Below are 72,089 nucleotides of genomic sequence, written 5' to 3'. Positions count from 1 at the left end.
AATTTTTCAAAACTTAGTAGGCAAGTGCAATTTCAACTGAACTATAGGATGTCAAGGGTCAATTTCCTCAAAGTTAATTATAAGAAAATAATAAGATAATTCAATAATTGCATACATTGTTGATGTGAAAAGATAACATAGTTGTAATATCTATAAAAAGTAAGGAACATTTGTTTTATGAGGTGTTTGGGATAATTGTGACGGTTATTTTTTAAAGTGTTTTTTGTTTGAAAATGCATTAAAATAAAAAATTTTTTATTTTTTAAAATTAATTTTTAGATATTAGTACATTGAAACGATCCAAAAACATCAAAAAATTAATTTGAAGCAAAAATAATTTTCAAAATTTTTGAAAACTCCTGTTGAAACACCCCTTTAGATAGAAAGGATGTATGAACATGAATATTAAGGATTTGCTTTTGCATCAAAGGGAAAGAAAATAGTGAAAAATGGATGAAGTTTATGTTTTCATAATAAGGATTAAATATTTTATACTTTGAAAAAAAGTATACATTTATATAGAAAATAAAGATCGAACCTTAGAATAAAAGGTACTAATTGCTAATGAAGCTATTTAAAATTCATTCACAAAAAACAAACAATTAGGGAATTCTAATTTTTAAGGGTCAAAATAAAATATTTAATAAACGATAAAGGTTATGGTTTATTTTTCTCTCATGATAGTTATCGCATTAATAATGGATAGCCTTTGTTATTTGGTTAACCGAACTTGCATCAACATTAACGCTATTTATCTCTTAAAATGATAAATAATAACCAAATAAAATATTCAATTTTTATTTGTTATTATTTTCTATTTCATATTAGGAGAGTAGTACTTAAACCAATACATCAATCACTCAAAGTTGTCAATTTTGGTTTGGTTGGTGTTTCGTTTTTCTTATTTTATCTTTCTTGTTGAAACGATATATTTCAGTTCCAAATCATTTTAGTATGTTGTTTCGGAGTCATATATTGTACACACACACTTAATTGAACATACATAATTCCAATTCAAATCTAAAAATAAATTAATTTTAAATTATGCAATATAAACACAATATCAAGCATCAAAACATAATTTTAAAATTTAAAACATTTGTAGTAACTCAACAAAAACAAAATGTTAAAATATTGAGAAATTAAAATGTTGATCTTGATCCTGTGGTGGTTTTGTAAGGAAAGTCATCAACCAAATATTTAAATAAATAATCATTTTCACTAAGCTTATTCTCACCATCAAAATAAATCTCTTCATCTTCTAAAATCAAAATAAACAAAGATACTTCAATAGTTTCTCAATTTATATCATCTCCATTTAAAAGGGTAGGTTTTCACAAATCCACTCATTTAATAGTTCAATGATATCAAGGCTAATGAGATCAGAAGCATCTCTTATTTTGCTCAAATTCCCATAAAGTAAAAATATGAAATAAAACAACATGAATATAAACCATATATATTAGTGATAAATTCATTTTAAAAAAAAATAATATAAATGTTAGTGAAAATAGTAATAATCATTTTCAATATTATTATCAATAGTATGATAATTGTCGTACCTTAAACGCAGGGGCATGATGACACTTTCAGATGGTGTTCTAGATGGTTTTTAGTTTCATAAAGAAGTCGTCACTTAGTATTATGATTACTAAAAATCCTAACTACTCTTTTAAATATTCTAGGCAAGCAATTGATTGTGTAAAGGGAAGTTATTAACACCCTTAGCATGCCCTACTTGAGGTAAGTTGCATTGTTTTTTTTTCTCTTTGTTCATTATAGTCTAATGGTGTTTCTATTCCTATTAGCCTACTATGACGTGTTTTCTATGATGAACAAACCTTGGTTTCATAAGTCAAGAACTTGGTTTAAAATAGTGAAATGTCCTCAATTATCATTAAGGTTTCTTTTGGGGTAAAACTAGAATTTTTGCTACTATATCATTCCAAATAATATTTCAAATAAATTTTCTTGCGGTTTTATCTTTATATTAGAAGTGAATGAGTTGTATTATTCTCAATAATATTTTGGATATTAACCTTATATCGAATTTTTTATCCTTATATTAAAGGTGAGTAATAAAAATTTATTATCCTTAATAATAATTTGGATATTAATCCTTTTTAGGGTTTTTTTATCCTTATATTAAAAGTAAATAATATTTTCTTGACAAAAATAAGCTTTTAATGTTTTTTTGAAAGACTTGGTCATATGTTATTTAAAATAAAATTGTATTTCTTAAAGAAAGGTTTTTCTGTTGTTTTTTTTTATGAAGGGAAAATGATTTTATTAATACTGAAAAAGTGTTTCGCGTATAGGTCATAATTTCAAATATTACATACGTGGGGGTAAAAGAAACAAAAAGTGGGGAATTCAAAATTAATTGTAAAATTATCTTTTGAACATTAAACATATATTAAAACTAGACAAAGATCGTGTTCGACAAGATGCAAATAAAATGTTTTTATCAAGGATAATTTTACCACGATATCAATTCAAAAATAATTATTGTTCATCAACTCAAAACCGAACAATGCCAAACATCCACACAAGTTTTATTAATTTCACTTACTTTGTTCAAATTTCATGTTAATCCAGATAAATCAAAATAAATCCAAACATAACTCATGCACCAACATAATGTCCAAAAAAGCAATCTTAATCCAAAAAAATAATCTCACAATTCAATACAAATAACCACAAATTAAAAAACACACACACACACATCAAACCAAATTATAGTGTCCAAACAATCCAAATATTATACAAAATAATATGCATTTGGTTTTAAAATTTCACAATTGTATAGCAATTTGTCTAAAAATGATTTGTGTTTATAAATCGATTTTGCGAGACATTTGAAATGTCCAAGATATACAGAAATTGATAAAGAAAGATTGCAGGAACAGTGGCGACGTGTGTATCACGTGCCATCACCATTATCGATGCGTGGATTCACATACCGCTGCTTCTGGAGAGGAGTGAGCTGGTGGATCTGATGGTGATTTATCTCATCTTCACCTGTAGACTGGCGGTGACACCCACTGCTCTCAAGGACAAAGATTTGGACTTCCAAAGCTTTGGTTTTCTCTCTCTCTCTCTCTCTCTCTCTCTCTCTCTACTATAACTTTTCTTTTTTACTCGACTCCTTTTTTAGCTTGAATTTTAAATTAAATCATGTGGGTGTTGCCCCTATATGACCCAGTAAACTTGATGGGCCTAAAAGCAACTAGAACGACAAGTAAAAACATCGTTTGATTGTAAAAGGAATTTCAAGGTGACATTTTTTTTCAATATTGAGACGACGACAAATCAGATCGACCTGAGTTTCGCAACTTAACCCGTCAAATCCATGACCTGAGCCATAAACCTCACTAAGTTTAATAACTTTGTGTCTTTAAAAGTATTTTTATTCAATTATATAATAACAAAAATTGTCGTTAGCAAAATTGAGTATCAACTTACTATCGAGATATTTGTTTGAAACTACAGTACTTTCTTTTTAAAAAAAACCAAACTAAATTATGAAGTCCAATTCCAAATCAACCTAAGTTGATTCGTCAAACTTCTGATCCGGATCATAAACTCCACTAGGTTTAATAACTCTGTTTTTTCTGAAAATATTTTTTATTTAATTATACAATAATAAAAAATAGATGCACGTAAAATTAGACACCAACTAAATATCAGGTTGTTTGTTTGAGGCCATGATAAACTTACAAAAAGTAAACTAAAACAAATTATAAAGCTTAATTCAACATAAACAAAATATTAAAGGATCAAATTGGAAAAAAGTAAATACTCAAAGAGAGAAAAAAAAAAAAAAAGGTCATGCACACAGGTGTGGGGCAGGCCTGCAAATTAGGACTGTTTTTATTTATTTTTTTTATTTTTTAAGGAGCGTGTGGCATGCTGTTAGAACTTTTAGACCAAAATTAAACTTAGAAAAACTAAAGGGACAATAGAGAAAGAAAAAGAAAAGTAAATGGATTAAATAGAACTTTTTCACTTAAATTTGAGATTAGTTATATGGTTTCTCCTTGATTTACCCTTTGATCATTTTTTGTTGAATTTTATCTTTCTCAAACAAACCTTATCAAATTAATCATTAATATGATCGTTAGAAAAAAAAAAACAAAGGGTGAAGGAGAAATTACCATAGCCCAAGAATAAGATTACTATTCATTGGAATAATGATTTGGCAATATTGCCCCTGGCTCAAAAATCCTTTCAACTTAGCATTGAAGACAAGGTGGTCTTTTTACCATAATAAAATTGTATTTTACAAATTGTATGAGGTTAGGTTGGTCACTTCGCTTTTTTTTTTTGCATAGTAAAAATACAAATTTAACTCTAGAATAATATATATATATATATATATATATATATATATATATATATATATATAAAATGTCTATTACCGAAGAATGTTTTGGTCTTTTTAATTTTATCAAAATAGTGTAATTATTATGATGTCCTTAAAGAAGAAATCAATTTTACTCTCTCACTAGGGGATTTTTTGTCATTTTATATTGGTTTTATTGTAAATTTGAAGGTTTCTTAGAGAATTTTTTATAATTGAAATATGTTAAATATAATTAAAAAAAATGGTGGCTTATGCATGGCACACGCCAACATTTAGATGTATAGAGGGCGGTCCGACAATCAAATGCAGCCTTCTAGAGTGGCGTTTTGAAAGGTCTCAACATCCCTAACCCAATAAGACAGAACATGTTCTAAGATTCACGGTGGTTTGATGTCGGCGATCATGTTTTTTTTCTCCATTTTCTCTCCCCCCCCCCCACCTAGATTTCTGCATTATCCCCTTAAAAATTCAAGAACAATCCTTTAATTTGTTGATTTTTCAAATTTGATCCTTTTTTTTATTATGATTATTTTTATTTTGAATCATTTATAAAATTGACATGTCTTCTCAATTTCATCCCTCTAATTTTTTTTTTGTCTTTCAAATTTGATCCCTTTTTTATCAATTTTTTGTTTGAAATCATTTTTCAAGTTGATTTAGTTTAACGATATCACCCTCCTTTGGACTTTTTTCCTATCAAGTTTAATTCTTATTCTTTTTATTGTCATTTTTTTCTTTGATATGTTTTAAAAATTGATATTTTTAAATTGGTTCATAATAAACTTTTTAATTGGACTCGAATTTAGAGTTTCACGGGTTACAAGTTTTTATGATTTCTTTTATAATTCCATCCCGCATGGGTTTTTTTCTATCAAATTTGATCCTTATTTTTGTTATTGCTATTTTTATTTTTTTTTTGCTTTTATGAGTTTTGAAAATTGATAATTTTTTCACGATTTCATATTCAAAATTAAATTGGTTGAGAGTTAAGTTTCTTAATTCAACTAGGGTTTAAAATTTCATAGGTTGCAAGTTTTGGATATTCAACCATAGGAGGTTTAATCAGGTTTGCTTAGGGTTTTTTTTAAGCTGATTTTTTTTACTCAATTTTTTAAAGTTTTACTTTGTTATTTTTTTCAGTTTGACTTATAAAGGGTTAATCTTAGATTCATAACTAAAGTCACTAATTTTTAAGGTTAAATTAAGTTAACTTTAGTTTTTCTGTTATTTTTTAATTTTATTTATTTAAATTTCATCATAATTTAAATATTAAAAATTGACCTTTCATGCTTTTTATTTCCTTTCCTTTCAAGTGGTTCTTTGTTTCTTGTTTATTTTTTATTATAACATTATTACAATCTTATATCTATTGTTATAAAGTTTATAAATTAATCCAATTTAACTGAGTTTTTTTCTTGTTTTTTTTTTAATTATTTTCACCTTTTAACATTAGAATTTTTATAATTGCTCATGTTAATTTTATTTTTTTTGTTATCTTTTCTTTATTTTTTTTCTTATCATTTTTTTAATTGTCGTTGATTTAGATTACCAATTAGTTTAGTTATTTTTTGACCTTTTTCTTTATTATTTTTTCTTATTGTTGTTATCTTTTTATTTATATTATTTAAATCACTAGTTGGTTTGGTGACTAGGTATTATTTTTTCCCCTTAACATTTTTTTACATCAAAAAAAAAAAAGATTTAACCAGTCAGTCGACAACCCGGGCCACCACAAATCTAAGTAGAAAGCTATAATTAAAATAATAAAAAAAAAATGAGGTCAAAATTTAAAATTAAAAAAAAATTATTACCATGGATCACGTTTTGGTATATTTTATAACTTCTTGAAAGGAAGAGTAAATATTATTAAATTAAAATCTTAAAATAACTATTACTGTCTAAAACAATAAGGGTAGAAAACATCTCTTTGAAAGTACCAAATTTACTCCAAAAATTGTCTCATACATAGATTTAATTTCTATCTTCATCTTTGCCTCTTTTTCTAAACATGTTTGTTGTTTTTTTTAATCATGTGGCACTAACCAAACTAAAGAGATAGCTTTCCTGCTACTAACAAATTTTTTTTTTTTTTTTTTGGATTCACGATGCTAACAGAATTAAAATTGCCAATCCAAACATGACTGAAAATAAAGCTAGCCGTTCAGTTCAAACACCATGCTGATGCAAACCAACGGACCAGATGATGCAAACCAACCTGCAGCTATGTTCACAAAGTGTCACTAAACATTTTGTAAATGATCAAGTTAAAGAATTATTGACAGAGCTAACTGTGGTTCCAAATAGCAAAGCTATCCCTAAATATGGTGCTAAGAACTTTTAATTATGATCACTGATCAGACTGATCCTAAATCTTTTTACAAAATGTGCAGGCATACTGCTATCAGCTACAAGCAGATTCATCTCATGCACTTGACATAATTTGTACATACAAGTTACAACCAAGCTGGAGCACAAAACTGAACTTCTAAAGGTTACCAACTGCGGCGCTTTGCATCCAGAGCTGCACAAGTCTACAATTAACAGAAAAAAACTACAACTGAAACAACTTACACTACGGATTCACCATCCTTCCTTAGCAACTCCTGCAAAAGATCAATTTGTTCAAGTATTAATTCAATGCTTTAGTCAAGCATCTCTCTCTCTCTCACTCTCTCTCACACACACACACAAGCACGCGCACGTGCACGCATGCATGTGTGCATGTTGCAACTTGAAAAACAAAACCTTTTTCAGTTTTGAGTCTTTTCTAGATGCTATGGTGATTTTCATCACCAGTATACCATTATTTGTATAGGTAAATGCCTATTCTTTGGAGGCTCAGGGGTTTAGAAATGTCAGACAAAGTAACGCTATTCCCTCTGATGTAACGTCCAAGGAGGTGATCTGGATATGATAATAAACATCAGGCATGTTTATTTATTTGTAGTGTATGGATTGCTTCTTTTTATAACCCTGCCCTATTTATCAGAATTGTTTGTTGCATATATTGCTCATGCAAGCATCACCAAAACCCAGAAATTGCAGAAATGAATTAGTTTTAAGACTAAAATTACCGATTTAGTAGCAGCAATGGATGCCCGTTGCCTTTCTTTCTTCTCTCGTGAGCACTCTCCACACCAATTCGAGAAATCTTTTTGATATTTCTTCATCTCTCTGAAGACTGAACTGTATAGAGACAACACAGCGTATTTTGAAGAAATAAATACCTTATAATTACTAGGAAAAGTAAAGTTCGATGTGAGAAGCAAATTACTACTTCAATCTCATATTTAAGCTTGCCCAACTCCTTTCTGAAATGCCTCAATTTATCTGTCTACTTTCCAAATGAAAATATATGGTAATCCATGACTTTACAAATGACTCTTGGATATCTAATAACATCAACGATTTCAATTAAACATAAACATTAGGTGTCTCTTTAAATAGTTAAAAGACCAGAAGGAAGAACTATTAATGGGATCGAGGAAGTACATTTAGCATAAGGAAATAAGCATCGTAAAAAAAACTATGAACCCAGTAAGTTGTCATACAAATAGATCAAACAGAGGCTAATAAAGATAGAGGTCAAGCAAAAATTTGCCTGAAAAGTGTAGACAATATAAGCACAAAACCTTCAGTGCACCAAAAAACTTTGTACATGCACATAAATTTACTAACAGGTCTCAATTGAATCTTCCAGTAAACCTTTTCCAGGAAAAAAAAAACAATGGATGAAATATAAATGATGCAGTGGGAAATCTAAATGTTACTAGACTCATTGATTAAGAACCTTTCCATATAATCCCAGCACACTTAGCAAGGTTTAATGAAAGTCAGTAATGCTAGGGATACTAAAACTGATTTACTAAATCCTTTTACTAACTGCAGTGTCCTCTTTATTAGGATGGCTATTAAAATCATGGTGGGATGGATCATAACAATTAGTGCAGTACTTGCCATCATTAAATTACATGCACCAACTGCAAAGTGTCATATCACTTGGAAAGAAAGTCAGTAAGAACTCTTGGCATCTCTTGAAATATTTTGAAATAAAAGGAGCAGCAAACAAGAAAAGAACGGATACATACAACACCAAATGAGCAGCAATCAAATTGCTGGTGAAAATGCTAGAGGAAAAATGGTTTGATGAAAACTAATGATAATTCACTATGCAAACATGCTTAATGAATGACCAAATTATTTCTTTTCCTGAAGTCAGGCCATGTAAGATGAACAGGCAGTGAAAGGAAATACCTTCTGCACCACAGGAGTAAATTGATCCTATGACCAGATGTTGTGGCCCTAGCACCATGCCTATGACGACCAAGATGAAGCACAGCTTGTCCAGGAATATGAGAGTAATCAAATATTTCCTGCTTTCAAGGAAAACACTCCATAACAAATATAGAAAAATATAAAACTTGAAAAAAAAAAAAAACTAAAGCTATTAACAACACAGTTTTGCACGAATTCTACAATATAGAAACCATATAGCCTTGTCATACACAATTGATTTAGAAATACTGGTTTTATGAGATTGTAAGAATATAAATACCAGATGACACATTATAGTTTCAAAATTCAAATGAATGTTAGCAATTTAATTAGCTTAGCCATCTACATGGCAAGTGGTTCTCAATGGTCAAGTAAAATAGAAGTGACCACAAACCTAAGTTTTCATACCAAAAATCTAAGTTTTCAGTTTCCATAGAAAGGGATTTAGATGTTTTTGGAAAATGGAAGGTAACACCTTTTGCCATCTACCTGACAAATTGAAATAAATAGTTTCTGGGTCCTTAAAGAATCTAGTGTTCTTATCCTGATTACAAATCAAAGATCTCAACACACAGAATTCAAAATGATAGCAACAATAGGCCTAGATGACAAGAACTATAATCTGGAAAAGATGTAAAACATTCAGCAACTTGCTAATCAAAGAATAGTTTTATGATTGACAACTTGTACATGTGAACCAACAAAATTATTTATAAGGTGATTCATCCATACAGCATACAAACATGGAGAACTAAAAATAGAATCCACTGGCTCTCTGCACAAAAGCATAGATCAAAGGAAAGTTTTCCTTCTAAATATAGATAAGCTCAAGTCTTAGATCTGTCTTGTGCTAATCTGCTTGAAAAATATTCCACATTAAAGACTAACATACCTCTGGCTGACTTCCTGTATTTACATGTTTATCACACCTTGTGCCCCGGAAAAACAATTCTCCGCCAGAAAATTGCTTACCCAAGCAAACATTCAAAGTTACTTCAGAGTCATCCACATGAAAGCCTATAAATATAAATTATATATATTTAAAATCCGGAATTGACAGATTGTGCAATCAAATAAAAGGTGTGTCCATGCTGTCTTTTCTATTTTCCTTCCTTTGTGTGTGCACGCATGTGTAGCTATAATGACTCATCAATGAAGTTAATATAGAGATTTTGACATGGATATATTTATCTGAGTAGAATATGAATAAAAAATACAGAAAAGGTGAATTATATTTCCTATTATCCACCAAGTACCCATCCCCTCCATATAATTCACAATTTCTAGGAAGCATCAGCAAAAATTCATGCACCTAATTTACAAGGTTGGTAAGAGACGTAAACAAATTCATGGATGGTAGAAGGAAAAAAATCACTAACTAAAATATTCAACATAATAAGGAGAGGGGCATGACAATCTTAGTGTCAACCAATGTCTAACATACTAGTGCAAATGTATCAGCTAAGACCTAATATAAGCATCATTACAATATAGACTAAATAACCCTGAAAATGGTACAAGTGAAGACAGCATGCTACACAGATGGACTAGATGTAGACACTACCAGCACGTTATCATAAAAAAAAAAAAGTACAAGCATACACAGTGCACCAATTGATGTTACACACAGATGCAAGCGTGGATTTTGACTAGACAATAAATAAAGTAGAATACAGATTGCAGCTAACATAGCCACAGTACAGCCCATAGTCATGTCATGCTTAAAGTCACAATATCATAAATTTTTTCAGACCTACAAGCCATAAACCGCTTGGTGGTGCATAGTTAAAAAAAAAAAGAGGGAATAGAAATAGAAACTCTTAACAAATATTAATTGCAAAAGGAATGCATTAAAGCACGCACCTAAGTCAACATCCCAATCTTTGCCATATTCAACAACAAAACCATGATGAGAATCCAGAGTTGCCCCACCAACATCAGGAAAAAAAACTGCATGAGAGGGTGATACAGGAGGCAAGAAAAATGATCATACAATTTGTGTTATTTTGGACTAAAATAGGAAAAAGAAAAATCTTCTAGTGAACATATGATACAGATCTTCTAGTGAACATATGATACAGCTTATCAAATATCAGCACAAATGTATCACCTTTAGATATAGGACGGATAAAACCATCCATAAGCTTGTCAAGCATTGTTTCAAGGCCAAAATCATCCAGAACAGCTCCGTATTTATTCATTGTATTTGGTCGCATGATTCGAAATTTTGTATCATTAACCCATGCCTCAAAATTTTCAACCTGGAAAATGACATTAAATAAGAGAATGCAAAAGAAAAAATAAACATCTGGATGTAAAAGACTTTTTTTTTGTGGGTTCAAGAGTACACAATTACATGTGGCAATAAAACATAAGATTCACCTCTGCTACTAGCAATTCACAAAAGCGTGGCTGAAGCATCTCAAATGTGAGCACACCAGGAGAGGGTTCTGATATTATGCTTCTAAGACTGTCCTCTGTATTATCATTGATTGCTTTCATGAAGGAGGGGACAAAGAAAGTAACGGGGTGCATTGTGTATAACTCTCTTTTCAAAGGCTGCACAAATATGACAGAGCAAATGAGCAAGGCAAACAGATTGTTACTTGATTGCAGCATTCATAAACTATTAGCATAAAAAGAACTCCCAAGTCCCAAACTGCATTTCTTCACAAGACTGAGAATTTGCACCTTAACAGAAAACCAAATGAGATTACATATACAATAAAAAAAAATATCTCTATCTCTACACTTCACATCTCCACTACCATCTTGAGACAGACCTAACCTCTCAACATTTTCATTGCTATTCCTGATAACCTGTAGCATTCTATATGGCAGATAGAACTAATTCGACCATGCAGAAGTCTCAATTTTCATAAAAAGGCTCCTTTATTTTTTCTAGAATGGGGGACAGGCAAAGCATGCAAGTTTATAAAAGGAGACTACCACCAAATAACCATTTAAAAACTTCTTGCAGCTTTGCTTCCAGCCAATCAGAACAACACTTCAGTGTGGAAAACAGGAGAAAAAAAAAGTAAACATAGAACCCCACTGTCCTCCACCTCCACACTAGTAAAGTAGAAAAAGTAACCAAATGTTACAATGTCTCATACCTTATAATGCGATATTATCTTCTGCCTGTATTCTCTATGTTTCTGAGCCTGATAAAAACATCAGAATGAAAGTTATGCAGTATTGGTAAGCAGTTGTCTACCTCATCTTTATATATGACAAGTACAGTGAACCATAACAAAATACATCATGCCATTACAATGCATAATCCCCTGTTCCCAAATCAACACCCCGGAAGAGAGGAACCCTTCCCAACCTTGCATAATAGATATTCTCACTCATCCCAATCTCCAAGGAATCCTGGAATTACAAAATACTAATCCCAAGTATCAGCATCATTTTATCAAATCAGTAGAGTCCTGTTATTAGGTTACCTTCAGTTACTACCCAGCCAATGCAGTACCTTGTTATTTTCTTTAATTTCAATAACTAGGAGTGCTTGAAATTTTCAAAAAAACTGATAGAAAATATACGCAGAAGCTGTCCACATTTCTTAGGTCGGCTTTATATATTTTTCCATGGTTTATTTTGTAACAGAGGAGCACCCCAGAGGCTACAGGCTTTAAGCTAAGTGAAGAAGAAAAAGATGGGAAAACTTCCATAGCAACTTTAGTAATGCCAAGAATAGTAAGGTGCTCTTAATTTATGTCCATGCAACTGTAAAGTTCCTAGCAAGTTTTAAGGCAATATTACGAAATTGTAATTAAACCTGGGCATTAAAAAGTAGCATGCTCATTGATAACTTTACGATAGACAAAAGCGTGAGACATAAGATGAGTATATCCACCTTCTTTTGCAATTAATACACACAAAAGTTTTTTTTTCCCTTTTCTGTCATTTTTTTTGTGAAAACTAATTTCAGAAATTGCAAAAGCTCTTCCTAACAATACCATATATGATGATGCCATGCCACCAGAAATAATTTCCATTCTCTCTTGCTAACTTCATTCCAAATTTTACCGGATAGCAAGCAAGGGTCTAAGGGCATTTCCGTCATTTCCATAATGATATGTCCGTTAGAGAATTGAAAAGGAAGAGCAGGCAAAACCCTAACAATGCAATTGACTTACCAGGAAACGAAACATAATTTTCAACGAAAAAAAATAAAATAAAATCAGAAGGCGTGATAATTTGAACGTACTCTGGTTCGCTCTCCATGTGGCAAATACTTTAATAGAATATCTCTCATGAACTTCACTTTCTCTTCTCTACTATCATGAAGCATATTCGGCGGCAAGTATTTCTCCAGCGAACTAAAAATCGAAGGACAAAAATCCAGTTGCAGATCTTCATAGCTCTCCGGCATGTGATCCTTGTTAGCGTGTAGTCTCAGCCTCTGACTCGGCACAATCACTGGAGCTGGTTTTTTCTCCGGTTCAACCACACCGTTTCCTCCTCCGATCACCGGAGGTGATTCCCGGCGATCCCCCGACATGATGAAGATCAGTCTGTGGAGGTATGGAGAGTGTTAGGGTTTTGCTTCACTGCATTGATTGAGGATGAAACGGTAATATTTTTTAGGAGAATTAGGGTTTTGTTTTATGCTTTTTCGGGAATTCTGGTAGTGCTGGTTGCGAGCGTGAAATGAGAGTTTTTGTTGTTGCAGTTAGGGTTTGGTCAGAACGTTATCGTATTTTTTATCATTTTCAGAGCACAAGTGTTAGTACGCGCTACTCTTGGAGCGTAACAAGAACGCGGATCTGGAGTGGGTGGAAATTAGACCTGCGAACTTTTATTATTTTTTCCAATCCAGCGCGTGGCTGTGGTTGGATGATTTCGGTGTTAAAATGGACGGACGGGATAAGTATACTTATCCTCCAACTATCATACAATTCTCAATTAGGTAAAAAAAGAAGAAGAAGAAATTAACCCATTTATTCTCGCCTTTAAAGTTTTTGCCTTTGAAATTATAATAAGAAACAAGGACCTCGTTCTCTGTTTGGTCATAAATTTTTAATAATGGATTAAAGCAATGTTTGATGGACCGAAGATGTAATCAACGTTGGTTTTTTTTTTTTAAGTATCTAGTTAAGAATCATGTACTAATTTAATTGGGGGACACTATATCCTTTTGCTGCTATTTGAATTAAATTAAGTTAGTGATTAGGAGTATGGTAGTTATTGTTTTTTTAAATATTTTTTATTTAAAAATATATGAAAATAATATTTTTTTTATTTTAAAAAATTATTTTTGACATCGGACATTAAAACAATTAAAAAATATTTAAAAAATTAATTTCAAGCAAAAACAATTCATAAAATTATAAAATATGTTTCAATTACAAAAACAAATAACCTCTAAAACCTCGTTTGTTTGTTGGAAATTATTTTTTTAAAATGATTTATATGAAAAGTGTATTCCTAAGAAGTTGGAATATGTTTTAGAGTATTCGGTGATACCATGAAAAATAAGCTGAAAAACAACTTATTAATATTTTAATTTTGTTTCAAGTTTATTAAAAAAATAAAGATCAAATCTAATAGATAAAGAGGTTAAAAGAGAATGAAATAAAAAAAAACTTCAATTTCACAAATCATCTCAAATCAAATAAATAGTAATTAAAAGAATGAAAACCAATTTTGATAGATAAAAAAGTTAAAAAATGATAAAATTCAGAAATAAAATTACAGTTTCATAAATTATTTCAAATAAAATAAATAGCGATCAACAGAATGAGGATCATAAATGATAGATTAAAAAAAATTCAATTAAAAAAAGGATAAAAAATAATAATCAAAAGAATAAGGATCAAAGTTGATATAAAAATCAAATTCAAAAAAATTAAATTCAAAAAAAAATAAATTCAAAAAATAATTCAAAATAAATTGTATAGTAATTAAAATATCAAGAAACAAATTGATATAATCAATAAATAACAAGATATTTTTGAAATTTTTTACAATTTCTGAAAATTGTATTTCTTCTAAAATAAAAGTAATTTTTTTTTTGAAAACTAAGCCAAAAATTTTCTTTAACTAAAAAGTGATTTTCGTTGATTAATTTTTCTAATAATAAACAAACATGAAAAAGTTTGAAAAATAATTTATAGAAAACCACATTTCATCAAACAAACAGGGCATATCTTTAAATTAAAAGGGAGTTTGTTTTATGAAAAATAATTTTCTATAAACTATTTCCCAAACTTTCTCGTATTTGTTTAACAATAGAAAATTAGAGGGCATTTAGCAATGTGTTTGAAAAGCGCTTTCGAAAAAATTTGAATTTTTTTTTTGCTTTAAATTAATATGTTTTTGATGTTTTCAAATCATTTTGATGTGTTGATCTCAAAAATAATTTTTAAAAAATAAAAAAATATTTTTGACATACTTTTCTAAGTGAAAAAAACTTGAAAAAGTAACCATAACCACACTCCCAAACATAGTCAATGGAAAACACTTTCTATTCGAAGAAAAATTTATCTTGATTTTTATAAAAGATTTTTCTTTTATTTTCATTGAAATACAATTTCTAGAAGTTGTTATTTTTTTATTATTATTTGTTTTTCTCTTATCCTTTTTTTAATTAATTTTTTTCTTATCTATCAGACTTGGTCTCGTTCTTTTATTGCTATTTATTTGATTTAAAATAATTTATGAAATGAGATTTTGTTTTTCAATTTCATCATCTTTCAAATTTTTTTTCTATTACATTTGATTTTTATTCTTTTGATTGTTATTATTTGAAATAATTTATAAAATTAGAGTTTTTTTAATTCCATCATCCTTCAACTTTTTTATTTGTTATATTTGGTCCCTATTTTTTTAATAAAATTGAAAAAAAATTAAAACATTAATAAATTATTTTTCCAACTTATTTTTCATGGCATGGTCAAGTACTGAAAAATATTTTTTAACTTATTTTTTATGATACTAAATGTCGCACGTCAACGCGCGTCATCGGCTGGCGATTTTCTAGTTCATTTGTTTGGTTCGTTAGGAGTCGCCACCTAGTATTATGGTAACTAGGAACCTATGGTCTGCGAGAGTCTGGGTAAGGGACTGGTTGTGCAAGGGGAAGACGCATCACCCCCAGTGCACCCTACCTAAGGTAGACTGCATTGTTATTTGATTGTTTTCTAAGTCGAGTTTCTATTTGTTGGTCTTTTCTAGGGTTCAAGGTAGATCTCTCTTCATGAGAAAGTCTCTACCTTATTAGATTAAATCATAACCGTTCTAAAGTCTAAATTTTAGCATCGTATTTTATTTATACCTTGTATCTTTAATACCCGAGGGTGTACTTTATCGTGTAATTTTACACCCGTCAAATATTAAAGTCTACATCTGGATCCTAAAAAAATTGAAAAAGGTTTTTGATATTTTGGCCAAACCCTTATAGATGACCATAAACTAGTTATGATATCCATTTTTTGGATTTTTAAAACATGGGAAAGATGCAAGTTTTTTTTTTTTTTAATAAAAATATGCTTGGAAAAGTTTTTAGGTTTTGGCCGTATGCATGAAATTCTTTTTTTTTTCTTTTTTTTGGGAGAAAACCGGGTATTTTAATACCGGACTTGTATTTTACAATGTAAATATACAACCCGATATTATGCAAAATTAGTAGAAAAATATTTGAGAAAATCACAAATTTTTCAAAAGGATTATTGAAATTTTTTTGGAATTTTTTTCGTTTTTTTTATATTTTAATATTATAATATAATATTATAAATAATAAAAATAAAATAAAATAAAAAATCTACATGGGCTGGGCCGGCCCAGCTAACTGGGCCAGGCTCAGCCATAGAAAAGGTTGGGCCGATTTCGGCCCGAAATGGTGGGGCCGATCTCGGCCCGAAATGGTTGGGCCGAACTCGGCCCAACACTTTTTATTTATTTCTTTAGGGCTGGCCCAGATACAGCCCGGCCCAACGTCCACTGCATGATCAGTGGGCATGAATTATAATTCACGCCCACTGTTCATGTGAACAGTAGGACGTGAATTATAATTCACGCCTACTGTTCACACAATGAACAGCATGAGGAAGAAGAAGAGGGAGGGGAAGAGGAAGAGGAGAGTTACCTGGCGTAAGGGTGGTCTGACCGAAGAGGACGACGTGGTGCAAGCGGTGGCAACGGTGGAGAGTTGAGCTGCCGGGGTTGCTGCTGCTGAGTTGCAGGGGTCGCTGCTGTCACGGACGGTGCTGCGGTCGCTGGCGGTTGGAGCGGATGAGGAGAGAGTCGCCGCCTCTACTGCTGCTGGTATGGGTAGAAGCCGCTGGAAAGGGTGGTCGCTACTACTGTTGGAGTCAGGGTGGCGAAGGAGGAAAAATTTTTCACATAGAAGAGAGAGAGAGAGGGAGAGGTGGTGCAAACACCACGTAAGGTTGTTGGAGTGTCTGGCTGTGATGAAGGTTGTGGTGGGAGGGACGGTGGCGAGATTAGTGGCGGCCGAAGGTGTGGCTGAGAAGGAGAAGGCAGAAAATGATAAAAAACAAGGGAGAAAGGCTGATTTTTTGTCAACTTTGCACTCGATTTTCTTCTTGCTCCGAACATGAAATCTGCTCCTATTTATAGGCAGTGGAAGAGGGCAATCTTGTCTTCATGAGGGAAAAATTATCAGCTCTTGATTTGAATGGAAGAATCCAGACCATCCATTCAAAGTGTGCACCTCGAACTGCCAAATTTGACAGTCCAAGGCTGCCCGAGGTGGCCACTTTAGGCCGGTCGTCGGAGCAGTTTTGATGTTTGTAGGCCTGAACGGATAATGCTCGGTGATAAAGGGGTTTCAGGTGACCATTTTGGTGTATGAGTTGTCAATTTTGGGGCACAAACGAGGCATTAAATGCACCTATAAAACTGTTACCCTGACAGCTTCATCGGGAAAGATGATGAACAGTGATTAGGCGACGCATCGCATGGTCTCTCTTTTTAAAAAAAAAACGCAAAACGGCGCCGTTTTGGGTTTAAAAAAAGGGATTTTCATCGATTTTCAATTTAGTCCTCCAGCTTTCAATTTCTTCCAATAGAATCCCTAATTAACCCTCAACTTCTAATTTAATGCAATTTGGTCCTGGCGTAACTTCAACTTCAGCCCCGGATTTACGCGCCTTTTGCAATATGGTCCTTGGTCTTGGATTTATGTAATTTCGTCCCTAATTGACCATTAAACTTTCAATTTCTTCAATTTGACCCCCGTAATTTTGTCAATTAAACCCCTATAGTTTGGCGCCTTTTGCAGATTGGTCCTTGGCTTTGAATTTTGTCAATTTAACCCCTAATTGACCCCAAAACTTCAATTTTCTTGCAATTTGGCCCCTAATTTCAATCAATTAACTTGGTAAAAATTAAATTTGGTCTCTTAAAATTCCAATCTTTTCAATTAAGCCCAAATTAGGCTCCCAAACTTAATTTTTCACCAATTAAGCCCCAAATAAAATTAATTTGACCCATTTAAAGTATAATTAAGTCCTTACACTTAATTAAATCCTTCAATTGGACCCAAATTAATTCTTAAACATAATTAAAATTTAATTTGGCCTATGATTAAATCAAATTGGCCTATTAAAAATTTAATTATGTCATTGAACTTAACTTTTATGCAAATTCGTCTAATAATCATTTAATTTCACCTTGAATTTGCATTTTTTTTCCATTTTTGAGCATAATGGGGTATAATTAGGCTTTGAATTTCCTCTAAAAATTGCAACTTGATTTCTCTGCCTGCTTTCTCCACGTTGCTAGCCTTTATTATTATTTTTTGTTTTTATTTTGAAAAAAAAATTTATTTTGGGGAATAACCCAGAATTGAGTTATGACACTAAAAATCATTAAAAAATAAACCACATTTTAGGAATTCACTTTTTATAAAAATAACTTTTCAAAAAAATATTTTTCTATTAAACAAATGAGCCTAGGTAGTTTTTATTTTACTTTTATATATATCTTTATTTTATTTTTTTAGAAGCTATCATCTATATTTTTATGGCTTTCCATTGTCAAGGCGAATTGATGTGCACACAGAATGTGCTTGGTATGAGGTTAATAGAGTTTAGTTTTATAAAATGTAGTTATCCAATTACCCAAAGTAATGTGGTAAAAAAAAACTAATAAATAGATAGGTAAAGAATTTGGTTTTATGAACTTGTGGATATAACAACACTAACAAAATTCATAGTGTGAAATATTAAAAATTAGTATTAAAAAATATATATATTAAGAAATTATCATTTGACTCCAATGAAAAAAAGAAACCACCATTAAATTTAAGGAGGGATATGATGTAAGAAAACGATTGTGTGTTCATGACTTAATAAGTGAAATATGCATCACTAGTTTTCATATCTTGTGTGCTATTCCAAGCAACCTTATAAAATATTTTTTGATATTTTAATTAATTATAAGAATTTAAGTACATAAAATTAAAATCAATGAATATTATATGTGTAAATTTTTTAATTAAATATTTTGTAGCATTTAATATCATGCATGTATTTTATATTTGAGTTTAAACAAATCAAGAAAAGAAATAGACAAGGAAAATTGTGTAATAATTAATCATGACAATAAGGAAAATTGTAATTAACTTATACAATTTATAAATTTCTTATTTTAAAATAAAATCTGGCTACTTTTATCAAATATTTCTTACGTTGCAAACCATTTATGATCATAAAATATTGTCTGAATTATATAAATTAAATTTTAAAAAAATATTTCTAATCTTTTTGTCAAAATATTTTCCAACAACTATATATTCTAGATTACAAACCCATTCATTAAAGTTTTTTTTAATCCATGCAACATGTAACCTTATATCATTTATTTTAATACTTACAATATTTGATGAATATAAATTTTTTTAAATCATTTATATTCGTACTGGAGATATCTTGGTGAACTATTAGATAGAAAGGGTAAAAACAGAAAAAAAAATGCCATGTAGTTTTATATTAATTAGAAAATCCTAACTAATCTTTCAGAAATTAATTATATAATAAGTAAGGGGTTGATTATGTAATATAAAATATCATAATTACTTTATATATTATATCTAAGATGAGTTGCTTCGTGTTTGTTTTTTATGGTAAAGTTACCTATTATGCTTAAATGTTAAGAGTTTTGTCTAAACTGGTATATGTTTGTTTGTTATTAAAAGTAAAAAGATTATTATAATATAAGACATTAATTTGAGACCTAGGTTTAGAAACATGATTCAATCCTGACCTTTAAAACACGTGAAATGGATTTGTAGGGATGATGGGCAATTAATAGGCATAACTCGTTTAATATTATATTGATTGAAATAGACCAAAAGGCCACTGACATTTATTCGATCTATGTAAGATCATATTGATCTAGCCCAAATTCACTAGTAGCATGAAGAAAAGATGTCTCAAAAACAAAAATATAAGAATAAATTCACACACTCATCAACATGAAAATAGAAAAATCAAATTCAAATAACTAATGCATATTTACAAATAATTAAAAAATTAACATTTATGTTTTACAATAATTTACATTAATATTTTTAAAAACAATGTTTTAATTATAGGTGACTATGTTTTTTGAAGGTAATTGATTGGATAACCAAAATAGTAGTTCAAAATGGTATTGTTAGGAGCACCATCTAACCCACAGGTCTAGATTCACAAAAAAAAACCTTTATTATTGTTTTTTTTTAATTTTGCAAAATAAAGAGTCATGATTAATCGTTTCTATTATCCATTAAGCAACATCTTAAGACAATGTCCAATGATGGTTCATATATCTTAGGTTGATTAACAAATAATAAAAACAATTAATATGTAATAAGATTTGTAAGGAAAACATGATATCTTGAAAACATCTTGAATATAATAAATGTGTGTATTAGACAATTTTATTACCCATCCATTAGTATTATAGGGCAATATCTAGTATAGGTGGATCTATAAATAATAAAACTATTGATACATGACAAAATCGCAAGGAAGAGTATTTTAAATATATAATGATGTAGTGTATTGAGCAATCTCATTACCAACCAATCAACATGATATGACAACGCTCAATGATGATTCATTTATCCTAGGTTTATATGTGAATAACAAAACTATTAATACACAACAATAACGTAAGAAAAAAAATTATTTATGAAGACATTTTAAATATAATAATGTAATGTATTAAGCTATCCCATACCCACCAATCAACACTCTATGATAGAATAACAAAATCATCAATACATAACAACATTATCAGAAAAAATATTCGGAAGATATATAATATTATAAAAGCCTAATAAGAAATTATATCATTAATATTACAAATATCATAAATTTTAACATTATGATCTATTTATCCTAGGTGTATATATGGATAACAAAACTATTAATACACAACAATAATGTGAGAAAGAAATATTTCTGAAGTCATTTTAAATACAATAATATAATGTATTAAGTAATATCATTACCCATCAATCAACACTCTAGAACAAAATAACAAAACCATTAATACACAATAACATTGTAACAAAAAAACATTTGAAGATGTATAATATTATAAAAGCCTAATAAGAAATTATATCATTAATATTACAAATATCATAAATTTTAACATTATGATCTATTTATCCTAGGTGTATATATGGATAACAAAACTATTAATACACAACAATAATGTGAGAAAGAAATATTTCTGAAGTCATTTTAAATACAATAATATAATGTATTAAGTAATATCATTACCCATCAATCAACACTCTAGAACAAAATAACAAAACCATTAATACACAATAACATTGTAACAAAAAAACATTTGAAGATGTATAATATTATAAAAGCCTAATAAGAAATTATATCATTAATATTACAAATATCATAAATTTTAACATTATGATTTATTTATCATATGTGAATAACAAAACGATTAATATACAACAATAATGTGAGAAAAAAATATTTTTGAAAACATTTTAAATACAATAATGTAATGTATTAAACAATCTAATTACCCACTAATTAACACTCTAGGACATAATAACAAAACCATTAATGTACAACAACATTGTCAGAAAAAATATTTTGAAGATGTATAATATTATAAAAGCCTAATAAGAAATTATATCATTAATATTACAAATATCATAAATTTTAACATTATTTACATACCAAAATTACATTGCAAAGGTGTTAACAATTCAAAATTACATTTTTATTATTTAAACAAAAAAGATCCTTAATATCTAGTGCAAACTTTGCACGAGGCTATAATATATCTAAAATTGATTTAAGACGTTGTATAAATATACCACATAATAAAAACATACAAAATAATAAGTCAACCTCAATAATATATCATGGTCTTAATTCATCTTTTCAATCAATTATATGGATATATTCTTATCATTAAATAAATTGATGGCACTAGCCCATTATCGGACACTAGCTCTATTACTGGGTAACTAGTTTCATCTTATTATTAGGTAACTAGTTTTATCGCTCATTACTGGGCATCAAATCTATTATCAGGTAACTAGTTTCATCACCTATTACTAGCAAGGTTGTCAAAAACATTTTTTTGACACGACACGACATATACAATATAAACTCGAATCGTAAACTCGAATCGTAAAATTGTAAGTAAAATATTTTAACTAATTATATATTAATAATTTCAATCAAGTAGTAATTAAAAATATAACACAATTAAAATAAAAATAAAATAAACAATAGAAAAGTCCAAACACCTTTATTTTATTCACATTGATTCCTCTACTTCTTAGACAAATCAACTCACTTACTTTGTTATTTACAAGAAATGAGTCCCTTCAAATTTTGATAGATCATTTAACATTAATTACTCCAAAAGTCAAGTATGCCAATTTACAACTTTTATTCTATATATTTGTTAGCTAAAATAGAGTAATATATCAATTGATATGTTAATAGTTTACATAAAAATTGTGAAGAATGAATATGTATTCTAATTTTACGGAAATGAAATCCACAAATAACTTGTACCGTTAAAAAATTATAGTAATTATAGTCAAAATCAAGCCCTTGATTATCAAATTGCACAAGTTTTGCAAGATATAAATTTAAAATAATAAAAATGTTAAGGTGCAGATTACCAGAATGCACAATTTTATATTTCAAACTCATAAAATCAGTCCGATTTTACCGAGTTTGATTGAGTTTACTAGTTTTCGAGTTTTAATCCAATTTGACACGTTAGATACATGTTGACTAGTAAAATCATAAAATTTTAAGAGTTAACTCGTTTTTTTAACAACATTGATTACTGGGCACCCACCCCACTATTGAGTAATTAGTTCCACGGCTCATTACCAAGCATCAACCCCTTTATTGAGTAACTAGTTCCGCCCCATTAACGAGTAATTAGTTCTGCTATCCATTACCGTGCACTAGCCCTATTACCCAATAATTAGTTCCACATATTTTACAATTGAAAGAGTAACACACCACAATTAAAGAATTTGCATTTACTTGACTTAATAAATTCGTTAAATACAAGAGTCAAGGTGCGAAGTATCTACATGATGTCTGACCTTTAAAGGGACTACCCTATGATTGTATCACTCCGGCAACATCTCTTGTGTCAACATGAATTTTAAATATTATACTCTATCAAATCATTATTGGAGCCTCTTTTCAAATTCAAGTTTCATGCGTATTCATTTCTATCCATAATTTCACTACATAAAAAAAAGAGATCATAAACGTTATGCTTAAACACAATCTCATAAGTATTTAACTTATCCATTTTAAATTTTGTTTTCTTCTATCTTGACTGAAACATGCAAATAAGGAGGAAACATGAGTTTTCTTCAATCTCCCAAAATCAATTCTTTAATACGCAACTTTCATATAAAAAAAACAAATGTTTTTTTTTTGAAACAACACGTTTCCGAATATATATTTCCATTGAATTACATATTTAGCTAAAGTTTCACACCAATTAAATTAGCCAACCCATCCTTTTTTTTTTTCTCATTAAGACCAAATTCCATCATCAAACAGTAGGTGTGTGTGTATATATATATTATTAAAAAAACAAATAAGCGTTACCCATGTAACCCATCCATTAAAACTTCTTTTGAACACAATCTAACATATTTTTATGCCAAATAAACTAGTCCATTTAAGTCCTTTATTTTTCTAGTATGGCCAAATGTGGCATCAAGAATGCTCATCCCAATCCTAAGTTTTTCAATTGGCACTTTGCCCATACTTTAACCCTTCTAACATAATTAAATATAATCTAACTCTCAATTCAATAAAAAATCCCATTTTCATAATTGCTAGACTAGATTTTCCATTAGAAAATGGTTAACTTTTATTTTTAATTGTTTCAATTCACACAATATCCATTCTATTTTCATGTTAAAGAACATCATAAAATCATAAAATAAAACATTCAATCTCATGAACCCATTTTCATAACTCAATGCAATAGGATTAAGCTTAAAATCATAAACCATCATGAATGATTTCTTTAGTGTAGTTTATTACCTTTTATTTTCAAGAATTTGGAAGAATAAAAGTAATACAAATAAGTTTCCTTCACTTTTTCTTTTTCCCCACTAAACATGCTACCATCAAGTCCCCCAACCCCAAGAGGTTTATTAACTCTTTCATAATCATAGCTTATGTTTAAGGATGATCTTATTTATTTACTCAATTTAATATTCTTAACTTTGGCATTAACTTAATTATGGATTTCATTGACCTATTTCTTAATCATGGCCCATGCTTTAAGAATTTATGAATTCATCAATCCATTTCAACAATCATTACAGCTTATATTTTCTCTCAATTGTATTCATTATTACATTTCAGTACACGTACTTTACATCTATTGTATATTTCTCGATCTAAATACAATGTTTGAGGCTCGTGCTTACATCAAACTTACACTTATTTATCAATTTTGTCAAGTTATAGTCCATGTTATACATCACCATGTTCATTGACTTGTTTCAATAGTCTTGGTTTGGTGCTTCAAGACATTATCTAGTCCCTATCGTTTCGATTGGCTTAATTTCTATAATAACCCATATCATTACACCTGACTTATATTTTTAAAATGCACCCTACTCATGCAGCCAACTCTAATTCATATAATTAATCTTATCCAGTATAGTTGACTTTAATTTAAGCAAAACATCTTTATCACTATAATCGACTTTAACTTTGTTTAATTTGTCCTCGTTCATATGACCAACTTTGATTTAAATAGTTAGTCTCCGTCTAAATGGCTGATTTTAATGTATATAATGAGTTTTTATCCAAACGACCGACTTTAATATATATAATTAGTCTCCATCTAAATAGCAAACTTTGTTTTATATAGTTAATATTCGTACAAACAGCCAACTTTAATGTATATAATTAGTCTTTGTCCAAACAATTGATTATATATATATATATATATATATATATATATATATATATATATATATATATATATATATATTCAATTTCCCTTAACGCATGTCATTTACTCATTTTTACATTGCACACATGTTCTCATGACAAACTTTCTTTACACCTTTTTACATGCAATTAAATAAAAACATTTTCTTTATTAAAAAGAGGGAGAATAAAATACATATACCAAGAGCTTCTATGAATTATGCTTCTTTGCGAGCCCTATGTCCAATGTCCCTCCTAAAATTCCAAATAACTTATCTAGAAATCAATCCCCAAACTTTTTGGTCCATTTAACACACTTATTCACATCATCATTTATTGTTATATTTACTTAAAATATCTAAACACTTCATCATTTATTTTCTTAATCCATTTAATGTCTAAGTTTTTGTCAACTATTTCCATATTCAAATTCAATATCCAAACATTTAGTGAACTAATTTCAATGTCCAAACTTTCCATCGAATAATTTCAATGTCTAACTTTTTATCAAACACATGGTGAGCATTCAATTTAATCATCAATTTCATAGAATTTTAGTATACCCAATATTTCATAATACACCAACAATGGATCAACACGCTACAAACCAAATTTCAATGAACACAATCAAACATGTACATCTCTAACATCATTAAAGCTTACATAATTCCATCAATTTTCATACTTTCAATTTGTCACAATTAACAAACATAACCAATACCAAATAATTTGTTCTACATGAATCACCATCAAATTAAATACACTACCATCATTATACCAATCAAGTTTAAGCAAGACAACATCATTCAAAACACCAAAAATCCACCCAATTTAGCCAAATTTTCATATTTATATAATCCCATCATTTAACAAAAATAACTAAATTCTTAGCAATCCATCTTAAAATGTTAGAAACTAATCTCAAGCATTTTCCAACATCATTAAAGCATCACAACCAATCCAATTTAATCAAATTTCCAAATCCCCAAAACCCCTACCCATGGCCAGCCACCTTAGATTTCATAATTGGTTTTCAATTTCTTCAATTAAATTCTTAATCATGTCATTTAAGCCAATTAACCAATAATTATATAATTTCACATTTTTCATGCACAAATACACATAAATCTTAAATTCTAAATTTTGAGGATTTTCAATCCCCTCTCAATAAAAACAAGAAGAAAAAAGAATTTAATGGGAAGAGAACATCTTACCATCATCATGTAACCCAAATTAACGAGTCTTTTACAGAAATTCCAAGAATTCCCTTCATTTGTTCCAATTAGTAACTTCATCCCTCCATTTCCCAAGCTCCCAATCCCCCACCTTAAATTTTCAAGCTTGGGTTGTCTTTATGTATGGAAAATCACATGAAAGCACCACCATGTCATCTCAATTGATTTGAAAAAGAGAAAAAAATAAAGAATTTTGTTTTTGCAAAAACTCTCCCTTCATCTGACTCTTGATATCGTCGACTTTAATGGAGGGGATTCTTTTTTTTATTTGCAAAAATGCCACTCATTTTATGTCCCATTTGTTGTTTCTATCAAATCTCCAATCATTGATATTTTTCACGCATAACTTTATATTGTTTCATTTTAAGTTTCTTGCTAATTTTTTCTTGGGATTTTCTACCTCCCATATTAATTTTTTTTCCTCTAAATGTATTATTATTATTATTATTTTTGGTTGGGAATTACAACATTTAACACGAGGTTTACACATCCCTTTAATTTCATCTTTGACAAGTTTTTTTTTCAAATTATAAAATTACCTTTTAATTCTCTACCATACATGTCTAATTTTCGTGGAGTCTTTCAACCAAAAATATTTTTCATATACAAACTTATTATTATTTTCAATTAGGTTTTACATTGTTTTTTTAGGGAGTTTATACCCTGATTCCTAAATTATATATTTACTGTTGCATACTAATGTTGCATAACATAGGCGGAAGAAATATTTATATGAGTTATGCTGATGATAAGAGACAATCACAACCTTACATGGATATATTGTAATTTCCTATTAGTGATTTCTTATAATTCTGAGTTTAGGTGGAAGTTTTTTGTTTGATGTCTTTTTATTTGACACATTGATGGTTCATTTCTAAACTTCGACTCTCAATTCAACATGGAGGCGATGAATACACTCATCTTCGACTTTGATTATAGTGATAAATGATTAATTGATATAACCACAAATGGTTGACTCTGTATTACATTTTTTATAGTGGAAAGAACTAGAGAGGATTAAACCTGTCTGGGGTTATACAATTAACATGAATCCACTGTAATTTTCTTCGTCTGATGCTTTAGGTAACATGGTCTGTTGCTTCAAAAATCTTCTTGTACTGACTTTTGTTAATTACTTTGATTGTAATTACTTTTTATGGTTTGTAGTTGCTGATGTTTTGTGCCCCAAGAGCCATATATTTTTGGATAATTTTAATGTGATGATATCAAAAAAAAATTTAAAAACAAAAAAAATTATTTTATTGCATTTTTTTTTTATCAAAGAGCACCTTAAAAAACAACCTACAAAATTAGTACAAAGCCCAAACATGAAAACAATACTACAAAGATCAATCAACAATCACAAGAGAAAATTGCTACAAAGCCCTTCAATGCATAGGTAATATCGTAATTCTACTGTTCGACGAAACATGAAAATACAAAATTGTCCTTATGCAGAAAGCATTAAATTATTTTATTTCAAGGTTAAATTTGTTATTTTACTATGCATTTACAAACATAATTACTAAAATAACCCCACTCAATTCCCAAAAGACATTCATGTCATGTGGAAAAGACCATCCTACCCCCGAAGCAAAAGTAAAAGAGAAAATGATCAAGGGGCAAGACAATAATTACACAATTGAAATGAATAGTATATTATGTCTTGGAGCACAATAATATCACCAACAACTTTAGCTTTTTGTTAATATTTTATGCCTTGAGAGCCATGAATGATTTTCATCATTGATTGTTTTATTTAACCGAGTGTTATGTGATATCAAACAAAAGCCAGTTCCTTGCTTTAGGGTGGTTTAGCCTTTAGTTGGACGTGTTTGATATTGTGTTTTTTTTTAATATTTTTTTTTAAAATATATATTTTTATATTTTTAGATAATTTTAATGCGATGATATCAAAAATAAATTTTAAAAAACAAAATAATTATTTTATTGCATTTTGTTTTACCGAAATGCACCTTAAAAAACAACTTACAAAATTAGTACAAAGCCGAAACATGCAAAAATTACTACAAAGGCCAATCAACAACCACAAGAGAAAATTACTACAAAGCCCCTAAATGCATAAGTAATGTCGTAATTCCACTGTTCAACCAAACATGAAAATACAAAATTGTCATTGTGCAGAAAACATGAAATTATTTTATTCCAGGGTTAAATTTGTTATTTTACTATGCATTTACAAACATAATTACCAAAATAACCCCACTCAATTCCCAAAAAACATTCACATCTTATGGAAAAGACCATCCTATCTTGAAACAAAGGTAAAAGAAAAAATGACCAAGGAGTAAGACAATAATTACACTATTGAAATGAATAATAAACTATGTTTTGGAGCACAATAATATCACCACCAACTTTAGCTTTTTGTTAATATTTTGTGCCTCGAAAGCCATATATGGTTTTCATCATGAATTGTTTTATTTATGAGTGTTATATGATATCAAACAAAATATAGTTGATAATAATTACACTATTGAAATGAATAGAAAACTATCTTAGAGCATAATAATATCAACTTTAGCCTTTTGTTAATATTTTGTGCCTTGAAAGCCTTGTATGATTTTCATCATAGATTGTTTTATTTACGAGTGTTATGTGACATTAAAAGAAAGATAGTTCCTTGCTTTGGGTGGTTTAGCCTCTAGTTGGAAGTGTTTAAAATTGTATTTTTTAAAAAATTAAATTTGTTTTTTAAAATTAATTTGTTTTTATATATTTGGATAATTTTGATGTGATGATGTTAAAAATAAGTTTTTATAAACCAAAAAAAAATATTTTAATGCATTTCTGATTGAATAACATATTATAAAACAACTTTACCATGTTCTCAAACACTCATTTAGTAAAGAGCAAAGATAAAGGAGATTGAAAACTGGAATTGAAAATATTTTTATATCAAATAAAAAATCAAAAAAATAATAATATGGACAATTATAATTGATTGTTTTACATAAAATAAAAAAGCTCATAAAAAAACCAAGTCACAGTAATATATGTTTTACTGGTTTGACACAAAAAACCGAACCGAACCGAACCAAACATTTTTTATTTGGTAATACAACACTGGTTAGTAGTCTAAAAACATTTCAAGTTAATTTATTTTTAATATAAAACCAAACATCACCCTACATGTAGGCAGCCTTAGGAGTGTGTTTGAAAGTATGGTAACAGTTAGGGGTGAGCAAAAAAATTGAAAAACCAATTAAACCGAGAAAACCGGAAAAAAATAATTGAAAAACCAAACCGTGAAAAAAAACCGATTAAACCGATTAGAATTTAAAAAACCGACCAGTTCAGTTCGGTTTCAGTTTTATAAGCCTGAAACCAAACTGAACCCAAACCGAAAAAAACTGAGCCAAACAGAGCCAAATCAGTTTGAACCGGTTTTTCCCAAAATAACCTAACCGAAACTGGTCGGTTTGAACTGGTTTTGATTTTTTTAAGAAAAACCAGTTTTGGTTACTTTTTTTTATAAAATCAAACTGAACAAAAAATGATCACTCCTAGTAGCGGTTGCTTTTCAAAATGCTTTTCGAAATGAATCAAAATAACATTTTTTTTAGTTTTAAAAAATTAGTTTTAACATTAATACATCAAAATAATATGAAAACACCAAAATTTATTAATTTAAAAATAAAAAAAATAAAAAAAATTTAAATTTTTTCAAAACACTTAAAATAAAAAAAACCTTTATTCTTTGTTATAATAACTAATAGTGCATACAATTTCTATTCATTATTCTCTCACCCAGGCGCATCCTTATCCCGGCTACAGTGTACTCTGTTCTCGTTTACAAACACTCCTTCTCTTTATATATAAAAAAGTAAAAAACTCTAATGACAAGGAAATCCTTTTTTTGTTATTCTCTGCAACCAAACAGACTCCAAAAAATGAGCGAAAGAAGCACAAATCCAGTCACTGAAACAGAGACCTCAAATCTGAAGCGCGAGAACCCAATCATCATCGAGGAATCAAATTCAGAGTCAAAGAAACAAAAGACTGAAGCTGAAGTATTGACGAGTGAAGAAAGCAAGCGAAACGACAGTGGAACGGAAGAGAAGAAGCAGAAACAGCAACAGATTGCGGCGGAGAAGGAGTTTAAGATCGAAGCCAATGCGGCGGAGGATAAAGGATCGAGACACTCCATGGAGGATGCTTGGGTTGTGTTACTAGACGCTAGCTTGGACTCTCCTCCTGGAAAATTGAGGTTTTTTAGGGTTTTCCTTTTCATTTTTTGTTTCTGATTTTGTGTTACATAAATAAATAAATAAATTAGAAAAGCAAAAAACCAAAAAAAAATAAAAAAGCTAATTAATTAATTATGTGCAGATGCGCACATTTTGCAATATATGATGGGCATGGAGGGAGGTTAGCAGCTGAGTATGCTCAGAAGAATTTACATAAAAACGTTGTCTCTTCTGGCTTACCACGTGAGTTGGTGTGTTTTTAGTTTATATTTTGTTTATTGCTTCTTTTTTTTTTATTTCTCCTGGGTTATCATAATCAGTTTGGAAATTCATGAGAACTTTTTTTAATGGGAAATTATAATGATTTCAGATTCTTGTATTGCATTGTTTAATCATGACTAGAGAGTAGCTTTTGAATCAAATATTCATTTGTTTTTGCTGTTTGATATTTTCATTTCCTTTCAATTCTAATATCTTCTTCATTGTTTGTGCCTGCTTATGAACCATCGTTTCTTTTTCTATTTTTTTTCTTTCTTTTTAATTTATTTACCTGTTGCCTTTGTAATCTGATGATTTTTCTTGTTGCCTGATTTTTTGTGGTTAAAATATTTTCCTTTTGCATTTAAAAATGATGGTGTATGTTTTCCGGTGCTGCAGTTGGATGTGAAAGCTGCCAAAAAGGCCATTCTTGATGGTATGAATTCACTTTTCATGTCTTCTACTGCATATTTTCTCTGCAATATTGTTATGCAAAATCTATTGGACGTGAAGTTTGTCTATGTTTTTTCTGTATTTTTTGCTTTTGTTTTGAGGTATATTTTGTTATTTTTTCTTTTTTGTGATTTAGGTTTTCGGAAAACTGATGAGTCTCTCCTTCAAGAAAGTACTTCAGGTAAATTCCATGATCAAGTCTCTGATGTATTCATCCTAATCCTTTTTCTATTTTAGAAGCAATGTTTTCTTTTTCACAGTCCATTGTTTGGGAAATTGGAAAATTGAATGAAAGGAATTATCAATACACTGCAAGTATTACAACCACTGCTGAATATGTTGAGTCACGGATGGCGTCAGTGTATAAATAATTAATTATGACCTGTGTACATTCTGTTTTATAGTTATTATTTTCATTGCCAAGATAAAGTTGGTTCTGAAATTATGTACCTTGAACAATTTCCACAGTTTTTTAGCAAAATATTCTGCTTTTGACCCCGAAGAAGCATGGTCCATGCTGCTTGAACTTTTGACCTGATAACATCACTCCATTTCTTTCAAAAGATCTATCCCTTTCTTAAACATGTTAGTCTTGTACTTTCATTTTCGTGGATTGCTTTAACACACAAAAAAAATGATGTCATGGGCTTCTTTCTTTACTCATGATTTTTCTTAGATAAATGTCTTGACTGTTTGCTAATTTCTAACTTTCTAAATTTGCTCATTTCCATTTTTCTAATTATGGATTATATAGAGCAGTAAACATGCTAAGTAAATGTTTCAAGTTTCACCAAAGAATTCACCAGTTCATTTATAACATTCTTTTAGGAGGATGGCAGGATGGTGCTACGGCTGTATGTGTATGGGTATTGGGACAAAAAGTAAGTTTGCAGCCCTTATCAAATTTAAGTTTGCCATTGTTATTTAAAGCTGAACCTATAGTTAAAAAGGTGCCTAGCAGGTTCTCATTATTTTTCTAAGGAATGGTTCTCATGATGCAACATTATCAGTCACATGACAGTTAATTAATATAGGTCTAGTGTATGCTAGATGGAGATGCTAAAAAATAAGTGCTGCAATCCTACAGTGAGATAATATTATTTGCATAGAAATTCACCTGGAATATAGGTCTGATTTTGTGAATTAAATTCTAGTTCTTTGGTTTAACTTTTGTATACTTTCCTTCCACAAGGATATTCCTTCCTTTCCTTTGCCTTTGATTGTTTTGTTGCTGAACATTCGTATAATTAGCATGGGACCTTTGGGTACAAACAAAATTCTTTGATTAATTCCAAATATTTTCAGTTAGCATTATTTATTGTTATTGACAGCATGAGCAACAAAGAGAATTATTTAAGAGAATTGTTGCAGGATTTATGACTAAACTTTGTCTTATGGGAGATTTGTCTTGGGGAGTTCGGATTTTTCAAGAAGGTCCTCTCCTTTGTGGTCCTTAGGAATATTGAAATCATTTATCTTGTGTCGTTATTAAACATGTCATGTCATTCCTTTATTGGCCAATGAAACTACTGAGACTATATTGTTCATCAACCACAAAGATGAGTGATTAAAGGTGACTATATGTACTACATAAATACTCTATCATTTTCCTTCCGAGGGTGTGTAGCTTTCTTCCATTTTTTCTAGAAACACTTCTCTCTTAAATTCCCTCTCCAACTCTCACAGAATTCTGCTGGAACATTCCTATCTTTATGACATACCCAGCTACGATAATCTCTATGCATTTCTCATGTCATTTTGAATTCTTTCCTGCCTCAATATATGAGCTCTTCTAATGCTAGCTTCTTCTTCCCTACCTGCTCTATCTCTATCAATACTTGCATGCGCCATCTAATATACCAAATCTTTTATTTGCAAATATGAGACAGAGGACACGTCACCTACATTTATTGCATTTCTCCTTGTCTTTGTTTCTTCTTTATCATATTCTTCTTTCCCTCCTTGATACATATCAGCTGTTGATATCTGAATGAAAATTCATATTAAGTTACACACATTAATCATACCTGTGTTTGCTTATGGAATCTAGTATTGCTAACTTAATGATTAACTTTTGCATTACTTTTGGTTATTATACTCCTGCATCTCTGATGAACTTTTATTTGACTTGCCACTACCAAACGTGTCTTAGGTTTTCATTGCTAACATAGGGGATGCAAAAGCAATTTTAGCCCGATCATCGATTATTGATGGATCACAGAATCACCCAGATGGAGTAAGTCCATTGAAGGCTATTGTTTTGACAAGGGAACACAAAGCCATATATCCACAGGAACGTGCTCGAATACAAAAGGTAGAGACTATAATGTTCAAATTATACTTACTCTAAGCTGATATTGTGCTTCGATTCTTTATTTTCTGTCTTTTTTTTTTAAATGAATTTTTTGATAATGAGGCCGAGTAATTATATTTTCTGGATATCGGTATTGGAGGCATCAGTCTTTTGATGCAGTGATTCAAATTATTTATTTGCAAGATAAGTCCTGGAGGCACCGTTGCCCGACAGAATGATATAAGCTTAGAATGATATAAGTTCTTTAGTCCCACTTTTCAACTTCAACCATTATTTTCTGATTTTGGATGATATCTTGATTCTATTGTTGAAAGAAAAAGAAATAGAAAAAGGAAAAACATGAAAAAAATAAAAATAAAAAATTGAGGCCAATCCAAGCTGAAAAGAAAAGAAGGAATCCTATATGGACGATGAAATTATCACTGCTTCTACTTATTTGATATTTGAATGAATTTACTAACTTTTAACTCTTATGATCTGATATTTGTGCTCCTGCAATTTCCAGGCTGGTGGAAGCGTGAGTTCAAATGGACGATTACAAGGTCGCCTTGAGGTTTCTAGGGCTTTTGGAGACCGTCAATTCAAGAAGGTTCTTAGTGCTTCCATCTTGCACAGTTGACACTGTAGTTTCATGTTTTCTATTTATGTATGATGACAGCATTTGTATATTTGTCCTTGTTATGTAGCTGGAAATGAGACTTGGTTCAAAGAGAAATATAATGCTATAGCTTGTATGCAGGCTTATAGATCTAGAGATAAATTGAAACGTGGCAATCTGAATAAATTTCTACAAGCAAAAGTGTGGTATATCCTTACCAAAAATCAGAGTTGGAGCTCAGATTGGTATAATTTTCAATTTTCTCGATGCTAATGTAATACCATTAGGATTCAATAATGCTTCCTGTAAACAATTGAGAGGTCAGAGATGGTTCTTTGTAATTAAATGGAAGATGTGAACCATGGAGAAATAAGCAAATGATTTGGTTGCAGCTTTGATAAATCTATGAAAGTGCCAGGTGCATTATGAGTTCATCAATTATTTCATGTCCTTTCTTTATTATCAAAGCCATATATGCTCATCATCCTGCAGCATGGAAGTTGCTGCAGTCATTTATGGTATTCCCTGAACTTGTGAAGAGTTTTGCGCTGTCATATCATATATAGTTTGAAATACCTTACCTTGTTTATTTTTCTTCTTAATCTGTCTGTATTTATTCTGTGTTATTGTGCTCTTCAAATACAAGTATTGATCTATTCTGGGTGAAATTACTTTTTGAATCAACCTGCAAGGTACAATGTGTTTGCTATCTGAAATAAGTGTGGGAATTGCAGGTAGGTGTTGTGGCAACCCCAGATATTCATTCCTTTGACCTCACAGACAGAGAGCACTTTATTATTCTTGGTTGTGATGGCCTATGGGGGGTATGGCTTCAATTTCTGTCCGCCATCTTTGTTATTATAGTTAGTCCATGTTTTTTTTAATCGTCTTTGAGCTCTACTTCTATACGTTTGAAAAATAATGCTACACATTGAAGTTCTGTATTTGTTTCAGGTATTTGGACCAAGTGATGCTGTTGAATTTGTTCAGAAATTATTGAAGGTAAAAGTACACCTGTTTAGTAGTGAAGCACTATTTGACTCTTTGTAGAACTTGAATAATTAGTTAAATTTTGTCCATTGTGCTATCCTTCTTGATTTAGCTGTTGAAATTACCTTGTAGCAGAACTTAAGGATGGGTTGCAGTTTAATGGAAAATTACTGCATCTTTGCAAGCTTTTAGGAAGCGAAATCCTAATTGCATTGTATTATTCAAATAGCATTTGATGGATTACGAGTGCTAGTTTTATTTCTTTGCCTATAAGTACATACAAAGCAAGTAAATAACCTGTATAGAATTCCATTTAGAAATGAGCTATAACCTACTTGCGAATGTCACTTTTTGAGGCCTATATATAGGATGGTGTGCAACCTAGTTTCATTGAAATTGTTATATGTACCTTTCCCATGCCTAAGAGCTCTTTCATCCTCAATTATTGTTTTTTATTTCTAAGGTAGAGGAGGCTATAATGTTGCATGGGAATTGGTATCTGATACAAGGTGCTTATATCTAGGCTTACTAAGTTCCTATATAATATTTAATGCTGGTGCATGGATGGCAAAGTGGTCCGGCTCATTAAAATTAGAACTTGCAACAAGTATGACTCATGAAGTACTTAAAAGCTAGTCATAAAACTAGCTGAATTGCATCTACAAAACTGTAGCTAAGGCATTACTGTCGAATTTGAACATGACTTTCTATCTAGTTATTGAAAATTAATTTCTGTGTTTATAGAAACCTCTAGGATTACCATGCTCCATGTTTTGAATTGCAAATTACTTTCACCCCAATAATGTATTTAAGCATTGATTCTGATTCTGATTCTGATTCTTTTTTCTTTTTAATTAGACCCCTACATCAATTGATGACTTACAAATTAGACATCTTTGGCAGGAAGGTTTAACTGTTGCAGCTGTGAGCCGCCGTCTTGTAAGGGAAGCTGTTCTTGAGCGGCGCTGCAAAGATAATTGCACTGCAATCATCATTGTTTTCAAGCACAGTTAACATGGAGGGCCACCGATGTTCAATGCGCTGGAAAAACATTGCAGCAGCTGGCCATCAGTACATGGAGGTCTTGACACTTCTTTTTCTGTAAGAACTGCCAAAATATTGTTTCTTGGTTCATCTCTTGTTGGCAGTACATTAGCTTGACTGATATACTCAGACGTCTAGAAACGAAGCTATGCACTCCTGCGTAATCAGTGAAATATGTACTATGTAGTGATGTGGTAATGCTTGCGGTTGCTGGTCCTGTAACGATTGCTAGATGTTTGAAGATACCGTTCCAATAGTACATTCACTGCTGTAGCCTGGCAATCTTTACCTTGTTTTCTCTGCACTCGTCTTTCCTAATAGGTAATATTGATTCGAAAGTCTTATTAGTATCCTCCTATATAACCATCGGCAGTTTTGATCTCATTGAAAAATAGAAAATTGAGCACTAGCAGAGTATATTATACCTAAAAGAAACCCAACTTTTTATTTTGTCCAATAATAACAATAACAACAACCATTCGAAACCTGAGGGGTGTAGTTTAACTGGTTAGACTCTAGGTTTGCTTCTTAGAGATCACCGGTAAGATTGCTGGAGGCTTGCATGGTTGTTAATTTCAGGGCTTCTGAGATTAGTTGAGGTGTGTGGAAGTTGGTCTGGATACTCATGTTAATAAATAATAAAAAATAACAAAAAATAACGGCTGTGGACATTCTAATGGAGTATGTGAATGTAGGTGTGTTTCTGAAGATCAAGAAAGAATGGTTTAAGATTTTGTTTTAAGATTTTGGGAGACCTTAAACCCTAGAGGATAAAATTTTTAGTTTTTGAAATGTTTTGCTGCTCGAAGTTAGGACTGGTCTACTGTTCTTGCAAAAAAGTGGCTTAACATTTGCGAGCAAACAATTCCTTCTGTTTCTCCAAACTCCACAGTACTCTTTGTTTGTTGCTTTATTAATTATCCTTTTTTTTTTTTTTTGTGAAACAGGTAAATTGGAGAAACATAGATAGGAGGGATATGCATGCGTGCTTTTTGCTATTTTTTCTAAAAGATTATTTTCCATGAACATGTGCTTTAAATTAAACCTTTTCAAGCCACATCAAGTTCAGCATTCAAGGTACAAAGTACAAACAACTCCAAGTTGCTCCTGTGATTGGGCGTTCTGATTAACAAGAATCTCAATTTCTTTTACATACTTTCAAGGTATGATGGACAGAATTGGATACAGACAGAGTGGAGAGCCAGTGTTTCCACCACTTTCCTGTAACTTGTTTCGTTCACCATGCTGACAGGTGGTTCGTGAATGTAGACAGAAAAATTAAAAAAAAAAGAAAAAAAAGGTCTACGCCCTTGTCGCGGCTCAAGAGTGCTAATTTCCCATGTGGCCATGAATTTATCCTAACCAAATCTTCCCAAGTCTCAAATTAGATACATTTGTCTGGTAGAGAAAAATCGCATGTTCAGTTCTGTCCTAAAGTTATAGCCATTATGTTGATGCTGGGTGTCTGGGAGTAGTAATAATTGTTTTTCAAAGTAATTTATTTGGGAATGTATTAAAATAATTTTTTTTATTTTTTAAAAATTATTTTTAACATCAAAATAATTTAAAAATATTAAAAATTTATTAATTTTAAAAAAAAATTTAATTTTTTGAAAAATATTTTTAAAATACAAAAACAAATAAATCTTAAAAAGCCAAAACCAACCACGATCCCATTTCAACTTGCTAAGAAACAAGAAATCGCACCACATTATCCGTTTAAAGATATTGATTCGTCAGTGATGGGTAGCTGGTCTCATGATCTTTGCTCTGAGCCAATCAAAGAATCATTGGAGAGAGAGAGAGCTGTTTGCTGACAGAACAGAACGAGAGCGGCAAAGCAGCACAAAGCATTCAAGAACGTATCAAACCATTGCCGCATGGTTTTTTCTCCGTCTTGTTAAGCCACATCCTCTGTTTGGAAAGCCTAGTGCAAAACACCATCCCTGGCTTCCCACATTGCATTTGTGAATTTTCAGGGGGGAAATGAAAAACAAAACTGGCTTTACTACTGGCTAGGAGAAGGTTTTCTGCTGTGACAAGCTTCAATCCTAGGAGTAGTAACACATGACGTGATCCATGGTAAAAATTGCATGTGTTTTGTCTCTCTCAACTTGTTGTTTTACACATAAATAAATGGGAAATACCCAAATCATTTGGAGGACCACATGCATGCTGCAACCAGCGATTCTTTGCCCCACCTTCTGCACCTATAAAAATTCACAATAACCACCACCACCCATAGCATAATTTTCAGCAAAATTATTATTCGTTGAAATAATTAGTATATCTAGATGACAAACTTGCCTTTTGGTATCAAGTTTAGTTATATTGCTAGCATTATTGTGTCTGCTATCAATTCACAAAACAATAATGCTATTGACCATGCTTAACTAAAAACATTTGGTGGGTTCATGATTCATGATCCACTGATTTAAAGCCGGAATTCTCACTCTCTAATCACCTGGCCAACATGCTTCACCTAGACGTTGTCTCCCCAACAGAATTCAAATCGCAAGTCAACTAGGAAATAATATTTGAGGAAAATGCATATCATCATCACCAGTTGCTTATGCATGTAAGGTGAAGGTGGCTTGATACTTCCTCCATGCAACATCAACTAGTATAAATATGATAACGGGCACCAGCCAAAAGGAAAAAACACATCTACCTTTATGCACGCATAACCATATAAGCAACTTCAGATTTTGTGATTGTATAACATCCCAAAGGCCTAGCAGAAAATAAGGAACGGGGAAATATGGCAGATAGGAGTGTTCTCCCTCAGAAAATGAAACTTCTTCTGGCCTTAGTTGCTCTACAGTTTTGTTATTCAGGGTTTCATATTGTTTCAAGGGTAGCACTAAACATTGGTGTTAGCAAAGTTGTTTACCCAGTTTATAGGAACATCATTGCATTGCTTTTATTGGGACCTTTCGCTTATTTCTTTGAGAAGTGAGTCTTCAGTTCGGTGCTTGCTTTTCTGTTTCTGTTTTGGTAGTCTATACATATATACTGGTTTGGATTGGCATTTACCCTTGTACTCTATCTTGGATTGACATTTTTCAGGAAGGAAAGACCACCTCTTACTTTCTCTGTGCTGGTTCAACTCTTCTTTCTAGCATTATTGGGGTGAGAAGATACATTTGATATCTAAAATGTATAACGTGATGGTTTCACTACTTTCTGTTGTTTTAACTTGTCTTTTCTGTGTTTCCAGAATCACTGCAAACCAAGGGTTTTATCTCTTGGGATTGTATTATGCATCTCCAGCTTTTGCTTCAGCAATGCAAAATTCAGTTCCTGCAATCACTTTTGTCATGGCTTCTGCTCTAGGGTAACACAGACTCTCTACGTTGAACTTTCTTCTCTTTCTCTTCAACAAAAGACACATTTCTTGAACTTTTACCTTTCTCCTCAGACTTGAGAAAGTCAACATTTCTAGGAGAGATGGACTAGCAAAAGTTTTAGGAACCATTGCAAGTATAGGGGGTGCGTCTGTCATTACACTCTACAAAGGCCCTCCTCTTCTGCATCAGATAACACAACAAGAACAAGGAATAACATCTGAAGAAGATATGTCTTCAAAGAAAATGCAAAACTGGACATGGGGATGCATATTCCTGTTTGGGCACTGCTTATCATGGGCTGGCTGGATGGTCTTTCAGGTAAAGCATATTTTGTCACCACCATATAAGTTGCATAAGACCACAGCTATGAAAATCATGTGCTAATCTGATCTAGATTGCTAAAAATTGTAGATGGCATATAATTTACTACTGACCTTATGAGCTAAAATATGAATTAATATTTTGCAGGCTCCTGTGTTGAAGAAGTATCCGGCAAAGCTCTCTGTCACTTCTTTTACATGCCTTTTCGGATTGATCCAGTTCTTGGTCATTGCAGCATTTGTAGAAACTGACGTCAACCATTGGAAAATCCAATCAGGAGAAGAACTATTCACAATCCTATATGCTGTAATTAACTTAAATTCCAGGCTTCCTTTTATCTTTCTGTCATTATGTATTGAATTTAAAATGGATTGTTCAATTTCATTCTTGTTTAGGGGATTGTGTCCTCTGCTATAGTCATTTCCCTTCAAACATGGTGCATTCACAAAGGTGGTCCTGTCTTTGTTGCTGTCTTTCAACCAATGCAGACAATTTTGGTTGCTATTATGGCTTCTCTAATACTTGGTGATCAGTTGTACTCTGGAGGGTATGTGAACATTCCAAAGAAAAAAAAATAACATTCAAAATTCATGGATTTCTTCAATTAACATATAAGCAGAACAGAGTTATGTTTTGACACTTTCCTACTTTACATTTCAGGATTATTGGTGCAATTCTTATCATGCTTGGTCTCTATTCTGTTTTATGGGGCAAAATTGAAGAGAAAAGAGTGGAAATTCAAAACAGGGAAGAGACCCTGACAAGGAACCTTCTTGAAGACAAAAATAAAGACAAGGAAGAGGGGCCTTGTATTGTCTGACATCCCATGAATATCCTGCCCTTTATTTATTTATTTATCTCCAAGACTGAAGATGTTCTGAAAACGATGGCTACTCTTAGAAGAACAATCAGTTCTAATGGTTTTTAGATTAGCCCAGCATCTCAACATGTATGTATATTTATGGGGTTTGGTTTCTCACAGATTTCCTCTTTTATTTTGAATCTTGAGCTAAGCTGGCTATAGACTTGAACTCCATTCAGAGGAAGTGAGGCTCTTCAAACTGTACCACTAGTAGTCTGCAACTAACTCTGTACTTAAAAATGATTCTGTCTGAAGATATAAAGCCATGAGAATTTCAATGCTATTCTGAAATCTTGCTTTTCACACACTGCCTTGCTAATGATGCTAGATTATACAACAATTACTTTATAGGGACAAATTGAAAAACATGTATATGACCCAGCTTAGAAAAGCTGTCCCATCAAATTGGTCGTCAGGAGCACCATTAATCTCACTCTTTGAAATATATACAGAAACATGTTTAGTATTCCAGCCATCAAGAATTTGTAACGAGGACATTTTCTTAAGTTGTTCTTGATCAACATCAAAATATATAAGAATCACCCCTTTCCCTACTCCAGTGAAGAGCACCATTATGAAAGACCTTTTCTGATAAAGAGCCAGTTTTTGGGGAGTAAATCTCCTATCTAACAGTCTGAACTGGTAAAATCATCTTACACTAACAACTTCGTTGTCAGGTTATTTCGAAGGATCGAAAGCTAACTATGTTATAGGGAATCGATGCATATGGCTTGGTAGGAGGATTGTAAATAATGTTCTTACAAGCCCGTGAAACTTTCACTCAATATTGTTCCAGATAAGAGAGAACCAGTGGTTGGATACACACTTAATTTCGTGGGCAGTCAGAGAAGGATTTTGGTAAAGAGGTAGTAGTTGTTGGCCATGATATCCACAGATATAAAGCATGATATAGGAAACCTGTATTGTTGGCCATGTATTGTTACTTTTATTGGGAGAACATTGAAGGTGGAAATTGCTTTACTAAATTCATGTGCAGTGCTTTCCGAGACTGACAAGAGCAAGAGCCAGGATTGAATTAAAAATGGGCTCTACTGCAATCCCATTTGAAAAGGAGAACCAATTGATTTGAAATCCCAGCTTAGATCAGGTCAATGTATTCCAAGTTTCTAAGAACTGTTTTTCATTGGAAGAGAAGTCCAATGCTAATCGACTTTTTTTGCAACCCTGGCTTGTCAGGAATGATAGCATATTTCTTGGTAGTTGGATTATAAATAAAATAGTTTTGTATAATTCGATTCAACGAGGCACACAATAATAATCCATTACAAGATTGAATGATTTTGGCCGCAGACTTACCCCGCCATTGTTTTAACAAAATACAAGGTCCTAAAGAGAGCATAGTGGAGTCATGGCTGGAATCAAAACAAACAAGGTTGTAATGATCAGGGCATTGCACTAAGAGACCACAAGGGTACTTAACGTCTTGGTTTAGGCAGCGAGTGAATTTAGGGCTTGAAACAAGAGAGTTCCAGTGTCTAGATATACACTTGAATCTGGGGGTGGATTAGATCGGACAGGGATTCCTGTCTAGAGGTCATCACTGTCAGCAATAGTATCAACCCAGGTTATCTAAAATATATTTTTGACAAGATATAAAATATAAAATATAAATTTGAATTGTAAAATCATAAAACAATTTTTATATATATATACATATTTCAAGCACTTTAAAATTCATGGTTAAAATAAAAATTCATATATAGTTTAAGTAATTTTAAAATACAATACAATTATTCATGCTCATAAATTTTATTAACTAACAATTAACAAACTTAAAACAAACAATTTGCTGGAATATCATATAAACTAAAATTAGCTCTTCCTCTTCCTTGTTATTCTCATACATTCATCAATATCATTTTTATCCAAAGAATTATTAGTGTCACTATTAGTATCAACATTAATATTATGAATATTAATACTTCAACTAGTACCAACACCAATATTGTCAATGTTATTTAACTCAAAACTACTTGAATTCTCTAGATTGTCATCAATTTGAATCTCCAACCATGATTCTCCATTTCAGCATTGTTGTCACCCACTTTTGACCCTAAAAAAATCAATAAAAGAATAAAAAAATATAGAATAAAAATCCAAAACACAAAAAGATATACATGAAGGTTGCTCAAGTTGGTGGTGAAAGACCAAAATATTATGTGGAAAAGTTGAAGGACTAACACGTATAAGATTAACAAAATTAACAATCCAATTATGATTGACAAATGACCCATTTGGTGAAAGTATTTTTATTTGGGGTAAAGAAATATAAATTTAGATAGGTAAGAACTGAAAGAGAATTTTAAAAGATTTAATTAATTTTATTGAGAACTTAATTGTAAGAAAAATTGATATATGAAGTCAATTTATATTTTAATTGGAAGAAATTAAATTCTAGAAGTTGATTTATAATTTTCAAGAGTTAATTTGGTTGAATTTAGCTCAAATTCATTTCGTAAGATGACTTTCATTGTTTAATTTGTGTTCTTGGTAGAAATTGATGGAAAAGATAAAAAAAACCTCAAAGTTGTGACTTTAGGGTTTATATGAATGTTTGGGAATGAAGGTTTATGTGGACAAATATTTTAACTTAACAATAAAAGGATAAAAACTAAAGAAAACATGAAATAAAACTGGAAAAAAAAATCATGAGGAAACCTATAACTTTAGGGTTGACCAATTTTGAACAAAGAGGATGGATGCAAATTTGGTTTGAATTTATAATGCTAAGTGTTTAACAAGTTATATGAAGGGTAAGTTGTAATTAAAATGAGGTTTTTGTTAAGTTGAAAAATTGTATTCGTATACAAGTAGAAGGGTGATTATGGTGTAAGGTTAGGAAGGAACTTTATTGTATGAACATGCTTAAAGAATGGAAGTTAACTTGTAGGTTTGTTTATGTATGAATGAGGTAGAAAAGAAATGAAGTAATTGGAATGAAAAGACATGTTAGGGCCGGTGGTTCAAGGAAAATTGATTGATCGATAAAAAATTCTTGTGAAATGTAATTAATTGTATCTAAATATGATAATGATGATGATCATGTAAGAATAATTGTTGTCATTGTTCATTAATTAGAATTATCGTTACATTCCTAGCATGGATTGTAAAAAGGAAAATAGCAGTGTGAATATATGATGATGAATTATATAATGTAGTATGGAATTGCATGTGAGTATGAAAGATAAAAAAATCAAATAACTCAATAAAATTTAAAGGAAATAAATTGGCCCATTCATCCAAGTCAATAAAAAAAAGGAAGGGGAGAATTTAGGAATGTTATGGTTGGGTTTATAATGGTGAAAAGATATTTGCAGTAAAATTTTTAGCAAAAATGATTATATGTTGAAAAGGAATAGGAATTTATACGCATATACAAGTGGTGATACATGTATAAGTGTGAACAAGATAATAATAATAAAAATACCTTGCTCCAAAATTATATTAGAAAACTTGGGATATTATGGATGAAAAAGATAGTACAAAAGAACTTGTAAATGCATGACAAAAAATGTAGAAAGATTTATAAGTTAAGAAATATAATAACTAAATACATATTGATGACATGTGAAGTAAAATGAAAGAAAATATATGTTGTTGATGGGAGAATAAATGTATAAGTATGTGTTTAATGAAAAGGATTAAGCACGAATATGAGAAATTAAATGTCTGAGGAATTTTAATGAGTGGGTTAGTCGGAGAAAAATAATAAAAAATCTAAATTAAAATATGACGGTGAACTTATTCGAATGGAATTGAAATTATATGAAAATTCATGTTTGTTGTGAAATTGATGAAACATTATTAATAGCACGTCTTATTTAAAAACAAAAGAGGTGCCTGGAGTGGGATCGTCCGTGATTAGAGAAGCCCATTTAGTTGGAGAAGCAAATAGATGCATCGCATCTTGTCTTTTCAATTTGCATAATTTTATTGATAAATATCAAATTTGCTAATTCATAGTTTACAATGAATTTAGATTGAATATGTATAAGTTGTGTATATTGATGTTGGATGGACATAACAAGTGTGTTTGATATATCACAAAATTTGATTGTGAAAGCTGAAGAATGTTACATTGAGATTGTGAAAGGAAGGATGATATTTAATAACCGTAATGTCAGCGAATAATGACATGTTATTACGATACTTAATAATTGTAGTGTGGTTATAATTAAGGTTGCGTTACATAATGATATTTAGTGACCATGATAATAATGGCTTGGGTTATAATATTGGACTAGTACTTATTCACTATAATATTGGTGACTAAGATATGATATAATTTGGATATTTTTTTTTTAGTTTAATGTGAATATCCGGACCAGCTTGCATGTACCTTGACTAATTCCACGGACCCTGAAGTAAACGACCATGTAAGCCTTCAATAACCATTATATGAGTAACCACATGGCTCGAATCTGAAATTACAAAGGAAGTAAACCTCTGTTGTAACTACGGGCATAGATTGGTGACTAAGCAATGAGTGTAACTTGATATTGACAATTAAAGAAATTATATTGAGTAACTAATGAACTGTCAATAACCGAGGAACTAAAGTATCACTTTTTCATAGGATAAGAATATAGTGAAGTATCACTAAAATTTAAAACAAAAAAAATAAAAAAAATTAAATTTTTATAAAAATATTTTTAAAATATGAAAACAAATAGGATGGGCCGTGGAAGGAATCATTAAAACAAAAAAAAACAATTAAATAATTATTGTTTTGTGCCAGATGATTGTAAAGTTCTGGGTTGTTACACTCTTCTTTTAAAAGGAACGGTATCTTTATGCTACATCTTATTTCTTTAATTTCTCATTACATAAATTATAAGAAAAAATTGTTTTTTTAACACCAATAAAGGATTTCAGGTTTCAAAAAATATATATTAATAATAATAATTCATCCTTTACTCATAATTTATTTTAATCATGTTAATATAAATGTAGTAAATAAATTTTTGTTAAAGAATAAATTCAAATAAAATTTTAACTCTAAAAATAAAAAATAAATGAATTCAATTTCAATTTGACATGAAATATATCTATTAACCATGTTTTAAAATTAATTTCAAACATTTTTTTTAATAAACCAACTAAATCATAGGCATTTATTTATTTTGAAAAACTCTGTACAAAGGTTCTACAAAATAGGAAAGGATTATAATCCCAAGATAAAATCATCTTAATTCTTGATATAACTTGTGAATATTTCCCCGCAAAACTTTATGGCAATTCTGATTTATCTGAAAGTGTGGTTGTGATTGTTTTTTAAAATATTTTTTATTTTTTAAAAATTATTTTTAAAATCAACGCTATAAAAATGATATAAAATAAAAAAAAATAATTAATTTTTTTTTAAAAAATATATTTGAATTTAGTACTGGCAAGAGCATAGTTGTACTGGTTCTCATTCGACTGTACCAACAGCGCACACCTCTTATATGTGTCGTACAAGCAAGAGGCTTGGCGATGAAAATTATCCATTTGCGTCTTTGAAACGAGAACTTTCCACGCAACCTTTTGTCATTGTCCATCTGAGTTCACGTTTTTGTTGATTTTTCTGTTTTACCCGTTTATTTTGGTGTCTGAAAGTTACTATTTTTAAAATTAATTTATTTTAATATTTTAAATATGATAATATTAAAAATAACTTTTTAAAAATAAAAAAATAATTTTAATATATTTCTGATTGAAAAACACTTTAAAAAACAACTGCTAGTATATTTTCAAACACTTCTAAATAAAATATTAAAAAAAATACAATTATTTTCTTAGATCATAAAACATGAAGCCTGGACCCACCCACCAACACAATTGAACAAACAAATTGAAACAAAGGTCATGTCCTTTTCTGATCAAAAGAAGTCTTTTTTTTTTTTTTTCTTTAAAGACGTTTCCTCTAAGAAAATATGCAACCATCTTAATGCTCAATTTAGTATTAAACTAAGGATTGTGCATGGCATCTTCTTTTGCTCTCTTCAATAAATTATTAGTGTAAACCTCAATTTAGTATTAAACTTGTACACTCATTCTTATTTAAGTCCCAAACCTATAAGTCATTTCGATTAGGTCCTAAATATTTTTTTTATATAAAAATCCTGAATCAGCTCTTTTTTTTATTTATTTATTAATGCTCATTAATATTTGTATCAAATTTCTTCAAACTGATGTTATTTAGTTCATAAATGTGCACATTAGATTGAAGATATTACTTACTTTTTCATCAAACTTTCTTCAAATTGACATTGTTTTAGTGTATAAAATATGCAAATTAAATTTAAGTTGTTAAAAGAAATTGTCAAAAAGATATGGTTGAGAAATGTAGTAAATATTTAGGATTTAATTCATAAATTTTATGGGTCACATTGGCGGGTCCAAAGAAAACCCGAATGACCTGTAAAAATATAGTTTGAGTCAAAATAAATATTTAAGATGAGATTTTTTTAATAAATATTAAAACGATAATATATTAGATTGATTCAAGTTAACTCAAGTGAACATACCAATTCACATGCAAAGTTATGAGATCATGATAACCTCATAGAAATTAAATCAAAATAAATTAAGAAACTCAATTTTCAATATCTAATATTAAATGATGAAATTGAAAAAATAATAATTAAAAAAGGATAAAAAAACCTAAATTAACCTGCCAAACTCGGGTCTCAAATCATAAAACCAGGACAACTCAATAGAAAACAAATTGAATCAAATTATAAAGCTTAATTCTCAATCAACTCAATGTTGAAAGATGAAATTATAAAAAACATCAATCAAAAAAAGGATACAAAATATAACTCAAGTTCATCATGGTTAACTCGCCAAACCCATGATTCAAGTCATGAGATAAGAATAACCTCGTAAAGAAAGCATACCAAAGCAAATCACGAAACATAATTTACAATCAACTTGATGTTGAATAATAAAAAAAATAATTAGAAAAAAAAAGAACTTCGAGTCAATAGAGTTAACTTCTTAAACTCATAGTTTGGGTCACAAGTCTGGAATAATCTTATAAAAAATAAAATAAGAAAAATTATAAAATATAATTCTCAATAAATCTAATATTAAAAGATAAAATAGAAATTAAAAAAATATAAATTAGATAAAAAAACAAAGGAAAGGAAACAAATATAATTATGGTGAATAGTGTCATGGGAGAAAGTAGAAACCCCTTCTCTTTTATTTTTTTGTTAATAAATTTAATGTTAAAAAACTTAAAAAAAACTTGAGGTAAATGATTTAACATATTAAATTTGTAATTTATGTCGTGATATAATTTAATAAAAAATAAATTTAATATTAAATAAAAAAAATTTTAAAAAAATTCTAATAAATAAAGTTTTGTAAAAAGATATTCAATAAAAAGCCCTTCTCATTTAGTTTTTTTCTTTTTTAATGTTAATAGTTAGTTAATTACGTAAGTTGCTATGGGTTAGTAAATTACTATATGATCTGACAAGGATAATTGCGTCATTCCAAGTACTAAAAAGAGTAAAAAAGAAGTGAAAATGTCAAAATGGCAGTTCCTGTTCAAAGTACTATAAGTACCTGTCTCCTTCTCCTTCATCATGTCCATGTCCAGACCACCAACCGGGAAGTAAAGCAAAGCAAGTAAGCGAGAATTTCCTCTATCCCCAGTCCTTCCCGCCGGAAAATTTTCCCGTAAACAATCTCCGGTGACCCCCTCCCCCCCCCCCCAAAAAAAAAAAGAAGAAGAAAACTCACGAGTTCATTCATCCTTTGGTCATCAATCCGATTCATTTCTTTTACGTTGACCTTTTAGTTTCAGTTGATCGATCATACTCAAATTTTATACATAAAGCTTTTGAAAGCATATTTTTGTGTTTTCTTTTGAATCAGTCTCTGAAAGTTTTCTGGGCCTTCTTTTATTTATTTATTTATTTTTATTAGATGATGGGCTTTGTTAATCACTACTGAACAAGTATTATTTTAATAATCAGGTAAAGAGAATTGAGAGAGGGAGATGGAGATGGAGAGGGAGAAAGAACAAGAGTTTGAGTGGCTTAAAGCTCAAAAGATTGAGATAACTGTGGATCTTTTGGCTGCAGCGAAACAGCAACTTCAGTTTCTTGCTGCTGTTGATAAGAATCGTTGGCTTTATGATGGTCCTACCCTTGACAGGGCTATTTTCCGGCAAGAATAAATCTAACCCTATCCAATTCTTTGAATTGATTTTCTTTTGCTTCAATTGGCTCACCTTACCTTTACTTGTCTTCGGACTTCAAATCTGCTGGTTATTCTTTATATATATATATTGGTTTCTTTCTTTGTTGTTGTTGTTGTTGTTGTTGTTACTATTTTTTTTTTGTTAATACATTCACTTGGGAATACAGATATCTGTGTGTTTAAGTCTGCTTTGTCATTTTATGGATTATAATTATGTGAAAAGAGCACTAAAATCAAAGTGAAGAAGGTATCTACCCTTTTATTTTTCTTTTTTCTACATGCATTCTAGGAGGATTTGAATCTGAGTATTTTCTGGGGTTTAGTCATAGTTTGTCTCTTCAGTGTACCTTTCATATGGAAGTTCAATCCCTGCACTCATCTATCAATTTTATGAATGTTAATCTCAATTTTCAGGTACAATGCTTGCTGGCTTCCTTTGCTTGCAAAACATTTGGAGTCGCCAATTTCTGAAGGACCATTGGTGGTGCCTCTTGATTGTGAATGGATTTGGCATTGTCACCGGCTCAATCCAGTAGGTTACTAACTACGATATTGTTGCCTTGACTTTTTACATTTAGTTGGTAATCATTGTTTGTTGGCTTTGCTATCCAGCTACGGTACAAATCTGACTGTGAAGAACTTTATGGAAAGATCCTCGATTACTCTGATGTTGTATCTTCTGTCAATGGAGTTTGTAAAAGGCAAACTGAAGAAATTTGGAATAGATTCTATCCACATGAGCGTTATGACTTCGATTTGGCTTTCTCAGAAGCTGTCAATGAAAAAATTTCAACCCTTGAGAAATGTACGAACTATGATTTGGTGTCGGCAGTTAAAAGGCAGAGCCCTTTCTTTTATCAGGTAATGAAAGGATAATCTTGATAGCTTATGTCACAATCTTTGAATTTATTGGCAATCATATATTTTTATCATTTGAAGTGAAGATGACATATGGCTAGAATAGTTTGGCTGAGATGCTACTTTTGTCGCTGTCTCATAAATAAATGTAGTTAGTAGCCTGGTAACTGCTAGGGTTGGCACTTGGATATGGAGAATAGCGATAAGATCAGTTTCTTACAATTTAAAGTCACTAATTGATTACATAAAGAAACAATCGTGGAAAGTTTTCTTGAATTTTTAATGTTTTTACAAGTCTTTTTTCCCCGAGTATGATTTGGAACAATGCTTCCTACTATTCAGAAATGGTGGAAAAAGAAGCATCTTTCATGAAAACATTCGTATTCTTAGTTTCACAAGGGTTGTATGGCATCTCAAAAACTTCACATCATAATAAATCTGTAAGTGGTGGAGAGCCCTTTCATGATCTTTCTGAGGTAGAACCCCATATTCTATAAAAAACTAAACGAACTTAATATTCTTAATTCCGTCAATAAGTGAGTGCCAGCAGCACAGTTTAAAGTTAAAGAACCATCCGTTTAAAGTTATCTGGTTTGCTTTTGTGATTATGAACATGTGCAAACCCTTTTTACATGGTTAACGCTTTCGGCACGCACATGGAGTTATGTGCAGCTCAAGGTTTCTGTTGCCCTGGTGCCCTGGTCTTCTATTTTTGTTTTTATTTTTTACATTCCTGGGTTTATTTCTCTTTCTCCTATTTGTGACAGGTTTCCAGACCTCATATGAACAATGATATTTTCCTTCAAGGAGCTATAGCCAGATATAAAGGGTTTTTGCATATTATCAAGAGGAACTGGGAAAAGTCCATAAATTGCTTTTGTGTTCCAACTTACGACATTGATCTTATCTGGCACACACACCAGTTGCATCCTGTTTCTTACTGTAAAGATGTGAGTCAAGCACTTGGCAGGATATTGGCGCATGATGACATGGACTCTGACAGGTCTAAAGGGAAGAAGCTGGATGTTGGATTTTCTGGAACCACCAGGCATTGGGAAGAGACATTTGGCAGAAGGTATTGGAAGGCAGGTGCAATGTATAGAGGCAGTGATCCATCTCCTCTCACAACCATTCCGTTCCAATCAAATAGCTTGAGCAAAGAGTTAGAAAAATCAAATCAAAACAAGAAGATGATTGAACTTTCAGAGCAGAAGATTGTTGAGGTAATTTCTGATCACTGTTCTTTTGTCCTTCCCCGAGATTTATTATTTTGTTTATCATTTGTCAATTTGAAGTTCTCAGAAACCTCTCTTTCTTCCTGCTCCTATCCACTATTTTTTTTAGTGTAAGTGACACATCAATATATGGGCAATGAATCTAAAGTTAGGACTGTTATAGCCAATGAGCTGTAGTTCAACTGACATTAGTGTCACCCCTCCTCCCAAGAGATCTCAAGTTCTAATCTCTAGCTTGTAACAAGAAAAAATAGGAATGTTCTATTTCTTATGCAGCCTAGAAGCTTATGAACCTATACATTGAACCTCCTTTCTGATTTATCAGTATCACTTAGTGCAACCACTAGAGTGCCTTCAGTTCCCTTTCAGTTTGGCGCTCTACATATGCCAATTGATTATATATGCTGCCTATTTTACTGTGACCAGAAACATCTTACATTCTTATTTTTTCTTCTTCTTACTATTTAGGTCCTTTTGGAGATTGTGGGAGTCAAAAACTTACCAGAGAGGCACAAGGGAAACCTCTTTGTGATGTTTAATAAAAAGCAACCTGATGTTTTCTTTAATGTTAAGCGGAAACTTACTATCCTGTCAGAATCAGGAGACAAACATGTTGCTTCTTTCCAATGTGAACCTAAGGGAGAGCTTTTCTTTGAACTTGTATCATATTCACCTTCCAACTTACCACTAACCAAGGTGTGTAAAACAATGGGCACTACCTCATTCTCCCTGGAAGACTTTCTGAATCCAGTGTCTGAACTTTCTGTGGAAAGATGGGTGGAATTGCAGCCTACTTCTGGAAATATGATCTCAAAGCCAATCTGCCTCCGAATCGCTGTCTCATTTAGTGTTCCCATCCAAGCACCATATGAACTGCACATGATTCGTTCCCGAGCACAGTCAAAAAGTTCTTGCTTCTTCCCACTTCCTGGAAGGGCACAACATCCTAATATCTGGACTTCTGTAGTTGAGAAAACTGATGCTGAGATTATCAGCCTACAAATGAGGTATGCTTGTATCCACATATCATGTCAAGTTTAAAACTGTAATTCCAGCCTTTACATATGCAGTAAAATTATGGCCTGTATCAGAATGTTATTACTTCACACTCAATGCCTTGCATCTGAAGAACCTTAAATTCATTAATCAAAGAAATACGTGTTCATATGTTATATTGTAAGCGAGTGTAATGAATCTTAAAAATGAACAGCACCTGTAGTTGCACCAAGGATTATGCTAATAGATAATTTCACACTTGGTCTCCAATAATATATGTTTTGGTTATAGTAACTCTACATGGTAATTTAGTTTTCTCAAATTTGGAGATTTTATTTGTTGGAATATCCTGCATTAACAGAACCTGTCCTTTTCTTTCAGTGTGAGTAGAATTTGTTCGAGTTGTTAGAAACTTGAGATCTTTTGGCAGTTTATGCTTGTCAAGCATCTTTCTGTTGGCATGTGACATGATAGCAGGACCTTATTATATATTCCAAAGCATTATATCATTTTCTGGCTTTAATTGTACTTTAGGAACTCAACAAAGGCAAAGGAGAAAGAAAGAAGCATTCTTAAGCAGCAAGTAACTGGTGTTATGAAGACTGGTGAAACATGTATTCTTGCAGAGTTTGTGGGGACTCGGTGGTGTTTGATGGATTCTCAGTGGTACCTTGAGCCAAAAAAGAAATCCAATGAAGATGGTCATCTCTTTGAGCTCATAGGCTGTCGGATGGTAGTCATCTTTTACCTTTCACTTTTTTCTCTAAAATTTGTTATTTTGATATCCTTCAAATTCTTTTAAAATCCATTATTTTTTACAAATTTCCATTATGAACAATCATTCCAAATAGCCAGAACATCACTAATAATATTGATCATCTGTGAAAGAACTGCATTTTTTTTTGTTACTTCGCCATCGAATCTTTAACAAGAATTTTGCAAACCAACATAGAAACCAGTACAATGTGCCATATTCAATAGTTTCGTAGTACTAATTTAAGGTTGAAGTTTAGCTGAGTTGAACTAATCGGGGTCTTCAACCTGAATAGGACTGCATTCTCACCCAAATGGATCATGCTTTCACTCTATGTATCGTCCTCCATGGTTTTAGAGTCTTAATTTTTTAGCTAACCACAGAACTTGCCATCGTTTCAGAGTATCTTACAAAACTTGTGTTGAATTTTTCTCTGGCCAGGTAAAACTTTTCCAGGGAAAAAAGCTCGATTTTGAGCCTAAACATTGCGAGAAGAAGAGAAGTAAACAAGATTTTATGACTGCAGTTGAATTTTCTGCTGAGTATCCATATGGAAAAGCTGTGGCATTGCTTGATTTAAAGTCTGGATTTGTCAAGGTACATTACTGCTCATCACATTGACTAGAATGCTATTTACATATCCCAAATTGCATCTGATTTAAAACATATTAACAGGTAAAGGAATCATGGTTGGTGTTACCTGCAATCATATCAGCCTTCATACTTTCTGATATTTTGAAGAAGGAAGGATATAATGGCTTCACTTCTAACAGAGAAAATCTGGAGGTAGATAGTTTAGTGGAAAAGGCCAAAGGCTTTCATGAGGAACCTGAGCAAATGAGCCTGACTGCTGCTTCAGAAGGTAACATGGAGCTGAATGTGGACGTGGCTAAAGGAAGCATAGTGAGGAGTGGAAACTGTGGTGGCGGTTGTGGCAGTGGATGCGGGGACATGGTGAGGAGTGGAAACTGTGGTGGCGGTTGTGGTGGTTGTGGCAGTGGATGCGGGGACATGGTGAGGAGTGGAAACTGTGGTGGTGGTTGTGGTGGTTGTGGCAGTGGATGCGGGGACATGGTGAGTGGAAACTCTGGTGACAGTGGGTGTGGTGACACAATGAAGAGTGGAAATAGTGGTGGTTGTGGGGGTTGTGGGGGTTGTGGTGGTTGTGGCGGTGGATGTGGCAACATGGTGAGGAGTGGAAACTCTGGTGACAGTGGGTGTGGTGACACAATGAAGAGTGGAAATAGTGGTGGTTGTGGGGGTTGTGGTGGTTGTGGCGGTGGATGTGGCAACATGGTGAGGAGTGGAAACTGAGATGGCCCATGCTTGTGGTGGCTGTGTAGTTTGTGCCGCTAAAAAAAAACGTAGTAGGCAGTGTGGTAAGATCCTGCAGTGATGGTTGTCCTAGGAATCACTCATCCAGGCAAATGAGAAAGGGAATCGCTTGCCACACCTATCCATTTTAATAATGAAGGCCAGGACTCTACCAGTCTTAATAAGGTTTCATTACCAGAGGAAAATAATAAGATCAAGAGATTGTTAGTAGGCAAGGTTTTCATTATCATATCAAGTGTGGTGGAACCTCTAATTATGTACAGTGTCTATTACATTCTTTCCCCATCTCTGCATACTGAACAGAGTATGGCGATTGCTTCTATTTCTGTTTCGTCAATTCTCAGCTCCATTGCTCATGCAAGTTTGACATGTTTCTGCTTCGTGTCTCGGTCATGCCACTGTAGTTGTTGATGCCCCACTTCAGTTTGGGCATGTCATTGAGGTTGACATGGGTTCATTGAAATTATCAGACAATTCATTATGTATATTAATTTCATGGTGCTGGCTATGTTCGAGGAACCCTAAAGTCCTTTTGATTGATTTGAAATTCCCCTGAAATCCTGCTGTTTTTTGTTTTTTTCAAGAGAAAATTAATTTTACCCACCTGTCCTCAATCACTTTTATTTCTGAATTCTTTAACGAATTACAGTTTAAGTTTATAATTTGATAACACTGGAAATCCATGGAAATCCACCGAGGAAGGAATACGAGCCTCCCTTCCCCAACTGCCTCCTTTTCCAGTCCACCACCAATACTGGAATTTTGTCATCAACAATACTAGTCCAGTGCTTTTCTTCTCTCTCACCCACTCATAAATCAATTTTAATTCAAAACTTCACTCTCTTTTTCACTGTCACTTTCTCTCTTCTTTACACTTCTACTCTCTCCTTGGATCTTTGGTACAGCTTCTAGATGTGGCGTCATATAAAAAACAATTGCGGATGTGGGCTGTGGTGGTCAGTTTGGGTTGTGGAGATGATTCGGGCAGTGACTCACGGTTGAGAGGCTGGGAATGATTTTGATTTTTGTTTGGACTCTGTGAAGAAGGATTGTGATGATGGCTGATTTGTGAGTAGATGAGAGGATGGGTTTGATTGAAAGAGAGGGAAAATTGGGATCGGTTTTGAGAAGGTGGGCTGGAAGATCACCACTGTGTTGATGGTGGTTGTGGGAAAATGATTGGTGATGGAGGAGTTGCAGCAGGCAGTGGATGGTTGTTGTGTTCGATTGTGGCAGCTGGATTTGTTGATCGGCGGTCACTGTGGGTGTATTGATGGCGGGTTTGTTGCGTGGAGAGAGGCTTTGTTTGATTATTTTTTTGAAGTTATCCCATCCCTCCTTGTCTCTCATCTGTTTTTCGACAGTGGTTGATTAGGAAGATCAGATTTCTTTTCATTGTAAAATCTTGGTTTTTTATTTGAGAAGAAAAGCTGAAGTTATGGGTTGTGTTTCTTTAATTTGATGGATCAATTAATTCTAGGTACTCTTTTCTTAAAAATCACATAACTTGGGTATTTAATTTTATTGCAATAGAATTTTTATTAGCAAACAAACGATAAAACTAAAATAGTTCAAATATAATTATGAGGGTAATTTATTAGATTTTAAATTTGTTCTTTAATGGTCATGAATTCGAGTCTTCTCAGTGCCACTGGAAGCTTATATAGTCGTTAATTTCAAGACCCGTAGAATTACCAAGGTGTGCACAAGTTGATCTAGACACTCACGTTAATTTTAAAAAAAAAATTCAAACACGATCTTTTAAGTATTATAAGTGATTTGCTAAAAACTCATTGTAGATAAAAATGTTATCAATAAATACCAATATAAACCTCCTCAGATATGCCCTGAATATTTTATTCATTAAACTTTAAAATGTGACAGGAATATTGGTTAAGCTAAAAAGCATAAGTAAGAACTTATAGTGGCCATTATGAGTCTTGAAAGCAATCTTAAACATATCCTTGAGAGTCATTTTAATTAGATGATACCTTGACTTCAAATCCACAAATCTACCTTAGAAAACACAGTAGCACCCAACTCTTCTAATAACACATCAATTAATGGAATAAGATGATTTTCCTTGATAATCAATATGTTAGGAGACTTGTAACCCACACAAAGCTTCCATGAATTATCTTTCTTTTTTAACCAACATCACTGGCAAAAAAAGGACTATTACTGTGTTGGATTGTGTCTGACTAGATCATCTCAAAAATCATTTATTTCTTAGTGTCCTTCTGTAAGTCAAAGTATCTATATAGCCTCTTGAGCTCTTTCTTTTATACGAATATTATGATTATAAGAATTTAAAAATAGTAAGTTTTTAGGTTCCTTGAAGATTCCTTAGAAGGATTTCAGTAGGGCACTAAAGATAGATCATTTTTCTTTATTGGCACATAAGACAATAGTCATGGAACATAAACACTTGTCATTTTTTTTTCACCATTCTCAAATTGCACAGGCTAACTTTTGCTAGTCTAAATACATTGTTCATCAAGCTATTAAATTTCTCAAATCCAATAGCTTGAAATTATACAGGTTCTTTCTTTTCAAGTAATACTTCATGTTCATGCCATTGAAATGACATCCATAATTTTTTTATGATTTGATACAATGTCACCTAACATGGTCAACCATTGAACCTAACATGGTCAACCATTGAATTCCTAACACCATGTCACATGAATTTAATTCAACATTGAATACATCAATCATAAAATTCACTCCATGTATCTTCTATTTGAAACCCCTACATATGGTTGAGCAAATCATAATCCTTTTATTGACAACTTTCACTGTTAAAGGTGTAATAACTATAAATATTACATTGTAACATATTAGCTACTTTAGAATTAATAAAATTAAAGGTGTTGTCAAAGTCCACTATAATGAAAAGTGAATATGTATCAACCTTTCTAGTTAGTTGAAAGGTATGAACCCATTAACACCCTCCAATGTATTGATGGATATACGAGGGGTAATAGTTTTAGAATTGAAATCATTGTCTCTTCCTATTGTTTCTTATGTGCTGTCGTCATCTTCTACAATATACAGAGAATAGATTTTTTTTCCACATATGGCATGGCACAAACTTCTCGTCACACCAAAAACACAACCCTTTAGCTCTTCTCTCATCTAACTCCCTATTTTATAATGACTTGGTAGGTTTGGTAATTGATTTGTCGGTGAAATTCTAAGTAGGTGTAGCTAACAAACTAGGCTTATGTGAATTTAGGGTATTAATAGTAATGGAACATGTGTTTTTATTGGGGGTAGAATGTTGATTGAATCTAGATTGACTAATTTAGGCCATAGTATACGTAGGATGTTTAAGGTTGTTGTGGTGATTTTTGCGATAGGACAAGGTATTCTCTTATAGATAAGCCAAATTATAGGCTTGTTTCAATGCTTTGGGTTCTCACATTTTAACCATGTTTTTAATCTACATATTCAAACCACCCATAAAGAACAATAGGACTTGTTTCTTACTAATCTTGGCTTTATTCCATAGAATATCATAATCCTGAATATAAGCCTCTAGATTTCCATTTTGCTTAAGATATTTCGACTCTTCTAAAGGATCCTTTTGTCCCCCAAACCTATAGCATAAAGCTTATTGTTCAATTATTAAGGCAACTTAAGATTTAAAAAGGGGGTGAATTAGGTGTATCACTAAATTTCACATTTAAGATAAATTAATTCAAGTAAATACAATAATCAACAATATAATTAAAGTACTTAAGCAAAGAGTTAAGAAAGAGAATTTGTAAAGTAGTTTTAACATGGTTCGGCAAGCCTACATTTATAATCAAGTATCAAATCATACTTGAGTATTCTATTCCTTCACTAGTCCAAGCTCACGAGTATAATTTCACTTAATGAATCCAAAACTAGATTTTTACACAACTTGAAGAAAACTCATCTTCAAGACTTTGTCCACTTGAAGATATACCCTCGTCAAGATTTTTTTTCTTTGGTGAAATTCTCTCAACAATACTAAGAGTTTTTACCTACTAGCTCTTAAAGGTTTGCTATGATAATTTTGTTTTCACATCAAACTCTCTCAATAGAATGAATATTACAATTTGAAGTTCTAATATATGTATACCTCACTAGATAACACTTATAAGATATGAAGGTATTTAAATGTAGTGACAATGTGAATACTTTTTATGCTAGAATATAAAGGTTTAATAGTATAAAATAGAATATGATCGTGGATTGATGATTTTGATGTTGTTTTACTTTTAGAAGTTTGTATATCATATATGTTTGGATTCTTTTTCTAATTTTCCAATTAGATTAGCTATATATAGTTTCTAAGAAAAATTAGTCGTTTACAACCGTTACAGTCCCACTAACAACTAAAATGGTCAACTAGTTCATGTAAAATTTCCAGGTTTTCATCACTAATGAATAAATAGTCAACCGGTTGATTTGGTAACCTCAAACAATCAACCAGTTCATGCAGAATTTTATATTTAACAGTTTAATCTAGGTGAATTTTTAGAACAATCTAACTTAGATTTATATAATTACTATCAATCCTTTAATATATCCAAAGTGAAGTGTGTTAGTTCATTTTAATTGTGTTATCAAGTAAGATATAAAGATTTACATTGAAGCACTAAAATGAACATTTATTTTAAGTCTTCACTTTACACCTTTCTTGGACTTTTGGATTGAGTTCTTCATGTAATCCATATATTCTTTATATAAAATTTGTCCTCAAACAAGCATATTATTAGTTCATTTTCCATCTTATTGTTATCATAAAAATATATATAAAAAAACATGAATATGTAACTCTAGGGTAAAAAATATCTCTCTTTTTTTATGATGGCAATAAATAGATAGCTTAGATATTAAAATAAATCTCTCTCTATTTTTTGCAATGCAATATATATGAAACTTTAACATTTTTGGCATAATCTAAGCAATGTAAATATTTAACATATTACATATGCATTTAGAAATTCAAGTTTTTCCCTTTTAATGTATGTATATTCCTTTAATGTATGCATATATTATTAAGTTGTCCTTTACCATATAATACATCTACAATATCTATCTTCTCCTTTATCATCAATAAAAAAAAAGTAACAGAGAGGTGGGGATATAAAGTAGAATGTCATTGGAAATTAAAAATCACATTTAAAACATTCATAAGTATATAATTTCTTAAAACAAAACATACAATATCCATTACATTGAGGAAATAAATAAAACAAAAACCATAAAAAAATTTAAACACAATACATATGATCTAAGGTGGTGGATAATAAAAGAAAAAAGAAGCCATCATAGTCTTATTATTCCTTAAATCTTCGACTATTTCTATTTGAGTATCTCTTATATATGATTAAGTTTCTCTAATTTGACGCATATCAATCTCAAGGTGTATGAGGTGGATTTTCATCCTAGATAACCATGTGCTAGTAAAAGCCTTTTCCAGCAAGAAAGCAGTTGGTGATGTCTCAAACATAGCCGCAAGCACATCATTGTTACCAACATGTTCCTCTTTCTCAACATCATGTTCTTCTTTAATATGTATTCTTATCTGGTCCTTAAAAACCCAAACACCATCCTCATTTAAAATATATTTTTTCTTGGTGAGGGTCACGTTATATCTCCCTATTAGTTTTGAATATGGTTTCTTATCCATAATAAAATCTAAAAATGTTGAAAGATAGAAGTTAAAACTTGACCATAGGAAAAATATTTTTATTTTTGACCATGTGTCATGATCATATTCCTTATCATGATATATGGAAGATTTATTGGTATACCACTAATCATATAATCTATTAAGTACATATCCATAAAAGTTACTTCATCAAAATGCCCTTTCTCTAGCAAAACAAATTTTTATTATTTAAATATATCCAACTTATTTTTATTGATATGTATATACAAAATCAATAATTCAAATATCTTTAATGTGAATAAAGCTTAAATTCCTTCTTATTTTGAAAAGATTTTTTTATTTCAAGGCTTTGCAAAAATATAAGTTAATTGTGTTTTGTGCCCGCAAACTCAAATATTATCTCTTCTTACAATATGATCCCTTAGAAAGTGATGTCTCACTTCTATATGTTTTGTATGAGAGTGTTGGATAAAGTTTTTAGAAAGACTAATTGCATTAGTGTTATCACACTTTATGAGTATATGATAAAAAAAGTTCATAGTTCTTTAAGGTTTGTTTCATCCATAAAATTTAAGCACAACAACAACTACCCTTTTCTATATATTCTGCTTTGGTGCTTGAAATGTTCCACTTGTACTTTTTCTATCAACTTTACATCTAGAAAAATTCACATCTGAATAGCTTATTAAGCTCAATTCACTTCCTTTAAAATACCATAACCCTAAATCTATAATATCGTGCAAATAACAAAAATAAAGGTGTTTTACAATACTAACATGTGATTCATTAGGTAAAGCTTGAAAACATGCACATAGACATACACAAAATATAATATTGAGTCTACTAGCAGTTAAGTATAAAAGTGATCCGACTATACCTTGATATTTGGTGATGTCAATCTTCTTATTGTTTTCGTCCATATCAAGCTTTGTTGATGTTTATGTGGGTGTGTTGATTGCTTTGATATGTTTCATCCTAAATCTTTTTAGAAGATCCTTAATGTACTTGTTTTAGTTGATGAAGATGTTATCCTTTATTTGTTTGATTTGCAATCTAATGAAGAAGTTTAATTCTCTCATCATGCTCATTTCAAATTCATCTTGCATGTATTTTTCAAAATTCTTACAAAGAGATTTATTAGTAGCATCAAATATAATATCGTGAATGTAAATTTATACAATTACGATATCTTTGCCCTTTTTTTTGTTAAAAAAGTGGTGTTAATTTAACCAATGTTAAAATCATTATCAAATATCAATAAGAAAAGACTTTTGTCTATCATACCATGCCCTAGATGCTTGTTTAAAATCATACAAGGCCTTTTTAAGTTTGAAAACATGATCGGGAAAATGAAAATTTTCAAAACTTTATGGTTGCTCAACATACACTTTTTTATGATAAATCCATCTAAAAATATACTTTTAACATCCATTTAGAAAGGTATGAAATTAGCATGACAAACATGTGCTAATAACATTCTTATTGATTTTAGTCTAGTTACCAGTGCAAAGGTTTCCTCATAATTTATATATTTTTCTTAATTATAACATTTAGCAGCTAGTTTAACTTTATTTCTAACTATGATTCCATGCTCATCAACCTTGTTTCTAAACACCCATTTTGTTTCAATTATTGATTGATTATTAGGCTTAGGGACTAGTTCCTAAACATCATTTCTTTGAAATTGATTTAGCTTATCTTGCATAGATAAAATCCATTTTTCATATTGTTTAGCTTCTAGAAATTAAAGGCACAAAAGATTTATTTATAATCTCTAATTAATTGTTTGAGCTTGGTTAGTCTTTGTCCATGCCTTCATTGTTCACCTCTGTAAGGGTTGTATTATTAAGACTCAAATGTTGAACATTTTTATTCATGTCATCTAAAATCTTTATAATTTTATTATTTTGAGTTTCCTTAAAGGCAGCATGCATGGATTCCTCAAGACAAAGTGGATTCCTAAAGACAAAGTGTTTTATTGTTATAAACTCTATATGTTTTGCTAGAAAAGAAATAGTAAAGAAAAACTCCAACATCGGATTTTGAATCAAATTTATCTGAATTATCTTTAATATTAAGAATAAATTATTTTGAACAAAAAATTTTAAAATATAAAATGTTAAGTTTTCTTCTTCTCCAAAACTCATAAGGAGTGTTTTTCAACTCTAGTCTCAAAGTAACATAGTTTAAAACATAGCAAAAGGTGTTTACAGCTTCCGCCCAAAAACATTTAGGTGTGTAAAATTCTTTTAACATAGTTCTTGTCATTTCTTGAAGCGATCGATTTTTTCTTTTCACAACCCTATTTTATTGGGGAGTTCTAGAAGTTGAAAAGTTATAGTGGTTTCCTTTTTCTTCACAAAACATTTCAAATAAATCACTATAAATTTATCACCATGATCACTCCTTATGTTTATTAAAAAAAACCCTTTTTTATTTTCAAATATCTTCAAAAACTTTACAAATTCATAATTTATTTCTTCTTTAGATTTCAAAAACAAAGCCCAAATATATCTTATAAAGTCATCAATAATTGAAACACATATCTATTACCACTAATACTTCTAGTCCTAGTGAGTCCAAAAGATCCATATGTAGTAATTCTAAAGGTTTTTTTGATTAAAATGTGATTTTTACTCTAGAAATAAATTTTCAATTGTTTACTCATTTGACAAGCTTTACACAACTTTTTATTTTTAAATGCTATATGTGTTACACCTTTAACTAGATTACAAAGGATGTCCATGTTAATATGACCTAGTCTTCTAAGCAAAAGAAAATTATCATTAATACTAGCAACAAGACAATTTTTTATTCTTATGTATACAGTAATTTTAATCTTGTAGATATTTACATTTCTATTTCCTATATATATTACTTTATTATTCTCAATAATTAACCAACTTGCATGATCAAAAATAATTTTATAGCCTTTATCATATAATTTACTAATGTTAAGCAAGTTGTGTTTTAGGCTATTAACATGAAATACTTTTTCAATGGAAAGAGAAGATTTACCTCTATTATTGCCAACTCTGATTATTTTGCCTTTTGAGTTGTCTTCAAATATGACTTTTCCTTCATTTATTTTGGTAATTCTTGAGAATAATGAGTCATCTCCGGTCATATATATTGAACAAGCACTATTTCAAAACCATTTCTTATACTCCCTTGATTCCTGCTCATAAAAATCAAGATGAAATTTTTAGTAACAATACCTTCTTGGGTCTTTTATTGTTCGAGATGGTTCCTTTTTTAACCCAAGTCATGTTATAAATTTTATCCATTTTAATAGGACATGCATAAATCAAATAACCTATAGCTCTAAAATAGTTACATTTATGGTTAAGGTTATAAGATTGTTTAGCTTTAACAAAATAGTTCTTTAAATACTTTTGGCTTGATAACTTAAACCTTTTTTTGTTAAACACACATCTTTAGTTTGAAAGAATCATTTCTAGAAATTTAGAGCCTTGTGTGAATTTTGCTAAGGTTGTATTCAACTTGTTTACCTTTTCTTTTAACAATTTGTTTTCATCTTCAAGTTGATTTACCTTATAGATCTTCAATCATCATGCAAGCTTTCTTTTCTAAAGTTTTTTTTATCTACAATTAAGTATGCATAATTATTTTTCAAGGTACTATATTTTAAACCTAATTTTTTAAATGCATCATATAGTAATTCAAGTGCATCATCCAATTCATCATATGTAGGGTCAGATTCATTATCCAAAGATTATATCTCATTTGTACTTTTGATTTCCATAAAGCACATGTTTGCCACATGTTCTTCTTTATCACTTAAGTTTGAGTCTGAATCATCATTGATATCTTTCATTACCTTCTTATAATGATAACTTTTCTTTTTATTTTAAAGAAATAGATAATATCCTTTGATGCGACCTATTTTGTTGCATTTATAGCATTTTAGGAGTTCTTTGTTTGAATTTTCATTGTTCTTATATTTCTTGTAGTTTGAGAATCTTTTTTTGCCTTACTTTTTTCTTAGGAAACTATGAAAGTGCTTTGTGATTAAAGTATTGTCTTCTTCATTGTCTTCATGATCATCTTCATTGTCTTCAATGTGATGGACAGTTTTGAATGCCAAGTTCTTCTTTGGCTTTTCTTCTTACTCTTTCTTATCTATAGTGATGTCATGAGTCATCTTACCAATAAGCTCCTACAATCAAAGTTTGGTGAGATTCTTAGCTTCTTGAATTGTCGTCACCTTTGCTTCCTAAGTTTTCAATAGATACCTATGAATTTTGTTCATAATTTTGGCATTAGTGCATGTTCTACCAAGTGCATTCAAACGATTTGTAATGGTAATCATTCTATTAAACATGCTACTAATGGATTCACTAGAAAGTATTTTAAACCATTCATATTGATGAACTAACATGTCAATTTTAAACTCTTTGACTTGGTTAGTTCTTTCATAAGTTACTTCTAAAGCATTCCAAATATCTCTAGCATTTTTACATGATGTAATTATGTTGAATTCACTTCTACTTGAAGCATAATATAAGGTGTTCATGGCTTTGGCATCCAAGGAAAGCAATTTTTTTATGATTATTTGTATATTTATTTTTAGTTTTAGGAATCTCAATAGCATTTTCAATTTTAATAAGTCTATGGGGTCTATTTTATATAAATAACCACAAATCACAATCAATAATTAAAGATAAATTATAATTATAGCTTTCTAGTATGTATAATCATTATTATAAAAAAAGATGGCCTATATGTGGATGATCCTTTATATTGGAGATTATAACTAATTGTCATTCTACTCAAAGTTTAAGCAAACTTTATATATAAAAACTAAGCTCTGATTCCTATTATTCTTAAAAAAAAAAAATTAAGGTAAATTAACACGTAAAAGGGGGTGAATTAGGTGTATCACTAAATTTTACACTAAAGACAAATTATTTCAAGTAAATGCAATAATCAATAATATAATTAAAGTATTTAAAGTAAAGAGTTAACGAAGAGAATTTTCAAACTTGTTTTAACATAGTTCGGTAAGTCTACATCCATACCTCAAGTATCAAATTGTACTTAATATTATATTCCATCACTAGTCCAAGCTCAAGAGTACAATTTCACTGTATGAATCCACACCAAGCTTTTTACTCTACTTAAAGAAAACCATTTCTTCAATATTTTTTCACTTGAAGACATACCCTCTTCTAGATTATTTTTTTTTTCTTTTGGTGAGATTCCTTCATCAATACCAAGAGTTTTTATCTAACTCTTAAAGGTTTACAATGATAATATTGTTTTCACATTAAACTCTCTCAATAAGTCGATATGACAAATTCAAGTTCTAGTATTTTTATACCTCACTAGATAACACTTATAAGATATGAAGGTGTTTAAGTGTAGTGACAATGAGATTGAATACTCTTTATGCTAGAATATTAAGGTTTAATAGCATAAATTGGATTATGATCAATAATTGATAATTTTGATGTTATTTTACTCTTAGAATAACTTGCATATCATATATATTTAGATTCTCTTTCTAATTTTGCAATTAAACAATATATATATATATATATATATATATATATATATATATATATATATATATTAAAAAAACTAATTGTTTATAGCCAGTTCCACTAACAGCTAAAACGGTTGATTGGTTAAGATTGGTTAAACCAATCAATCGATTGGTTCCTATATAATTTCTAGGTGTTCATCATTGATGAATAAACAGTCGACCAATTAATGCAAAATTCAAGATTTAACAGTTCAACTTAGATGAATTCTTAGAACCATCTAACTTAGATTTTATATTATTACTATCAATCATTTAATGCAAGCAAAGTGAAGTATATGAGTTCATTTTAATTGTGTTATCAAATATGATATAAATATTTACATTTAATCATTAAAATGAATATTTATTCCAAGTCTTCACTTTGCTCCCTTCTTGTACTTCCGAATTGAGTTCTTCACTTTGCTCCCTGCTTGTTGATATATTCTTCATATAAAACTTGTTTAAAGTTGATTCTCAACAAAACATATTATTAGTCCATTTTTCATTTTATTGTTATCATTAAAATATATAAAAATATGAATGTGTGACTCTAAAGGTCAACAAAGCCTTTTCATACTCATCCCAAGAGACCTCTTGACCTTCTAAACTCTTTATGAAGTTTTGATGTTAATAGAGGGTCATACCATCCAAGTAATAAGAGGCTATTTTAGATTGAATTAGACCCCTCTCTTCCATTTCTCTTGTAACAAATAACTAGCTATTATTAACAAAAGCTAAAAGAGGTGGTGAACAATAAAATACTATTTATTGCAATAGTTATTTTTTTTGTTACCTTTGGTTTTTTTTCCTTTAATATTTTAATTATTGAATATTAAACTTCATGATTTATTATAGTTTGCTTTCAGTGTTGTTATTCTAGTCTCATGACCTAAGTCATGGGTTTTATGAGTCAACTTAAGTTGACTCGATTTCTTTTTTATCATTTTTTTAATTGATTTTTTTTTCGATTGTATATTTCAACATTAAATTGATTGGAAATTAAACTTCATAATTTATTTGGATTCAATTTCTACGGGGTTATCTTGATCTCATGATCCAGTTCGCAGGTTTGGTAGGTTAACCCGGGTTGATTATTTTTTATAAATTTATTGTTTAAATATTCATCCTTCGATGATTAGAAATTGAGTTTCATAATTATTTTGATTTCTTTTGTATGAGGTTATCAAGATCTCATAACTCAAATTGAAGATTTTACAAGTTAACTCAGGTCGACCTAAATCAATCCAATATATGTTGTCTACATAGTGTATTTTTTTAAATAATATCGTCTTGAATTTTTTTAGTTGCTGGTTATCAAAATTATATTTGACCCTACCGAGTCAATCGGATCAGTCCTCTCATGGTTTAAATTATTTTTAATAAAATGTTAACAACACTTAGATGTTTTTTTTTTACATTAAAAAAAAATCTACTACGGGTCAACAATACAGTAATGATCTATATGTGATCAACTCCTTTCCATACCCATTTTATGTACCAAAACTATATCGTCCACATGAAACAAGAAGAAAAAAACAAGTAGTTGAAACAGAGCCTTAACAAGCCAACTTGATTTACTGAAAACATGAACCCATCCTATATAGCAATTAAACTTTTCCTGAGACCGACATAATACTTCCAAGTACAATCCATTTCACACATCAGTGTAATAGAAGCATGATTGATCCGGGCAAGATACAAGAATCTCCTAAATACCGAAATCCCCTCCCCACCTGAACCTTTCATCAGGCTCTCTGGCATTTGCATTTTAAAAAAAAAGTTGCACTTGATCAACATCAAAATAAAAAACGAACACCAACAACTTTGTAGTCGGATTATTTTTAACGACCAAAAGCTAAAAGCAAAAGAATTGGATTTATTTACTAGGCAGTCGTACAAGGATTTTTGGTAAGTGGTCTTGGTCGTCGGTAATTCTGTCCCCTGACAAGGAGAGAGTTGTTTGGCATGTGGAGAAGGTTGTGTTGAGCCTAGTGATGATGGAGACTCGTAAACTACATCAACAAAGAACTTGAAAGGCTAATAATATTCACAAGCAATCCTTTACTGAAAAAGACGAGCCGTGCCTGTTTGTAACAAATAGCATTACTTCAGGGTAACAAAGAGTACGTTAGATATGTAGAAGAGGGGTTAAAATGACAAATGCTAGGAAGCATTACAAAAAACATAATACCATAACTATGCGGCCGATGTTTAGCAAGACGACAATGGTGGGTATTAAGAAAAAAAAGTTGAAGCTAGAAATTGGAGCAGCAGGTAACATTAGGTACTAAATTTAGTTGCATGCAATTTACACAATCGTACACTACTGCAAAGATTGTCATCATCATGGAAAAACCGGTGAGAAAATGCTAGAGTGCATCCGTGAAAGTTGACAGGTTCTCATTGGAGCATAATACATGTACATGTTGATAAAAACCAATAAACATTGATTCGGCAGTTTTACTTACTGAAAAGATGCTTCACTAGAATAATCCCAGTCTATCCAGCAACACACCAGATGTAATATGCAAATTGAATACCATGATCTATATAGATCAAAAGACAGCAAAGCTAAATGCTGAGAAAGAGTAAAAGAAATCTCCGAACAAAATAGCACAAAATATCCAAAAATAAATCAAACATCAAGTAACAAGGCATATACCACCAAAATTCTTTAACCATAAACCATTCAGAAGGTAGTTCTAGAGGAAAAGGAAAAACAAAAGGAAAAACAGCCCCATTCATAAGAGGTTCAAACCACACATTCAATACATCATAGATACTACCAGACAGATAGCCTAACACATTTTATCTTCAATTTCAATCTACCTGACAGTAACAATGTCATCAATCTTCAAAATCATCCGCACACACTCTGCTGCCAGTGTGATGGCACTTGTGCTCACAAGCAGAGGCTGAACCACATTCTCCTCCAAAATATTTGTTATCTGCCCCTTCCTCACATTGATTCCTGCATTGATCTCTCCTTGAGCATGCCTATTCCTCAGTTCAGTCACAATGGTAATAGGATTCAACCCTGCATTCTCTGCCAAAGTATATGGTATAACCTCAAGTGCCTCAGCAAATGACTTCACACAGTATCCTTCCATCCCATGCAGCACCTTGGCCCATGCTCCAAGCTGTCTTGACAATTCAATCTCTGGTGCCCCACCTCCTGCAATCAAAAACTGTTTATTCACCAAACACCTAATGACACATAAGGCATCATGCAAGCTCCGCTCTGCCTCATCAAGAACTAACTGATTGGACCCACGTACAAGCACACAGGTAGTCCTTCCCATATCCTTAATCCCAGTAATCTTGACAATCTTCCCATCTCCAAGTGAAACCTCCTCAACAAGATCCGCATACCCCAACTTCTCCTCTTTGAAATGCTCAATATTTGCAATAGGCAAACAATTCAAAGTCTTAGTAATGAACTCAATCTCATCCCTCTCCACATCCTTAATCACCAAAATCTTCGCTTTCGCCAGATAATGCAAGGACAAATCTGTCACCGCATCCCTCAAAATACTCTTCTGAATCAGCAACACATTACACCCAGTTGCCCTAATCTTCTTAATCATACCCAAAATATAATTCCTCTCTTCCTTCAGAATCCTATCCATTTGTGCATAATCAGATACCACTATACTCTGCTCAATATCAGTCTTCGGCGGGGAAATCTGAAACTGAATAACCGCAATCTTGGCATTCTCAACACGCGTCAGCCCACCTGCAGCATGACTCACTTTCTTATCAAAAACCAAACCCCTAACCATCTCAGTATCATCCACGGTTCCACCCAGCTTTTTCACTATCTTAATATCCCTAAGATCAACTAAATCTGGCTTCTCAGGATCCACAACAATCAAAACAGCATCAACAGCTAATGGAGCTAGCAACGACGAATACTGACTAACAACTTTACTATTTAATGAAGTACTAGCAGATTTCACCAACGAATCACGGTCCGTTAACTCTAACGGCACAGCCATTGCAGTTAAAACATCAACAGCTTTAATTGAAGCTTTATGTAATGAATCGGAGATTACCGTAGGGTGGATACCAGAGGAGAGGAGTGAAAGGCACTGCTTAAGCAACGATCCGGCAATAACAACGACGGTGGTGGTGCCGTCACCAGCAGCGGTGTCTTGAGATTTAGAGAGTTCAACAAGCATCTTCGCAGCCGGTTGGAGAACCTCCATCTTGTTAAGAATGGTGGCGCCGTCATTGGTAATGATGACTTCGCCGCTCGCAGTTGAAATCATTTTGTCCATTCCTTTAGGACCAAGACTGGTTCTGACGGCGTCAGCCACCGCGCAAGCGGACTTGATGTTGGCATGGCGGATGTCTTCTTTCCGCTTGTTGTCGACGTACGACTCGGTTTTGGAAGATCGAGGAGCGGATTTTGCTACAAGTGCCATTGATTGTTTTTCTAAACCCTAACCCTAATTCAGTGGCGAGAGAGTGTAAATTAAAAAAAGGAGGTAGGGGTAAACGAGAAAGAGAGAAACCCTAGAGAGCGAGGGAGTGAGATCGAGAGAGTTCTGTAACGATGAAAAAAGTGGGGTTTCTAAACGGCGAAGCGACTGAGTTTTTTAAATAGAGAAATATACTTCAACTAGTATAGTGGCACGTAAAAAAAATTTAAAGTGCAGAAACAAAATATTGAATGAAAATATATTTTTTAAAAAAAAATAAATTTTAATTGTGAATTAAATGATATTTTTATTTAATATTCTGATAAAAAATATTAAATCTATTTAGAATAACATGAGTTTACCTATAAATTCATGGGGTTATTGTTAAAAAAAAAATTGAAAAGCTGAAATTCAAATTAATTTAATATTAAAGGACAAAATCGATAAAAAATAATTATTATTTTAAAAAAATTAAATGAACTCAAGTCAACCAAGCAAATTCACAATGCATATCATGTATGTCATCAGATTTTAATAAATTTTTTATCTCAAAGATTATTTTTTATATAATTATACGACAATAAAATATATGATAATTTTTTTATATCAAACATTTTGTTTAGAAGCAAATTCACAATGCATATCATGCATGTCATCAGATTTTAATAAATTTTTTATCTCAAAGATTATTTTTTATATAATTATACGACAATAAAATACATGATAATTTTTTTATATCAAACATTTTGTTTAGAAGTAAAAAAAAAATGGTGATAGGCACATGGCACCAAAATAGTAAAAGCACATCATTGGTGACAAGGAATGAAATTATATTTTTTTAAAAATGAAGAGCATAAAAAGCATTAAACGGAAAAACTAATAGTTCGAATATTGTGAATTAACCCATTAAATATGTGATCCAACTCATGGTTTCAATCGAGTTCAATGATTTTTTTATTAATTTTTTTAACTCAAATATAAAATATAAAAATAATCACCTAGAAGGAGCTCAGGCGCATAGGACTTTCAGCCCAACCCGTGAGCTTGGGCATGTCTTTATTTCAAATATTTTTATAGGAGTAGAGAACATGTCATTCATCTCATTTTTTTACAAAAAAAGAAAGTCAGCAAATGACGCGTCGTATGCTTTTGCAGAATTCGGCAACAAGAGGTCACCAAAAAAATAGGACTTCATTTTTTAGTCTTAAAACTCGTTTTCAACTTATTTTTTGACCTAAAACATCTAGAAAACATCCTCAAGCACTTTGATAAAACTACCAATGATCTCAAAAAACCAAAATCAACTCAAACCTAAAAACATTCTAATAATCAGACCTGTCTTCTTGGGCAAGAAGAAAGAAACAAAACACTTAAGTAAAACCACCTTCATGAAATAAAACTCATTGACACCAATTTAAAATTTTTTGGTGGCCGAAATCATCATCAATAGTCATTTTCTCTCTTTACATTGGAATTCAGTGTCCCCTCTCTCTTCTCACGAAACAAATGACTGAAAAATAAGAAAAATAAACTTTGATATCAAAATTGATTTTTTGACAACTAAAAGGACCAATTACCTATAAACCTAAAAAGATGAGAGATCAAAATAATTTTTTTATATGAAATTTAAAGCCACCACCTATTTTACCCATCATTTTCACTTTAGTCCTCTGATTTTCAATCCAGCCCTTCCTTCCAAAAAATTATGCAATCAGATGTTAATTTGGGCTAAAAATGACTCAATTATTTCAAAAAAAGTTTGAAAATCAAATTGAAATTTTTAAAAAACTCGACTATTACAATCCATAATGATTTAAAAGAGGATGAACAGTGTTTGTAGCCATAATGTTTTGGCAATAAGCTCTAGTTTCAATAATTTTCCTTTTCTTTTTACTATAAAGTAAGTACAATATTCATATCTAAGTAATTTAATTACAAAAAATAAAATAAAATTAGCTATTTAACTTGCATTCCGGCTATGCAAATTATTTTGATGTGTTTTTTTACATAAAAAATTCATAGTATAAAGATAAAGCCTATGCAAACATTTAATTTAATAAATCGATAATCATCTATGTAAATAAACAGGGGGAAATCATTAACAATAATTAAAAGAAAAATTGGAAAATTTGATGCATGAATATAGATCAAGATATTCAATCACATAAAATAAAATATTTATTCGGTTGTGTTTACTTAACTTGTTTATTTAAATCAATAAAAGATAATAGAAATAAAAATACAAATGAAACTGATTGAATAAACCACGACCTAAAAAAAATATTGCACAAGATCGAATATATCAGGAATATTATTTAAAAATAAATATTTTTTAGAAAATAAATTTCATCTATTTAAA

General features: G+C 31.1%; 5 protein-coding genes across 8 annotated transcripts; 3 read left to right on the top strand and 2 right to left on the bottom strand.

The window, feature by feature from the left end:
* Window positions 1-6,676: 6,676 nt before the first annotated feature.
* Window positions 6,677-13,344, bottom strand: LOC133676320 (2-oxoglutarate and iron-dependent oxygenase domain-containing protein CP2-like). 2 transcript variants are annotated; one of them, XM_062097981.1, is made up of 9 exons: window positions 12,858-13,344; window positions 11,758-11,805; window positions 11,024-11,200; window positions 10,752-10,902; window positions 10,505-10,591; window positions 9,534-9,658; window positions 8,621-8,739; window positions 7,441-7,547; window positions 6,677-6,969 (listed from the first exon to the last, which is right to left on the bottom strand). In XM_062097981.1, exons 1-8 carry the CDS (start codon window positions 13,149-13,151, stop codon window positions 7,445-7,447), a joined length of 1,104 nt encoding a protein of 367 aa, XP_061953965.1. In that variant the 5' UTR covers window positions 13,152-13,344; the 3' UTR covers window positions 6,677-6,969; window positions 7,441-7,444. The 2 variants fall into 2 exon arrangements, with proteins under 2 accessions (XP_061953965.1, XP_061953963.1); XM_062097979.1 differs by having other exon boundaries at window positions 7,441-7,552; window positions 12,858-13,343.
* Window positions 13,345-30,180: 16,836 nt separating this feature from the next.
* LOC133676294 (probable protein phosphatase 2C 8) lies at window positions 30,181-37,633 on the top strand. 3 transcript variants are annotated; one of them, XR_009835570.1, is made up of 11 exons: window positions 30,181-30,543; window positions 30,666-30,774; window positions 31,181-31,217; window positions 31,371-31,415; window positions 32,063-32,115; window positions 33,387-33,548; window positions 34,054-34,137; window positions 34,881-34,970; window positions 35,101-35,148; window positions 36,040-36,237; window positions 37,128-37,633. XR_009835570.1 is itself a non-coding variant. In XM_062097950.1 (10 exons), the coding sequence occupies exons 1-10, from the start codon at window positions 30,227-30,229 to the stop codon at window positions 36,148-36,150; spliced, it is 1,056 nt and encodes a 351-aa protein (XP_061953934.1). In that variant the 5' UTR covers window positions 30,181-30,226; the 3' UTR covers window positions 36,151-36,462. The 3 variants fall into 3 exon arrangements, 2 of the variants coding, with proteins under 2 accessions (XP_061953934.1, XP_061953935.1); XM_062097950.1 differs by lacking the exon at window positions 37,128-37,633 and having other exon boundaries at window positions 36,040-36,462; XM_062097951.1 differs by lacking the exons at window positions 34,881-34,970; window positions 35,101-35,148; window positions 36,040-36,237; window positions 37,128-37,633 and adding an exon at window positions 34,288-34,584.
* A 1,182-nt stretch (window positions 37,634-38,815) lies between these two features.
* On the top strand, window positions 38,816-40,996 carry LOC133676183 (WAT1-related protein At3g18200). Its single transcript, XM_062097794.1, has 7 exons — window positions 38,816-39,135; window positions 39,250-39,312; window positions 39,401-39,517; window positions 39,602-39,848; window positions 39,999-40,157; window positions 40,247-40,398; window positions 40,512-40,996. The coding sequence occupies exons 1-7, from the start codon at window positions 38,942-38,944 to the stop codon at window positions 40,669-40,671; spliced, it is 1,092 nt and encodes a 363-aa protein (XP_061953778.1). The 5' UTR covers window positions 38,816-38,941; the 3' UTR covers window positions 40,672-40,996.
* Window positions 40,997-48,247: 7,251 nt separating this feature from the next.
* LOC133676179 (glycine-rich domain-containing protein 1-like) lies at window positions 48,248-54,627 on the top strand. Its single transcript, XM_062097789.1, has 9 exons — window positions 48,248-48,354; window positions 48,705-48,897; window positions 49,345-49,462; window positions 49,543-49,791; window positions 50,556-51,011; window positions 51,492-52,030; window positions 52,554-52,752; window positions 53,215-53,370; window positions 53,449-54,627. Exons 2-9 carry the CDS (start codon window positions 48,728-48,730, stop codon window positions 54,085-54,087), a joined length of 2,526 nt encoding a protein of 841 aa, XP_061953773.1. The 5' UTR covers window positions 48,248-48,354; window positions 48,705-48,727; the 3' UTR covers window positions 54,088-54,627.
* A 13,290-nt stretch (window positions 54,628-67,917) lies between these two features.
* Window positions 67,918-69,915, bottom strand: LOC133675797 (T-complex protein 1 subunit delta). Its single transcript, XM_062097279.1, has one exon. The coding sequence runs from the start codon at window positions 69,731-69,733 to the stop codon at window positions 68,132-68,134; it is 1,602 nt and encodes a 533-aa protein (XP_061953263.1). The 5' UTR covers window positions 69,734-69,915; the 3' UTR covers window positions 67,918-68,131.
* Between the last annotated feature and the right edge of the window lie 2,174 nt (window positions 69,916-72,089).

This window comes from Populus nigra, chromosome 16, assembly GCF_951802175.1.
Source record: "Populus nigra chromosome 16, ddPopNigr1.1, whole genome shotgun sequence".
Taxonomy (NCBI): Eukaryota; Viridiplantae; Streptophyta; class Magnoliopsida; order Malpighiales; family Salicaceae; genus Populus; species Populus nigra.
Note: the sequence above shows the minus strand (reverse complement) of the source record. Positions and strands in the feature narration are given on the sequence as shown.

Excerpts from the sequence above, each read along its gene's own strand:
- LOC133675797 (XM_062097279.1), bottom strand. The coding sequence starts at position 69,733 with ATGGCACTTGTAGCAAAATCCGCTCCTCGATCTTCCAAAACCGAGTCG.
- LOC133676179 (XM_062097789.1), top strand. The coding sequence starts at position 48,728 with ATGGAGATGGAGAGGGAGAAAGAACAAGAGTTTGAGTGGCTTAAAGCT. Across the intron at positions 49,463-49,542 it reads ATTGTCACCGGCTCAATCCA|CTACGGTACAAATCTGACTG; the intron begins GTAGGTTACTAA and ends TTTGCTATCCAG. Across the intron at positions 52,031-52,553 it reads ATTATCAGCCTACAAATGAG|GAACTCAACAAAGGCAAAGG; the intron begins GTATGCTTGTAT and ends ATTGTACTTTAG.
- LOC133676320 (XM_062097979.1), bottom strand. The coding sequence starts at position 13,151 with ATGTCGGGGGATCGCCGGGAATCACCTCCGGTGATCGGAGGAGGAAAC. Across the intron at positions 8,740-9,533 it reads ATACAGGAAGTCAGCCAGAG|GAAATATTTGATTACTCTCA; the intron begins GTATGTTAGTCT and ends CCTTGAAAGCAG. Across the intron at positions 6,970-7,440 it reads CCATTGCTGCTACTAAATCG|GAGTTGCTAAGGAAGGATGG; the intron begins GTAATTTTAGTC and ends GATCTTTTGCAG.
- LOC133676294 (XM_062097950.1), top strand. The coding sequence starts at position 30,227 with ATGAGCGAAAGAAGCACAAATCCAGTCACTGAAACAGAGACCTCAAAT. Across the intron at positions 32,116-33,386 it reads TATGGGTATTGGGACAAAAA|GTTTTCATTGCTAACATAGG; the intron begins GTAAGTTTGCAG and ends AACGTGTCTTAG. Across the intron at positions 35,149-36,039 it reads TTGTTCAGAAATTATTGAAG|GAAGGTTTAACTGTTGCAGC; the intron begins GTAAAAGTACAC and ends CATCTTTGGCAG.
- LOC133676183 (XM_062097794.1), top strand. The coding sequence starts at position 38,942 with ATGGCAGATAGGAGTGTTCTCCCTCAGAAAATGAAACTTCTTCTGGCC. Across the intron at positions 39,518-39,601 it reads GTCATGGCTTCTGCTCTAGG|ACTTGAGAAAGTCAACATTT; the intron begins GTAACACAGACT and ends CTTTCTCCTCAG. Across the intron at positions 40,399-40,511 it reads GATCAGTTGTACTCTGGAGG|GATTATTGGTGCAATTCTTA; the intron begins GTATGTGAACAT and ends TTTACATTTCAG.